The 72089-nt window shown below is 38.9% G+C and overlaps 3 protein-coding genes across 3 annotated transcripts; 1 reads left to right on the top strand and 2 right to left on the bottom strand.

The window, feature by feature from the left end:
• The first annotated feature begins 30657 nt into the window (after positions 1–30657).
• LOC141627874 (protein FAR1-RELATED SEQUENCE 7-like) lies at positions 30658–31951 on the top strand. The gene is made up of 3 exons (XM_074441080.1): positions 30658–30792; positions 30853–31000; positions 31323–31951. The coding sequence occupies exons 1-3, from the start codon at positions 30658–30660 to the stop codon at positions 31949–31951; spliced, it is 912 nt and encodes a 303-aa protein (XP_074297181.1).
• Positions 31952–43183: 11232 nt separating this feature from the next.
• On the bottom strand, positions 43184–43804 carry LOC141627873 (uncharacterized). Its single transcript, XM_074441079.1, has one exon. The coding sequence runs from the start codon at positions 43802–43804 to the stop codon at positions 43184–43186; it is 621 nt and encodes a 206-aa protein (XP_074297180.1).
• Positions 43805–56249: 12445 nt separating this feature from the next.
• Positions 56250–62477, bottom strand: LOC141627872 (uncharacterized). Its single transcript, XM_074441078.1, has 6 exons — positions 62148–62477; positions 60858–62057; positions 59859–60758; positions 57846–59753; positions 56635–56878; positions 56250–56482 (listed from the first exon to the last, which is right to left on the bottom strand). The coding sequence occupies exons 1-6, from the start codon at positions 62475–62477 to the stop codon at positions 56250–56252; spliced, it is 4815 nt and encodes a 1604-aa protein (XP_074297179.1).
• Between the last annotated feature and the right edge of the window lie 9612 nt (positions 62478–72089).

Raw genomic sequence — 72089 nt, 5'->3', positions numbered from 1 at the left:
AATCGAGTGATATAGGGTACAAGTCTTTATCTTTAATCACTCGTAGTCGATTGGCTTTATGCTTTTCGATGAAAGGTGTAAAGTTGACTCGAACGGTTCCAAGTTCCCAAAAAACTTGGTGGCGACTCTAATATGTCTTAATTCGATTCGAAAGAACCTCGAGTCGATTATGCCTAGTGTGGATCCCGCGGACGCAGTTCCCGAGGGCCTTGTCCACAGTTTGGCGACTCCGCTGGGGAAAAGAGGACTAGTTACACTTTGTTTCTAGGGTCTTTTCCTCCGAGGTGAAACTTGAAAAGAAAGTGTTGGAAAGTAAAACATTACTCATAGTGCTACGATTCATGCATAAACCCTTAAGGACTTGCCGGGCCGCCCCAGCGTTTCTTCGTGATGCGTGGGGGCGACGTCCCACTTTGCTAGGGAAGCGCACATTGCTCGCTTCCACTTCACCTCGCGTGGTTCTTGATGGTGGGGACGATCTTCTAGGTACTCTACCTTAAGACACCTTGCTCTATAAGACCGCAAAAGGATGGAGGGCATAGACCTTCTTGTAGAAGACTTGCCGAGACTTAGAGATGTCTAGGAGCATACATCCTTGTAACATGAGAATGACAATGTGCAAATTGTTTTCCCGAGTCTTTTCGAAATTTCCCATGTCCTTTTCAAAACCGAACTTTTGAACAACTTACTTTCAAAATAGCATGGTTTTAAAACGCGGAATGCTGCCCAAATAGGACTAGAATTTTCGCCCAAAATGAGCTTTTATAGCGGCATGCTGCCCATTTCAAATCTCATTTTCGAATCAATCTTTCGTTTTTTTTCAAAACCAATCCAAAATGCCTCTCGAACCTCAACCAAGCATGAAATGCGTCAAGTCATGTCCAGGTCATGGCCGTGTTAGGCCGGGTGTGTTTCGTTCTAAGAGTCTAGAACACGACCTTGTTGGGTCACCCAAGCTCACCTCTTGGGCCTTGAGTCATGTTGGTCGACCATTTGGTCTAGGATAGTCCACAAAAACGCCCAAGCTAGGCCATTTAGGGCGTTGCACCCGAACCTATGGGCTATGTTAGTCCAATCACGGGTTTGGCCACACCGAGTCCGGTTTATAACCGATTTATGACAGTTTGAGTCATGTCGTTTTGTCGAGTCTAAAATGAACCAAGGTCTAGATCCAACCGTGAGTCGAACCTTTGGTTAGTCAATCTCAAAGTCGAGTCTTTGTTTGAGTCAAGTTGGGGTCGTGTCCTTAAGTGTGCAGGGGCTCTTACTTTAGATATTGACTCAGTATGGGGTTTTCTTGTAGAAAGGCCGCCAAAAACCCGACGTCAAGCAATGGAAGATGCTGTTAACAAACTCACTGAGGCCGTGAACCTCATGATGACCAGAATGGATGCGATCGAATCCAAGCTGGGAGAAGATTCCTCTTCATCTACCCCACCTCTGACTGATCTGGAGAAACGGTTCAAGTTCATCGAAGACCGTTTGAAACTCTCCCAGGGGAAGAACATTCACTATGAGAATGCTAGGGCCTATGCCCCGGTGCAGGATAAGTTGCCCACAAACATGGTACTCACTGACATCCCAAAGTTTAAGGGCACAGAAGATCCAGTCCACCATGTTAAGGCCTATAAGGGGTACTTAGCACTGAAGGGAGTACCTGCTGACATGCTCTCTGAAATTTTCGCTCAATCTCTGGATGAACACCCGAAGGCGTGGTTCTACAATCTGGACCTTAAGAACTTCCCTACTTTCGAAGATATCACGGTGGAGTTTTGTAAGCACTATGCTGATAATGTCGAGATTCAAACCAACATAAGAACATTGGAAGTGATGACACAGAAAGAAAAGGAAGGCTTTACTGAATTCCTTGCAAGATGGCGCGCTGAAAGCGTGAAGTTAGCCAAGAAGCCTGACGAAGTTGAAATGGTAGATAAGTTCGTAAAGAATCTACGACCCATTTACCGCAATGCTCTGAAATACCAAAATTTTGGCTCTTTCAAAGAATTGATAAGAATCGGGATAAGGGTAGAAGATGATGTCATAAGGGCAGAGGCTGAAAAGCCGAAAGGGTACCAAGGGGCCTCATCGTCTAAGGCTAAGGCCCCAGCAACGACCCATATTGATGAAGCCATTAATCTCTTAGAAGGGAAATCGAAGAAGTCGCAACGCCAAACAACTAGGGCATTCACCGATATCGGATGCACTTACGCATACGCTCTCCAAAGGCTCATGGCCCAAGGAAAGCTGAAGCCCATCGGTCCAACTCCGGACCCTCCCGCTGATCAACAAGGTAAATGGTATAAACCAAATGCCTACTGTGCCTTTCATCAAGGGAAAGGCCATGATACTGAAAGGTGCTATCGACTGAAGCACGAAATCCAAGACATGATTGAGAATGGAACACTCCCAATCCCAACTGTTAAACCCAATAACATCACCAATCCATTTGGCGATCACGCCAACTTTGTTTCTGTCGAAGATAATGTCGATTATTCCCATCTTATCCACCCATGTCACATGAAAGGGGTGTTTATCGGGAAGATATTTGTGGATTGCTTTGAATTCCTGCCAAACCCGAAGAATGAAATTCAAGTCGGGAGTCTTGCTCCAGAATGTACTCCTCTCGTTAACGAAGTTAATAAAGGACAATTCGATTCACCTACCTTCATCATTGGCATAGATCCTCAGAGGACTACCTTGGGATGGAGGCATACCATCAAAGGGATCAAGGACAAGAGCCGAGCATCTAAGTTGACAGCTGAACAAGGGAAAGCTCATGACCAGATTTGAAATTATGAGTCGGGATCTGTTTTCTTATCTTAGTCGAGTCGAGTCTAGGACTTTCTTTTCCTGAAGTTGAGTCGTTTGTTCCGCGATGACCTAGGGTGTGTCCTAGGAATCGTTCTTTCGAGTCTGTTAAGCTTTTCTCATTCCAATAAAAAAGTTGCAGTTTCGTTTCCAAATATGTCTTGTTTCCAATCCTCAATCATTCCGAAACATGATAAAATGCACAACACACTCAAAGGCATCCCTGGGGTAGAAATATGTCCCGTTTCAAAATGTAAGGTACACTAGGATCCCGTGTTTGATTCCTTTACCTATTCCATGTCTGGCGGTAGAAAACCTCCATCTGAACCGATGTTTGTGACAAGCTTTTAGATGATTCTATGACGAACCCGGACTAGCTCCTTGTTTCCCCTATCGATGATGGAAGGCAAGCCTTTTCCCCAAAAAATCATCCCATCTCGAAGAGAGAAGATATCAACCCGTTCTAACAAGGAATTTTTAGTTCCTACCCAAATTAGTTGGCGAAGCCCAGTTTTCAAGGTGTATCCATTTATGACTAAGAGAATGAATAGAGGATCATTTTCAAGGAGAGAAAAAAATGAAAAAGAATAAAAAATGATGAAAAAAAAATTGGAAAAATGAAAAAAAAAAGAAAAAAAGAAAAATAGGAAAAAGATGAAAGAAAAAGAAAAAAGAAAAAAGATGTTGAAGTTATTGCGGAATGCTTTTTGGTTGAATGTCGAAGTTACGGAAGCCAAAATTCAAGTCAAGTACCCATAGTTGAGGTTCAATGGACGAAGCCCAAAAGAGTAAGTAGTGACCTCTTTACCCTCTAAGTCCTTCCTGAGACGGTTACAAGGGGATAGTCAGGAATTTTGAGAATCATTCCGCTTGTCTTTGTTACACCTTGACCTTTAGGGTCCGGATATGGAGATTTGAACCCACATTGTTTTCCAACCCATTTGCACTCGTGGTTCATCAAACCCGAGACACCCATTCCAACCACATCGCAGCCATAGCCAGCCCTTGGCCTTAGCACCACAAAACAAACCTTCGAATGATGGTTAACCATTCCAACTTGTTATTACCAAGCTCCACATCCCAGAAGATCCAAGCCTTTTACACCTAACCCTAGACACGGGATTTAACGGTACTTTACAGGCTAGAATGGGATATGACATGATACCTTAGGTGAAACCTTAGAGTGTGTACACACAATCAAAATGCCATATTTATGCACCATGATCGAACTACGTCGGATTTGATTTCGCTCCACGCGAATACGTAGGCAGTCCTTCAGAATAAGGGATTCAATCCACTCATCAACCAAGTTGTCATCTTGTCGGTTTCTTACGGGTCTTAACCAAGTCCAAATGAAGCCACCTTTGTTTGAGTTGGTCTTAGTACTCGATGTAGGCTAGGATAAGGATATAGGTTCGGATGAATAGTATCAAGTCTCGAAATGAGCTTTATCTAACAAATCGGTCTTATCTAACGGTTTAGGCAAAGATGTTGAGTCACATAGATGTGGGTTTGTGTTAGGAACAGAAAATATGAAAAACCCGCTGAAAAGAATGAAGGCGTGGAAGAAAAATAGTAAAAGCCCGCTGAAAAGAAAGAAGGCGGTGGCAAGAAATAATGAAAACTCATTTGAAAAGAAAGGAAGCGAGGAGAAGAGTGATGAATGTTCCCAACAAGAGTGATGTGTGATGTCTAAGTGTTCTCATAAAATCGTCGTGTTTAACGCCGGGGCGAAGCCAACGTTGTTGCTCCGTGAGTTTAATCCACCTTGTCAATGCCAAGTTATTTTGATTCCCATGTGCCCTCGGGAGCACGCCCATGCCATACGAAATCTTCGTCCCAAGTTCGACGACCTTGTGATTCCCATTTGCCATCTTTTGGCGCCGGAATGGCCTATTTACATTTCTACCCCCAACAAGTCCATAATTGAATTAAAACCCGTGCACACTTAGGGTTTTATTTTCCTTTTTTGTTTTACGGTAGCGGGCTACGCCCACGTTGTTTACGGGTCATACGGAGTGTCTGAGTCGTATTTCATGCTCACCCATCAAGGTTCGATTTCAAAAAAAATTAAAATTTCAAAATTCCAAAAACTTTTGCGAATTGTGGATAGATGATCCAAGTAGTGGAATCCTTGTGGGTCGATGATCCAATCCTTCGAAATTCAAAAATTCAAAATTCAATTTTTGAAGGGCCGATGGCCCAATATTCTAAATGATGACAAATTCGAAATTCGGGTCGATGACCCAATCATCCAACATTTTCAAATTCAATTTTCGGGTCGATGACCCAATCATTCAAAATTTTCAAATTCAATTTTCGGGTCGATGACCCAATCATTCAAAATTTTTAAATTCAATTTTCGGGTCGATGACCCAATCTTTCAAATGATCTAATTTTAGGATCGATGATCCAAATGTGCTTATGTGATGATTATTGCTAGTACGTTTTTGTGTTTCAAATATAGCAGGATATGCTTCAACTGGGGGCTCTAAAGTCTTCGACTTTAGAGCCATCGCAAATCAGAACTCTGAAGCCGTTGGCTTCGAGAGACCATTATCAGGATGTAAAGGATGACATCCACCAAGAATTCAATTCAATACAAGAGTATGAAATGGAAGAATTCCGTAGCTGAAAGCAAATGATGAAAGCGGCGGCAACCTCCTCGGAAAGTCCCGTCCCATTTGGACAAACGCCAGCAGATGATAAATTTTGGGCAAATGTCAGCAGATGATGAACTTTGGGCAAATGCCAGCAGATGATAAACTTTGGGCATGTGTCAGCAGTTGTCGAACTACGACGCGGGTTTGATTCCGTCAGAAACGGATACGTAGGCGCCTAAGGATAAGGCTCAATCCACCATATATGCAATTTATGGGTCGACGACCAACGACGATAATTTGATACAACAGAAGCAAGAGTCAATCCTCAACGAAGTTTCAGGTATGATCTCTTCTTATGGCTGGCGAGCTTATATACGCAAGTCTAATGGACTATAAACGACCCGAAGAATCCTCAGGTCGAGAGGGACCTGGGGTATACTTTGACTTTCGCCTTGTCCAAGCCTCAGTCAAAGTGGGGGCTCTGTAGATACCCGTATCCGTCGATATTGGAATTTATAGAGAACCCGACAAACACCCGATGATGATAGGACACATGTATTCTTTAGTTGTCATTGTCATTATTTGGAGCTCGTTTTACGATGTAGAATGGGCGTCGTCGATGGAGTATTTTATTAATTTAAATGATATTTAAATTAATGTTTTTTTAAGTGAATTCATTTTATTAATTTAAATGATATTTAAATTAATGTTTTTTTAGTGAGTTCATTTTATTAATTTAAATGATATTTAAATTGTGGCTTTTTTTAGGTGAATTCAATTTATTTTATTTTATTTTGAATTTATTTTCCCAAGTCTATTTTATTGAAAATAAAATAAATATTTGATTTGAAAAATCATTTTATGAGTATATTTGATTTGAAAAGTCATTTATTTTAATGGGTTAATTGATTTGAAAAATCGATTTTAAAAAGCGAAGAAAACTCGTTTTTAAACATGTTTTTTGAGCTCGATTTTAGCTCGGTTTTTGAGCCCGTTTTCTTTGCGAATTGGCACGAATCTCGAGTACACTAACCAACCTAGACCAATACCCATCCACCCCAGTTCGAACCCCCTATCCACGGCCCAAAATTCCATCCCAAATCATCCCCAACAGCCCGCGTATACACGAGCAGCCCCCCTGTTTTGGCAGCTCAATCCCGAGCCCAAAACCCGCTCCAAATACTACCAAAACCCGTACCCATTAACCCTAACCCATACCCTAGTATCCTACCCATATTACCCTAGCTTAATCACCAAGAAAACCCCCCTCAAACCCTCACAAAAGTTGCTGGACAGCAGCTATGCGTGAGCAGGCTTGACTGCCTCTCCCTCTCTTTTACCCTACTTTAACTCCTTATAAATACCACCCCTTCACCATACATTCATTCCTGGAAGTTCTCCATACATCCTACCATCACCCAAAAGCTTTAAACCTCAGAAACAAACCCTAATTGCCTCTCAAAAACCCTCCACAAAACCGACATACAAACTGAAACTGTTTGTGTGTCCTCCTCGAAAAACAATTCGTTCCTCCCTCAAACCTCCATCAAAACTCGAGTTTCTTATTCCTAATTAACCACATAACATCCATATACACATTAGACAAAGATTTACGAGCCAAATTGCCCTTGAGAGTACACGAAATCCCTCGAAAAACAGAGTGTTATACACTCTGTTTTCGCGGTTTGTTCCTGTCTGTCCAGTTCTGTTTGTGATCGTTTTTCGTGCCCAATAACTCAAAAAGAGCAGGGGTTGCTTTAAGATCTCTGTTCTCCTCTCTTTCTAGTTTTCAAAACATCTTTTAAATCGAATTTTCATCGTGAAACGAGGGAGAAATCGCAGTTTGAAAGTTGATGTCCAGATTCGATAAAAACGCGTGTTTGCTTTGTTTCTTCGTCGACGACGGCCTCTCGAGATAAAATCTACCATCGATTACGACCTAAGACGGTGTCAACGATACATGTAGGTTGAGGGTGCATCAAATCCTCCTCTTTCTCCTTTTTTATTTCGTTTTTATGTTTGTTTTTCTTATAGTTTGTTTTGTTTGTTTATCGCTTTTTATTTATCGTTTAAATTAACTATGAAACTAGTTTAGTTCGAGTATGAGTTAAAGTACCACCATGAACACCCGCGTTGACTTGAGATGGGAAAAGAAACCGCTACATCAGTCGGTCGTACACCCCCGTCTCATTTACATATCCTCGTGTTCAAAGTAGGGCATAAATAAAACAATTATCTAACTTCGCTCTTCGTTTTTGACCCTTTGTTTGTCTCGGCCAATTCGACCCACCTTAGGACCCGTTGCATGTTAGTATGACTTCTGATTGTTAACATATAACTTATTTAGATGACATTAGATCAATTTAATAACCTAATTAGACACGATAGGTGGCTTCGACATAAGCTTTAAAATCAACTAACAATTATGTAATTCAATCGAATGCATCTCTCTTTCACCTAATTTCTCGCTAGTATAAGAGTGCGTGATTAGCACCTTCTTATTAACACTCGATGAGTTAAATTAATTAGCAAACTTGACCTAATTGGACCCCTTTAGGCCGTGTAGAATGCCCCTTTGCGCGACATCATCTCAACCGATCAACGTCGTTTTCAACTTGTTTTCTAATTTGTTTTGAGTTCGTTTCGCAATCATTTGATCTAAATAATGAACCCGACCTAGGACCTAGGGTAGCCGTGTTTGGTTTGGCCGTGATTTGGCCGTGTCTTTTGGTCCTTTTGGTTTCGTCCGTTTTATGAATCGCTTGTTCTTTATCGCTTTATAACTTGTAATTTATCGTTTGTTCATCGAGTTGTAATTTTCAAGTTAGTTTCCCTTTATCGAGTCAAAACCTCTTTCAAAAACCTTAGTTTTGTTTGGTTAGATGGTTGTGTCCCAATGCATGTAAGAGCGTAGTAAATCGCATGTTGTTTAAAGCAACATGGCCCGGTTTATGCTAATGCATGCTTTGGTGCGTAGCCCTATGTCTAATTCGATGAGATTAAGTGAAAGCACACATCACGAGGAGTGACCCAAGGCCGTGAGTCATGTAAGTCGTGGGCCACCCCTCTTGTGCGCGGTTTCCTAGGCCGATTGGCCGTGTAATGTGTCGTGTACGGTTCTGTATGTAGCAATTGTATTTAGATCGAGTTGTATCTTTAATTTATTGTTGTGTCGGCATGAAATGCCTGGTTTGTAATAGGTAGATCCCAACGGCTCCCCCATTCCCCCTAAGCCTTGTTTGCTTTCGTTTATATGTTGCTTAGATCAATCAACCCACATGCTAAATTACAACTTTGACAAAGTTAGTTTAGTTGCATCTAAATCGACATAGAAACTTCACATGTTAGGGTTAAAACGATGTTTGCATTTCATATATCGTAGTAGCTATGACCTTGTTTGAAATCCATACTTGACTTAGTAGAGGCCGTTATTGACGGGCGGGGTTGGGTGTCTTTATGGGCTTCCCAACACGTACCCTCACCCCTTACTCAAGATCTATGGTTTGTGGATCCGTCTAAATACCATTGGATTACGAGAGTCATTCAAATCGAGTGATATAGGGTACAAGTCTTTATCTTTAATCACTCGTAGTCGATTGGCTTTATGCTTTTCGATGAAAGGTGTAAAGTTGACTCGAACGGTTCCAAGTTCCCAAAAAAACTTGGTGGCGACTCTAATATGTCTTAATTCGATTCGAAAGAACCTCGAGTCGATTATGCCTAGTGTGGATCCCGCGGACGCAGTTCCCGAGGGCCTTGTCCACAATAAGATTATATAATATAAATTCAAATTTTTGTATAAAAAAATGACTTAAAATGAACAAATTCAAATTTTTTATATTAAAAAATGATTTAAATGATTAAAGTTACACTCGTAAAGAATTAAAGTTACACTTAAAATTACATAAATGTAAGTTTATATATTTAAAATAAGATTATATAACATAAATTCAAATTTTTGTATAAAAAAATGACTTAAAATGAACAAATTCAAATTTTTTATATTAAAAAATGATTTAAATGATTAAAGTTACATTCGTAAAGAATTAAAGTTACACTTATGGACTATATATATATATATATATATATATATATATATATATATATATATATATATATATATATATATATATATATATATATATATAGGGTCGAGATCCGGTGAGAATCACTAGTATAATGAGAACCATGAGAACCACTTAACAACCCATGGATCTAATAATACACAGGCTGATATTAACTCAACCAAACCCCAAACCAATTACGCGCGTCCCCCCAAACCCAACTAATCTCAGTCATTTTCCAATTTTGCTTTCTCTCTCATCATTCTTTCCCTCTCTTCAACTAATCTCGCCGACTATCAAAACCTTCCGTCATCGCCTCTTCGATAATCAAACCTTAACCTTCTCTGCAATCGAACGATAAATTCTTCGACAATCAACCTTTCAACGCTGCTTCAATCAATGAAACCTTTAAATTCGAGGTAAAATTTCGATCTTGATGATTATTTGTTGTGAAATTAGTTGAATTAGTCGATTAAATTAGATTGTTCGTGAAATTAGGGATTGATTCATCGATTCAATTTCTGAATTGATCAATTATGCTTCTGAATTTAGGGTTTCGTCAATAAAATTGGGGAAACTGAGAAATTAGGGTTAGGGAATTTGAGAAATTATCTAAATTTGTTGAAATCATGAAATTAGGGTTTGATTCGTCTATTAACTTTTTGGATTGATAAATTAAGCTTCTGAATTTAGGGTTTCATGAATTAAATTGGGGAAACTGAGAAATTAGAGTTGGAGAAATTGAAAAATCACCTAAATTTGTTGAAATCAGGACACTATAGACCGTTTATGTGCATCAAATTCCTGTTTATGTGCATCAAATTCCCGTTTAGGCGCATCAAATTGTGATTTTGTGAATCAAATTGGCTTAATTGAGAAATTAGGGTTGGAGAAATTGTGAAATTGCCTACATTTGTTAAAATCAGGGACTCAATTTCATGAATTATACTGTTGTATTGTTGCTTATTTAATTTTTGACGTTTCTCGTTGCAACAATAATGACAATGACAACTGCTCAATACTATCACATACTTCTTCAAATGTCATTACAAACGAAGGAGTGACTGTTGAAGCTAATGCATGTCAGTCTATATTAGAAATATCTGCAATAGCAGTTGAACATGATGTTCCTAAAGTTGTGACTTTCGAATTTGTTGAAGGTACAATTCTGTTCATCCTGAAGTTGTGAGTTTAATTGTTGTCTTAGTTATTATTGTTAAAAAGTTGGTAGCCATCCTAATTCTTGGTTGTTTGTGATGATCATTTGGTTTTAATGATCTGTATTGCTCGGATTTGAAACAATAGTCCAACTAGTAGTTGCTTGATGTTTTCCTCTTTTTTTAGGCAATTAGGCTTAGGTTTTAGGATAGCCGTCCTCTGTACATGCATGAAATAAGGTTAAGTGTGCATGAAATAAGGTTCAATGTGCATCAAATAAGGTTCTGTTTGCATCAAATAAGGTGCCAATGTTTAATTAGTAGTTGGCCTTTGACTCGGAAAATCTGCTTAAGGTATGGCTGTTGGCAGTGTTTTGTATTCACTGGTGTATTTTTGTCACCTATGAAAACTCTATTAGTATGTAGTTTTGTGCACTGTCCGGAATTTATGATTCATGAAAGCTATATTTTGCTTGCTGGATAGAGTAGTTAAACTTCTCAGACTGTCTATTAGGGAACAAGATTTTACCTATTTGATGCATGTAGAAGTTTATTTCATGCACATATAGCGCTTTCCCCATGCATGTATAAGGCAAGTATTAAGACACCCTCGCTTTGGAGGTTAGAACGGTGTTGTTCTATACATGTGGTTATGTAATAGAATGTTTATGGTCAGGGAGAGTGTACTTGGATTATCCAGCAACACTAATTTGTGAGAGTGTAATTCATATTTTTTTGTATCCCTCATCTTTCTTACTTTAATTGCACCACATATGCAGGTATCATTGTAGAGGAGGCAGAGGACGAGGAGGTAGCAGAAGGTTCTTCAAGCAACACGAATCGGGTTTTTGAGTGTCTCATCCACCTTAAGCCTGTTATTGGTATGCTATTCGATAAGCTTGAACTAGGTGTTGAGTTTTATGAAGCATATGCAAAAGAATGTGGGTTTGTGACTAGATTAAGCTCACAAAAGTCTAAAAAGGGTCTTGTTACGCATAAAAAAGTTGTGTGTAATAAGGCTGGAGTATATGAAGCGAAAGGGAAAAATCACTAGAGGCAAAGGACTAGGATAGAATGTCCTTCTTGTATTAAATTTAAGCGAATTTTGGAGGAAGGTCCTGATATGGTTAAATACCAAATTTATGGTTTTCATGAAGGTCATAATCATATGCCACAAACACCATCAACAATGGTACATTTGACACAAACAAGGGAGTTGAATGTAGTTCACAAAAAAATGATAATTGACAACTCCAAAAATAACATAGGTCCAGTTAAGTCCTATAGGTTGTTCAAGGAGTATGTTAGAGGTTATAGGTGAAGGAAAGGTAGATCTATATACTCAACATATTCATATATGTTTTAATTTAATTTGTCATAAAATTAATAAGTGATCTTATGCATGCAAACTAATAAACAATATAAAGAAGAAATCATCATCTTACATTGAAGATTTCGGTTTTATGGGCACCAACAAGATCTCCTTCTTGTTAGTTCTTGAGCATTCCAAATAATGGATGAACAAAGATTCAAGTATAGAATCTCTCCCAAAAGTGAATACCCAAGGAAACCTCTCAATAACAAATATTATTATGATCTAGTAATAATATATGTTTTACTATAAAATTGACACAAAATAAATTGTATTTTTCCTCTTGAATGTTTCGGTCAAGAGGGAGTATTTTATGAGGTTTTATTTCTCTAGAATTTTTATAAGATTGTAGAGAATATCATTTTTCTTACACTAGAAAAATGAAAGATGTGAATGAATTAATTGTAGAGGGAACACTCTCTCTTCTTTTGGTGAAACCGGTTGGAGGAGTATTTGTGCCCAATGCATGGGCAAGTTTTTCTACCCAAGAAAATGATAGGCATGCAAGGCTAGTAGTTAGCTTTCATGATTGTGTTTTCCACTTAAAACAATTTACACAATTTTTCCACTAACTCCCTCCAATATTTCGGTACATGTATATAAAATGGGAGGTCCATTTTACCTTGTCATTTGTCAATTTTGTCACATGTAACATGTTACATGACATGTCACAATGTAATGTATTTTTAACATATTAAAAATCAACATACTCATAAAATATGTCATTTACAAAATCGACTAGTAATTCATAATTACTTGTACCAAAAATGTTTCCAAATTATAAACTACAACATTCTGTATTTATAATAATTTATTCATTCCGTTTCAATTGTTTCTGTAAAAAATAATTTCATCTAAGTAATAAAATAATTCGATTACTTAGACCGTGTCTCATTTAATCATATTTACAATAAGATACGTAAATTATACTCACAAAATCATCCGTCAATTTTAAGCAATTTAATTAACTCGTATCGGTATACGATCAATTAAATAATCAATTAAGAGTATTTCCCTATAGGTATGACCTAAGGGGATCAATCGATCACCACCGCCGCACGACAAGTAATGTCAAACTCTAGTCAGCCAATCATTACCGATATGTGTGGACCAGTTGATGTAAAATATTACTTCCCACATGTATTCTTAAAATGAGATTTAATAATGATATTTAAATCATGTGATCGCACTATTGTTGAGGACACATTTCCCAACAATCTCCCACTTGTCCTCGACAAGTGTGCGTCACCAATTCTCTTGTCCTATTACTATCTCCCACTCAATGCAAGGTGTCTTTCAAGTCGTACTTGCAAGTGATCATATCGAGAGTGGTTTCCTCGATCTGGAGAATAACTGATTGACCGGATTTATCTATCATAGATACCTTCCGAGCGTGGCCACGCATTTCCAGTTCATTACTCCTCGAGTGGCCCTGAGATATTGTTTTAACCCTGACAAGGGGTGGACAATTCTTATCGCACTTATTCCCTTCGACTAGCCACAGCCATCATAACCCAAAATATGCCCATTTGACCCCATTTACGAAGGTCGTAGTAACACAAATCAAAGTTAATCTGAAACTATGCCATCTTAGGCGAACAGTCTTTAGTCAAAAGAATCGACTCATTAGAATACTATAGCAGCTCTCGCCACGACCAGGCTATATAAATTGCCAGAACTCTATAAGCAGTCATAAGGCCCGACAAAGTGTTCCTAACAGTCTGCCTATGTGATCGATTAGTCATCTTACATGACTCTATGGCACTTAAACTTGCCATCAATCGCATCACACTCTAGTCACTTCGAGACGTCACCTCATACAAGCGACTATGGGCTAATACTATGTTAATCCGGGTTCACTTTAACGGGGTTCAACGTTGTCTCTACAAGCCGTTTGGATGTAACAAAGTATAATAAAAGAGTTTTAAAGTAAAACTCGAACGACAAATGCGATTATCTCATATGAATAGTCAATGCCTGATTACTATTCATGTTCTATAATCTAATTTGATCTTGTATGTAGTTGTTCATTTCAATTCAATTGAAATGACACGACTCATCATGTTTAGCCTTTGAGAAGGCTTTGGTTAGTAGGTTTTATCAACTTCTTGTACCTTACTCAACCTTACTACATACTCGTTTTCCTTTGTAATGTATACATTTGCATTACAAAACTTTCTGAGTACGTGTCGAGATCCAATCAAGACATAGTCCCTCTAGCCTTAGAATAGCTCCCACTGTTTTCACAGTGTGCGGGACTCATCCTCTTGCACATCTCATGATTGCAAGTGTACTCAATTTCCGTTATAAATATCTCTCATTGTTCTTTATTGCCTAGAACGATTCTAGAAAATCTACTTCTTAATTAACATAGCCACAATGGTATCTTAACCATCTTAATGTGTTTTGATTATGGTTTTGTCGGAAACCATGCGCAATCTCAATTGTCAATTGTCACTTGTGTAACACACTTACACAAAATTGCATCATAAACACTTTGCATCATAGCCTTAATGCTTCTGCAAGCACTTAAGGGTAATCTTTATGGCTTACTTGGTAAAGATTACTTAAATTCGATTTTTGAAAACAATTCATCATACTCAAAGCATATGAAGTGTTATACATCATTTCTTTTTAATTGATTCGGCAGCGGAAGCAAATGAAATCAATCAAATATGTTCAATTTAATTGAACTAGTCATGAATCTTATTAACATAAGACTTCTTATTGACGCTAATATCATGTGGATTTATCTTCATAAATCTGGATATTAAAGATGTATTGTAATACTCCAAAAGTCTTAAATCATTCCTAATGATCAATATGTCATCCACATATCGGACTAATTAAAATTTCCGTAACTCCCACTAAACTTCATGTATAAACACAACTTCTCGACTTATCGAGAAATGTTTTATCACATGATCAAAATGTTGATTCTAACTCATTGATGTCCTACTTAAGACCCTCTCTTAAGTTTCACATTATCTTAGGATTGCAAGAATCTACTAAACTCATGATATGTATTGAATACATTCCTTCTATTGAAGAAGTGGGTTTTAGATTCACTCGCTATGTATTTCATAACCTCATAATGAAACACAATCCCTAAGAAGATCCAAATAGACTTAAGCATTTCAATTAGTGCAAAACCCTTTGCAACCAATCTTGCTTTGAAATATCTCTTTATTAGTGCAAAACCCGTTGTCACTAATCAAGCCTTTTATTTCGGATTCTCATGGCTCTAAGCCTTGTATTGAGTTGTGACTTAAATACTCTTATGTAAGTCATATGTTCATTACTTTCTAGAAGTAATCAACTTGAATCAAACAATTTCTTTTGTAAGTTATAAGCTCTTTACTTTCTTAAAAGTAGCATGAATTCATCATTTTTAACAAGTGACGAATTTAACCTCCTAGGTTTTGAAGAAACAATGTATAATGTCTTACACAAAACGTCTCATGTAGCCAAGAAAGACCAGTTTCTTGCGACATAACATTCTCTATGGCATTCTTTGTGGCTCTTGAATAATTTCTCCCACTCTGTCTTCTAAAAATAAACTTGTATTTTAGAAAGACAGCTTCATGAGCCGCAAACCCGTCGTACTCGTGATAATTGAAGAGGGAAAAATGAGCATTTGTTTCTTGTGAAAACTTACAAACATGGTACCCTTACCATTTCATATCTCATATGATTCGATTTAGTGGAAAAATAATTTAGACAAAATGATAAAATCCCCAAAAGGATCAAGTAACTCAAAGTAACTTGATCGAAGTCCAAACCTTATCGAATAGCGTTTGAATTCTTATCCAATCACACATTATTTCATAATGCGTGCTAAGAGAGATTAACTTGTGATATTAGATCACATTTCCATTGGCTTATATCAAAGTCTTCACTTTGATAATTCCATCACGACTAAATCGTGATTTCTTTAACTCTTTAAACTTCTTTAAAGATTTTTCTATTTACCTTATTAAGTTTCACATTAGGGTCAACTTAAATCGTTGGTAAAAGAGAATGATCAACCTATTATGGATCAATGATTTACAACCTCGATCTCCTTTTCAACCAAAAGGCACGAGACATCTTGCTTTGAATACAAGATACGCATATACCATTAACAATCTAATGGTTTCAAGAGTACTCGATAACTCTTTGCGTTCATCATTCCAAAATTTTAAGGTTTAATCTTGGGTTACCAATTTGAGACTTGCATCATCTTCATGATATATCGTTCTAGTTTGGTTTAGAATATTATCACCTTGATAATGGGCTAGCCATATATCAAATCGTGGTGTAAAGGGTCACAAAAGTGAAACCTCTTTTGTATCTTAACAAGTATGTATACTTATTTAGAGTTTATGTACTTAATAGTCACAATTAAGTACAACTCCAAACCCGAAAACTAGATTTAGTACACAATGACTCTATCTCTTGACTTCATTGTTGCTAGTCGTCATATTCTAATCATCCTATGTATCAAACATAATGATGAAAACCACCACCGGTTTCTAATATTGACGAAGTAGTACTAGCAAAATTTATGTTTAATCAAATAAACATTTAACAAAGAAGGTCCCATTAGATGTCCCACAACTAACTTGTTGATTCTTCAATAATTTGGGGTAGTTTCCTTTCTAGTGTCCAACATTTAAGACAATGGAAACTTTATCGGTCGGAATTGATAGGTTTAGTATCGCTATTCTCAACAACTTTACCTTTAACATAACCTTGTATCAATTCCATTCTAATTTTACTTCTTTAACCTCGTCCTCATCTTAACGGTTTAAGAGAATGCTCCCACTCATTTCAATGAGTCTTTACTTAGAGAAGCAAAGGTGAATCTTATAAAGATAACTCTTCAATTCAATCTTTTTAGTCTTAAAACTTTCATTGAAGTGGTTGCGTTATTTTGGTCAATTACGAATTCTGACAAAACTAATTACCAAAACAATTTATCGTTTCAAGGTACTTAATTCAATTAAGTATATGAAACATAATCCATTGTAAGTAGAAGTGTTAGTCAAGAATCAAAAACCTGTTTGATAATGAATAACTTTAATCTATACTCTTTACAAGAGATCCTTAGCAATGGTTCATTCGAGGTCTTTAGAAGAAAATTCAAATTTTGTCTTTAGATACGATGTTTTAATGGAGTTTTGAATCGAAATGATATCGTATATGAATTGTGGTAAAGAAATAGAACAATATAACAACGGAATAGTGGAAAACTTAACATTTATCGTTTTATTAATACTTGAAAAACAAGTATAGCATTTACATAGTGACCTCTACCCAACTATGATAAATGATTCCAAGACCCAAATTCATATTGACTTAGGCACGGTGGGGCCGATACATCCTTTATCAATATAACTCGGTGGATTAACGTTTAATCGATTCTACTTTTAGAACTCTTGGTCGATAATATTACATTAACATTTATCTTTAGCCCAAAACACATCCGACAAGGGCACGGTGGGGCCGATACATCCCTTATCAAAAACTTTTGTTGAGTTCAATCCAAATTTCGAATAAATGTGTCCATGATCCAAACCCACATTAACTTGGGCACGGTGTGGCCGATACATCCCTTATCAACATGAATTCGGTGGATAGACATTTATCACCCACTTCCCCTACGTAACAAGGTTTGTACCCCGGTGGGGCCGAGCGCACTCCCTCGCGAAATAGGTTTTCATGGTTTCTACTATTTGGTAAGGCTATGTCTCAATTAATTGTTTTAGCGAGAGGTCATGTCAATTTATTATCTATCACGTTTTAAGTGAACTAAAGCGGTGAACTACGATAATTCTAATTGACACGGTCGATAAACTCGATAAAAGAAGATGCATGTTTTAGTTATGGCGATTTAGCGATGCATGCGACATAAAATAAAATGCAAGCATAAAAATAAATAAATCCTAGTATGGCCTTTCCTAAAATAGAAAAACTATTTAACTATTACATATTCGGAAACCAACTCTGTGACACCCCTCGTTGAGGCAACTAAATATAACTAGTAAATCGTGGCGGAAACACGAGATTTTTAAAACTTTTAAGGCTTCTAGTGAAGTCCAACGCGAGGTAACACCAACACGATAGATAAGTTTAAGTTTACAATACAAGTCTATTTATTGGGGAAAAGATATACCACGAATGAACATGAATCTAAAAGTAGGTGAGTCTATTAAAGTAATAGCTAAATAAGGCCCAAGGTAAGAACTCGCTAGCTCACACGGTCTTCCCCACTTAAGCTTCATCACCAACCTGTCATTCATAATAAATATGAAAGCCACAGTCAGTGGGGAGTAACTCAGGGTTCTCACAGCCACAATATGTCAAAATACAAGTAATTAGGAATGTAATTAAACAAACAAGCATAAGAATAAATACTTACGGTAACAAGAGAATCATGATTAGTATACAAAATGCAATAAGAGTAGTTATGCATAAATGAGAGAAGAATAATTAGGTCAAACGGTCACCAATTGACTCGACTCAAATGTAAGACAAATTACAAAGTATAGACTCAAACAAGACAACCCTCTAGACTCCAACCTTTTGGTAGGACGACGATCATAATACGGTCCTAGTCTAAACCTGGCCAGACTCTCGGGATGGACGACACCCGATTCGACAAACGATACCAAATCGTATCCAAGACTCGAAATATGGTACACCTAACCGTGCCCGAAAGTCGAGTAACCTCAAGCGGAACCTTGTCACCTAACCGTGACCCCCGGTCCGAAGAGGCGGAAGGAAAAATAGCCCAACTCGGAAACAATGGCACCTAACCGTGACCCAATGTCCGAGGGTAAATAAATAAGGAATGTCGAGTAGTCTCACAATGTAAAACGTCACACTCGGGTCACAAATACGAGTGGAAAAGATTGCACAAACATAACGTAATAAATTCATGTGAAGCATGCATAAGTATAAAGGTATGAGAAACATCAGGTACTCTCTGCCGGTGTGGGCACCGGCTGCCGGCCCACCGACAGAGGATTCATGCTATGGTGAACAATGTCAAATTAGGTGAGGGTGTATTCTCTGCCGGGTGGCCGGCTGCCGGCCCACCGGCAGGGAATACAAGCTAAAGGAAACAAGGTCAAAAACATTCAATGTGTATCCTCTGCCGGGTGGCCGGCTGCCGGTCCACCGGCAGGGGATACAAGCTAAAGTCAATTAATCTTCAACATTTCACATTGTGTATTCTCTGCCGGTTGACCGGCTGCCGGCCCACCGGCAGGGGATACACCCTATTATAAAAAACACCAAAATTTCATGTACGCGCTGCCGGTTGGGTAGGCCGGCTGCCGGCCCACCGGCAGGGGATTACAAAGGTTTAATTCTCTATTTTTACAAGTCAGAAATGCAAATAGGCGCTGCCGGTTGGGTAGGCCGGCTGCCGGCCCACCGGCAGAGGATCACTGTATACGAAAACTCAACAAACATTCATCTAAAGCCTTCCAAATTCAACCATCTTTCATTTAATCATTTCATACTTCTTAAACATGATGAATACTCAGAAAATTACCACTTTCAAGATGTAATTAACATATGGGGTGGGTTATAAGTCATTAAAGTGAGGCTTAAATCAAATAATTATGAGGGAATTACACTAACATTATCCCATATTTCACCATATTACAACAAGACATGAAATTACTCCTTAAACATGTGAGAATTGTCATACAAGTATTCTACTCAACACCAAATCACCAAAAAGCATGAAAGACACCAAATTTAACATTCATGTGAGTCTAATACTACACAATTCACACAATTTTAACATAAAAGTCGAGTAACCCATCACCGTTACCTTTTTGCACTTCAATCTTCTAAAGACTCGTCAATGATGTAGCTATCCTCCTCCGGGTTGTCCAAGTTCTCCCTAAACACAAAAATAAAGGTATTAAGTCAAGAATCCACATCCTTGTAAGATGAGAATTTGGAAATAGAGGAAAAGATGGTGACTTTCTTACTTAGAAAGAAGGGAAATGAGAAAAGGAAGAGAATGGCGCGAAAAGGAACGAGATTGGTGAAGAATTGAGTGAGATATGGTGATTTTAGGGTTAGTAAGGGAAGGTTCAACAATGGTGATGTGGTTGTTGGGAAATTTCAGAAATTAGAAGTGAGGGAGATGAAGTTGTGAGGGTTTAGTTGAGGTTTTGTGTAGAGAAAAGAGGGGAAAAAAGGCCCATGAGTCAAGTTAAGCCCAATAACTCAAAATGAGTCGGTATCTACTAGAATTTTCGTCCCAAGTCTACTATAACTCGAGTCGGAGAATAATATTATTAAAATCTACACTATTATCACCGTTACACGGCTAAGACAATATTTTATGAAAATAAGCTTTAAATAATAATTATTTAATAAAAATTACTTAAAAGTTTATTAAAAAATATTACGAAAGCGCGGGGTGTTACAATCATCCCACCTTTTAAAAAGTTTCGCCCTCGAAACTTGAAGCGAAAGGCATTACCTTACTAAAACAAACTAGGGTACTTGTCACGCATGGAAACCTCCGGCTCCCAAGTCTCTTCTTCTACATCACCACACTTCCACAACACTTTCACCAAGGGCACCACTTTGCTCCTTAGCTTCTTCTCCTTCTTATCCAAGATACGAATCGGTCTCTCCTCGAAACAAAGACTAGGCTCAAGCTCGGGAATTTCATTTTGCAACACATGACTAGGGTCGCTAATGTATTTCCTAAGTTGAGACACGTGGAAAACGTCATGAACTTTACCCAAACTCGGGGGCAAATCCAATCTATAAGCCACGGCACCAATCCTTTTTATCACTTCATAAGGTCCAATGTACTTCGGACTCAACTTCCCTTTAACTCCGAACCTCTTTACTCCTTTCATCGGGGACACTTTCAAGAACACTTTATCTCCAACTTCAAACTCTAAGGGTCGACGGCGAACATCAACATAAGATTTCTGTCGATCTTGGGCGGCTTTCATTCTTTCACGGATGAGTTTCACTTGATCAATCGTCTCGGCTAACTTGTCGGGTCCTAGATCACGAACATCACTTGCTTGATCCCAACAAATCGGACTACGGCATTTCCTTCCATAAAGGGCTTCATAAGGGGCCATCTTGATAGAAGCATGATAACTATTGTTGTAAGAAAATTCCACCAAAGGTAAGCTCTTCTCCCAACTAGAATGGAAATCAAGGGCACAAGCACGCAACAAGTCTTCTAGAGTTTGAATCGTCCTCTCGGATTGTCCATCGGTAGCGGCATGAAAAGCGGTACTCATCAACAACTTACTACCCATAGCATCTTGCAAACCTTTCCAAAATCTCGAACAAAAACGCGGGTCACGATCCGACACGATCTCCTTAGGAACACCATGGTAACGAACGATCTCCTCAACATAAGCACTAGCAAGACGGTCTAAACTCCAAGTCTCTTTGATAGGGATGAACCTAGCACACTTGGTCAACCTATCCACAACAACCCATACGGCATCCTTTCCACCAACGGTCTTAGGCAAAGCCATCACAAAATCCATGGAAATGGACTCCCACTTCCATAAAGGAACATCCAAAGGTTGTAGCAAACCACCGGGTCTCTTATGCTCAATCTTCACTTGTTGACAAGTAAGACACCTTCCAACATATGACACAATGTCATTCTTCATGTTAGGCCACCAAAACTGAAGCTTCAAATCTTTATACATCTTGTCTCCTCAGGGGTGAATCGAATAAGGCGATAGATGAGCTTCATCTAAGACTCTCCTCCTCAAATCAACGGCATCGGGCACGTACATGCGTCCCCGGTAACGAAGGTAACCTCTAGCATCAATCTCACAATCCTTTGCTTTCCCTTCAAGAAGCTTGGCTTTAAAACTTTTAAAGGTAGCATCGTCCACAAGGCTATCAAGGATCTCACGGTGGAGAACGGGCTCGGCAACCATAGCACCAAGATAATCAAAACCACTCTCCACAAGTTGCAAACTTAGTTTACGGAACTCGGCACAAAGGTCGTCGGGGAGTACACGAATGGCACTCAAGGAATGAGTGGACTTCCTACTAAGGGCATCGGCAACCACATTTGCCTTTCCTTCATGATACAACATCTCTACGTCATAATCATTCACCAATTCCAACCATCGTCGTTGTCTCATATTCAAATCCTTTTGGGTGAAGATATACTTCAAACTCTTATGGTCGGTGTAGATACGGCAATGAACTCCGATGAGATAGTGTCTCCACATCTTCAAGGCATGAACAATGGCGGCTAACTCCAAATCATGAGTGGGATAGTTTACCTCATGAACTCTCAATTGTCGCGAAGCATAGGCAACAACCTTCCTATTTTGCATAAGAACACAACCTAAACCCATCTTGGAAGCATCACAAAACACATCAAAGTCAACTCCATCCTCGGGCAAAGTCAACACGGGAGCGGTAGTCAACCTCTTCTTCAACTCTTGGAATGCACCTTCACAAGCTTCGGTCCACGCAAACTTGGTCTCTTTCTTTAAAAGTTGAGTCATCGGTCTAGCAAGCTTGGAAAAATCCTTCACAAAGCGACGGTAATAACCCGCTAAACCCAAGAAACTACGGATCTCACCAACATCGGTTGGACTCTTCCACTCAATCACGGCTTCAATCTTCGAAGGGTCTATCATGACACCATCCTTAGATATAACATGGCCTAGAAAAGATACCTTAGACAGCCAAAATTCACACTTGGAGAATTTGGCAAACCACTTTTGTCGACGGAGGATTTCCAAAATGATACGAAGGTGATCGGCATGCTCTTCTTCGGACTTGGAGTAGATGAGGATATCGTCAATGAAGATCACAACACACTTGTCTAAGAACTTACTAAAGGTCCGGTTCATTTGGTCCATGAAGATGGAAGGGGCATTGGTTAAACCAAAGGGCATCACCTTAAACTCAAAGTGTCCATACCTTGTGCTAAAGGCGGTCTTAGGGATATCGGACTCACGAACGGGAATTTGATGATAACCGGATCTCAAATCAATCTTGGAAAAGGTAGAAGCACCCTTGAGTTGATCAAACAAATCTTCAATTCTTGGTAGAGGATACTTGTTCTTGATGGTAACACGGTTAAGCTCGCGGTACTCAATGCAAAGTCTCATGGATCCATCCTTCTTCTTCACAAAGAGAACGGGAGCACCCCAAGGTGAGGCACTAGGTCTAATGAATCCTTTCTCAATCATCTCATCAAGTTGCTTTCTCAACTCCTTCAACTCGGTTGGCGCCATACGGTACGGGGCTTTAGCAATCGGACCTGTTCCGGGTACAAGGTCGATAGAGAACTCAACATCACGCTCGGGAGGAATTCCGGGCAACTCTTCGGGAAAGACATCGGCGAACTCACAAACCATGGGTACTTATTCGATCTTTGGTAAGGGAGGGGAGGTAGAAGTCACCACACAAAGAAAGATTTGGTAACCTTTCCTCCTCATGCTTATCAACTTCAAAGCGGAAATCAATTTCACACCTTCTAGGGAACGAGCTCCTTTATAGGATACGCGGGTGCCTAGCGGACTCTTGAGGCAAATCTTTTGGTCTCTACACTCGAATCTTGCATCATACTTTGACAACCAATCCATACCCAAAATCACATTGAATTCCTCAAGAGGAAAACGAAGTAGGTTAGCGGGAAACAAGGTTTCCGAAATAGAAATAGGAATGTCGGAGAAAGTGAGGGAACAAGAGAACATTTCTCCGGAAGGTAAGGATATAGAAGTTTCCTCACTAAGAATGGGCTCAAGAGCTAGTTTTTCCGAAAACTTGGAAGATATAAAAGATAGAGATGCGCCGGTATCAAATAAAATGAGGCAAGGTTGATCAAAAATTGAGAACATACCCGTAATGATATCGGGATGAGCGGCGGCTTCGGCTCGACTCATGACAAAGATAGTTCCTCTTGGCCTAGCATTTGAAGTAGGAGCATTCTTCTTCTCGGGGCAATCGGCAACACGATGTCCGGGCTTCTTACAATGAAAGCAAGTCAAGGGCTTGCCATAGCATCCAACTGCGGGGTGTAGAGCTTGTCTACAATGGTAGCACTTACGGTCCTTCTCAAGTTCATTAGTTGGTGTGGGAACTTGTCCTCTAGGTTCTTGAACTCTTGGTCCTTGTCCTCCATGGTCTTGTATCCTTGGCACAAACCTCCTCTTGTTGGCATAGTTTGGAGTAGAAGGCACAAATGGTCTCTTGCCATGAAAGTTAGAACGGTAAGAATGAGAAGAGGAGTGGGGCTTGGCTTCTTCTTCAATGGCCTTCAAAGAGCTTTCGGCCCAAATGGCATCATCATAGACTTCCACAAAGGTAGTTGAGTTTCTTCTCACCATGCTTTCCACTTTAGGATTCAACTTGTTCTTGTAGAAGTAGACACGATCCTCTTCATCTTTCACGAACTTGGAGGTATAATGAGCAAGTTCATTAAACTTGTTGGTGTAGGCTTGAATTGATAGCTTCCCTTGCTTGAAGTCCATGAACTCCTTCAATCTTTGTTGTTTGAGCTCCTTAGGGTAGAAGCGAGTCTCCACAAGTGACTTCAAGCGGTTCCAATCAAAGTTGGGGTCTTGAGTAGCGGTAGGACCGGTCAAAGTCCACCACCTATCGGCTTCCTTCACAAGGAAGTGAGAGGCTAATCTCACCTTGTCCTCCTCTCGGGCATCAAAGAGAGAGAAGTTCTTCTCCATATCACGAAACCACTCCGAGAGAGCAACGGGATCCACTTCACCACCATAGGTCCTAGCCTTGTTCCTTGCTAGTTGACTTGCAATCCAAGCATAGCTTCCTTGACGGTTAGCTTCGGGTGCATGGGGAGCGGGTTGAGCATTTTGTTTCTTAGCAAGCACTTGTGTGAGGGCTTGCATGATAGCATTCTCCACATTGGTTGGTCGTACCATCTTTTGCACAAGAGCAAACAAGTTAGAACCTATCACAAAACATACACAAAAAGGCTACCAACTTAGGTCCTTAATTCTACCCATCTCTCATTCATTATTCAAGGTCAAGTGAGAAATTTAAGTTGGGGTACACGTGTGTGCGTCGGGAGCAATATATGCTCTGATACCAACTGTGACACCCCTCGTTGAGGCAACTAAATATAACTAGTAAATCGTGGCGGAAACACGAGATTTTTAAAACTTTTAAGGCTTCTAGTGAAGTCCAACGCGAGGTAACACCAAACTGATAGATAAGTTTAGATAGTTAAGTTTAAGTTTACAATACAAGTCTATTTATTGGGGAAAAGATATCCCACGAATGAACATGAATCTAAAAGTAGGTGAGTCTATTAAAGTAATAACTAAATAAGGCCCAAGGTAAGAACTCGCTAGCTCACACGGTCTTCCCCACTTAAGCTTCATCACCAACCTGTCATTCATAATAAATATGAAAGCCACAGTCAGTGGGGAGTAACTCAGGGTTCTCACAGCCACAATATGTCAAAATACAAGTAATTAGGAATGTAATTAAACAAACAAGCATAAGAATAAATACTTACGGTAACAAGAGAATCATGATTAGTATACAAAATGCAATAAGAGTAGTTATGCATAAATGAGAGAAGAATAATTAGGTCAAACGGTCACCAATTGACTCGACTCAAATGTAAGACAAATTACAAAGTATAGACTCAAACAAGATAACCCTCTAGACTCCAACCTCTTGGTAGGACGACGATCATAATACGGTCCTAGTCTAAACCTGGCCAGACTCTCGGGATGGACGACACCCGATTCGACAAACGATACCAAATCGTATCCAAGACTCGAAATATGGTACACCTAATCGTGCCCGAAAGTCGAGTAACCTCAAGCGGAACCTTGTCACCTAACCGTGACCCCCGGTCCGAAGAGGCGGAAGGAAAAATAGCCCAACTCGGAAACAATGGCACCTAACCGTGACCCAATGTCCGAGGGCAAATAAATAAGGAATGTCGAGTAGTCTCACAATGTAAAACGTCACACTCGGGTCACAAATACGAGTGGAAAAGATTGCACAAGCATAACGTAAACAATTCATGTGAAGCATGCATAAGTATAAAGGTATGAGAAACATCAGGTACTCTCTGCCGGTGTGGGCACCGGCTGCCGGCCCACCAGCAGAGGATTCATGCTATGGTGAACAATGTCAAATTAGGTGAGGGTGTATTTCTGTCAGGGTGGCGGCTGCTGGCCCACCGGTAGGGGATACAAGCTAAAGGAAACAAGGTCAAAAACATTCAATGTGTATCCTCTGCCGGGTGGCCGGCTGCCGGTCCACCGGCAGGGGATACAAGCTAAAGTCAATTAATCTTCAACATTTCACATTGTGTATTCTCTGCTTGGTTGATTGCCGCCCACCTATAGGGATACACCCTATTATAAAAACACCAAAATTTCATGTCTGTGCGCTGCCGGTTGGGTAGGCGTGCCCTGCCGGCCCACCGGCAGGGGATTACAAAGGCTTAATTCTCTATTTTTACAAGTCAGAAATGCAAAGACGCGCTGCCGGTTGGGTAGGCCGGCTGCTGCCCACCGGCAGAGGATCCTTTCGTATACGAAAACTCAACAAACATTCATCTAAAGCCTTCCAAATTCAACCATCTTTCATTTAATCATTTCATACTTCTTAAACATGATGAATACTCAGAAAATTACCACTTTCAAGATGTAATTAACATATGGGGTGGGTTATAAGTCATTAAAGTGAGGCTTAAATCAAATAATTATGAGGGAATTACACTAACATCATCCCATATTTCACCATATTACAACAAGACATGAAATTACTCCTTAAACATGTGAGAATTGTCATACAAGTATTCTACTCAACACCAAATCACCAAAAAGCATGAAAGACACCAAATTTAACATTCATGTGAGTCTAATACTACACAATTCACACAATTTTAACATAAAAGTCGAGTAACCCATCACCGTTACCTTTTTGCACTTCAATCTTCTAAAGACTCGTCAATGATGTAGCTATCCTCCTCCGGGTTGTCCAAGTTCTCCCCTAAACACAAAAACAAAGGTATTAAGTCAAGAATCCACATCCTTGTAAGATGAGAATTTCGAAATCGAGGAAAAGATGGCAACTTTCTTACTTAGAAAGAAGGGAAATGAGAAAAGGAAGAGAATGGCGCGAAAAGGAACGAGATTGGTGAAGAATTGAGTGAGATATGGTGATTTTAGGGTTAGTAAGGGAAGGTTCAACAATGGTGATGTGGTTGTTGGGAAATTTCAGAAATTAGAAGTGAGGGAGATGAAGTTGTGAGGGTTTAGTTGAGGTTTTGTGTAGAGAAAACAGGGGAAAAAAGGCCCATGAGTCAAGTTAAGCCCAATAACTCAAAATGAGTCGGTATCTACTAGAATTTTCGTCCCAAGTCTACTATAACTCGAGTCGGAGAATAATATTATTAAAATATACACTATTATCACCGTTACACGGCTAAGACAATATTTTATGAAAATAAGCTTTAAATAATAATTATTTAATAAAAATTACTTAAAAGTTTATAAAAAAATATTAGGAAAGCGCGGGGTGTTACAAACTCCATTGGTCCCTTGAACTTCGGTTGTGGCACGCATCTCGAGGTAACACCGTCTTTATGTATCGCCATCTTGAAAAAATCCGTCTTTGGGAACTCCGAGATGAATTTAAATTACATAATAAATTACATAATTTCCTATTATACATTTGTAACTAAAATAAAATAAATCTATTAAATTACAAAACGGTGATACGAGATCACAATAAAATTACAACCGAATCGATATTCCCATACATTTCGGGAAATACCAATTAATATCTAAGGCCATACTAAGTAAAATTACATAATTCAAAAATTACATAATTAAAATTATGACAATTATAAAGAAAATGCAGCATTATAATATGTATGAACATGCCCAATTTTATGCTAAATCGCCTTTAATTAGCCAATATCGTATATTACTCGGTTTTTACGGATTTGCGTGATTTCAACATTTTACAATCACAAAAATTACATAAATTCATATTTATGCATAAGTTAATTACCGTAACCTCTTAGGACTCAAAATTTAGTCTTCACTAATAATTTGACCATAATTAACTCATATTTATAAAATTGTTCATTAATGGACTAAAAATTACAAAAATAAGCTATAAACTTCAAATAAATCACAAAATTTCAAATAAATTCAAAATTTGAAATTTAAACTCATGAACATTCTGGAAAAATACCATGACACTCATAATGTTCAAAAACTTAGGTTAAAAATTTCGAAATTTTTTTCGGAAAAACAATGTTGCGGTTTATCGGTTTTGACTAAAATAATCATAAAAACATGGAAAAATTATATTCATCAACTTTTCAATTTTAGATCTGAAAAAGACAATAAAATGCAACATGTGACGTTTTTCCTTCGCCATAGATTATGTTTTATTAATTTTTCACTAATAATGTCACTACTTATGCTATTTTTCATCAAAAATCCATAAATCATGCACAAAGACTTCAATATAGCCTATTATTTTACCTACATCTTGTAAAATTGCATGTGACAACATACTAAATTTCTATGACCAGATTCGAAATTTATCTCATATTAACCTATTTTTCATTTAAATCCGATTTTTATCATGAAAAATCCATTTTTCGAGCATAATAACTCATAAAATTATGAAAATTTCCAGATCAGCTAAAAATAATATATGTGAAAACATATCCAAAAACCACCTGAAAATTCGAAGTTTAGCTAATTTTCGTCCAAAAATGACATTTTTATCATAAAAATCACATTTTAATGCCAATATTATATAAAATGAACAATAAAATCCATAAATTAACCAAAATATCCTAAATACATTTTAGGATCAGAAACGTTAACATGCAAAAATTAATTTTGTGATATATCATAATAACACAAATTATACAAGTTTTATATGTTAATCTTTATAACTCGGAAAAACTTTTAACCGATTTGCATGCAAACAACCATGGCTCTGATACCGATTGAAGGAAAGGTAGATCTATATACTCAACATATTCATATATGTTTTAATTTAATTTGTCATAAAATTAATAAGTGATCTTATGCATGCAAACTAATAAACAATATAAAGAAGAAATCATCATCTTACATTGAAGATTTCGGTTTTATGGGCACCAACAAGATCTCGTTGTTAGTTCTTGAGCATTCCAAATAATGGATGAACAAAGATTCAAGTATAGAATCTCTCCCAAAAGTGAATACCCAAGGAAACCTCTCAATAACAAATATTATTATGATCTAGTAATAATATATGTTTTACTATAAAATTGACACAAAATAAATTGTATTTTTCCTCTTGAATGTTTCGGTCAAGAGGGAGTATTTTATGAGGTTTTATTTCTCTAGAATTTTTATAAGATTGTAGAGAATATCATTTTTCTTACACTAGAAAAATGAAAGATGTGAATGAATTAATTGTAGAGGGAACACTCTCTCTTCTTTTGGTGAAACCGGTTGGAGGAGTATTTGTGCCCAATGCATGGGCAAGTTTTTCTACCCAAGAAAATGATAGGCATGCAAGGCTAGTAGTTAGCTTTCATGATTGTGTTTTCCACTTAAAACAATTTACACAATTTTTCCACTAACTCCCTCCAATATTTCGGTACATGTATATAAAATGGGAGGTCCATTTTACCTTGTCATTTGTCAATTTTGTCACATGTAACATGTTACATGACATGTCACAATGTAATGTATTTTTAACATATTAAAAATCAACATACTCATAAAATATGTCATTTACAAAATCGACTAGTAATTCATAATTACTTGTACCAAAAATGTTTCCAAATTATAAACTACAACATTCTGTATTTATAATAATTTATTCATTCCGTTTCAATTGTTTCTGTAAACAATAATTTCATCTAAGTAATAAAATAATTCGATTACTTAGACCGTGTCTCATTTAATCATATTTACAATAAGATACGTAAATTATACTCACAAAATCATCCGTCAATTTTAAGCAATTTAATTAACTCGTATCGGTATACGATCAATTAAATAATCAATTAAGAGTATTTCCCTATAGGTATGACCTAAGGGGATCAACTGATCACCACCGTTGCACGACAGTAATGTCAAACTCTAGTCAGCCAATCATTACCGATATGTGTGGACCAGTTGACTGTAAAATATTACATCCCACATGTATTCTTAAAATGAGATTTAATAATGATATTTAAATCATGTGATCGCACTATTGTTGAGGACACATTTCCCAACAATATGAATGTGGGTGCGTCATTGGAAGACGTTAAGAACTTTTCTAGAGATATCAAACATTATTTATCAGAGGGGGGTGCTCAAATGCTTATTGAGCATTTTATGAAGATAAAACACATGTGTACATCTTTTTATTTTGATTTTGAGGTAGACGAGATAGGTCGATTGTCACATGGGTTTTGGGCTGACCCTATTAGTATTAAAAAATATTTGCTATTAGGGGACATGACCTCTTTTGATACGAAGTTTAGAAAAAATAAGTATAGGATGATATATGGCCCTTTCACGGGGATGGATAATCATAAGAGATGCGTGACCTTTGGGGCTGGACTTATTATTAATGAGAGCAAGGACTCCTTTGCTTGGCTATTTACGAAATTCGTAGAGGCTATGGGGGGTCGCTATCCAGTTTGTATGATAACTGATGAAGATGTGGGGATAGAAGAAGGAATGAAATTAGCCTGGAAAGATAAGGTGCAACACAGATATTGCATGTGGCACATACTGAAAAAGTTGCCCGAGAAGGTAGGGCCTGTAATATGTAAAGATACTGAGTTTCTGAAGAAGATAAACCGATGTGTTTAGAGTGAAGATGTGGAGCCGCCTGAATTTGAGGAAAGGTGGACAACACTAGTTGAATCTCATGGGTTGTCGGATAACGAGTGGCTTAAGGAGAAGTACAACAATAGAAATATGTGGGTTCCATCTTACTTTTGCGACCTGTTTTTAGGAGGTTTGATGAGAACAACCTCCAGGTCAGAGTGAGAAAACCACTTTTTCAGCAACTTCACTAATCCTAATTTAACTCTAGTTGAGTTTTGGATGAGATTTGAGAGTGCGATGGATGCACAAAGATGGACTCATTCGAAACTCATTGCACAATAAAAAAAAGTCCTTCTCCCAGGTGTCGACTCCATTAGCCCTAGAAAAACATGCATAAGAAATCTACACTCCAACAATTTTCGGCGAGTTTCAAAAGGAAGTCGAAGCAGGTTGCTATTCATGTGGTGTTGGGGATAAATAAAAAGATAAAACCTATCCAATTCTATACACAGATATCATAGATCAAGTTCGAAACAAAACGTATAAGGTTGGTTTTAAGAAGGATGATGTTTCAGTGGTATGCACTTGCAAGAAGTTTGAAAGACATGGAATACTCTGTCAACATGCTCTGTGTGTCTTTAAAGATCGGGGAATTCAGAAAGTTCCAAGTGACTACCTACTTAGTCGGTGGAGCAAACTAGCAAACTGCCAGCTAATCGTCGACCCTAATGGCCAGTTGCTTGTTGATTGTACATCAATGGATGTACAGAAAAACAAAGTTGGTGAGTTATGGTCAGAGTTGTTTACTTGTGTGGCACTCGTTGAACAGAGTTCTGGGCATTGTGATGAGTTGCTTAGGATTTTGCGTGAGTTCAAGGAAAGGGTAAAAAATGCCCCTGATGAAAGTGGCAATACTGGTATTGCAAAGGTAAAGGACAAGAATGCTGAAATTGGGATGCTTTTAGGAACAAGCATCCGTAGTGAGATTAAGGTTTTGCCTCCAAGGCAGTGCAAAAACAAAGGCTCGGGAAAAAGGCTGATCTCACAAAGAGAACGAGCTGGGGAACTGAACAAGAAACCGCTAAGAAAATGCAGGGCTTGTGGGGAGATGACGAACCACGACAGCAGGAATTATGACTGAAGGACAACCGACAATGAGTAGAGTAATTTTTTTAAAAGAATATTTAAAGCATTCGACCTTTGCCTTATTGAATAATTCGGGAATTTTTATTTTATTTGATAGATGTTGGACTTGTTTTCTTAATATGAATGTAATACTTATAGAATATAAAATGTGAGTTTTCCTGTCACCATTATTTCGTGCACATACAACGGTATTTCATGCACATACACATGTATTTAATGCACAAAGAACGTTATTTCATGAACACATTAGGCGAGTATTAAGAAATCTTAAGGCGATTAATTTATTCATTGTTTCACCAGATTTGGTAATCTAAAATGAGAATAGCCCAATACTAAAATGTGATCAATTAAAATGAATCTTCGTGTACGACAAGTCTTTAAAATTCAAAGTGACGATCTGAGCGAAAATGTCATTAACTAAATCATCGTATATGACAAGCCGGGTAAAATGAAAATTGTTGACCCAACATCAACAAATAATGAGAATTGGTGTGGGCTTATTTCAATTTGGGCCCGTCCTATCAGCATATTTATTCACTATTTTTGAGGCATGAGTTATGTTTATCGAGTCGTGTTAGTCATGCTAAGGAAAATCAGTAATCTAATGTGTAATGGTCAATATAGTTTATGGTTATTTCATGCATGTACATGGTTATTTGATGCACTTTTATGGTTATTTCATGCACGTAGAACGTTTTCTAATGCAAGATTAAGTTAAGTATTAAAAAACCGGAGAAATGTGATCCACCACTACATCCTTCTTTGCTACCACATCCCCAACTGTCGAAGTTAATAATAAAATTCCAAAATCTAAATGAAAATGCAACATTTTAAAAGTTCACTTGAGATTACTTTAAGATTTGACCCTGGACACATGACTTACATATTTCATGCATGCACACTGTTATTTCATGTACGTGTAACATTTTTTAATGAATGTACAATGTTAGAGAGATTTCCGTATTACCTGAACATGACTTCATGTCTTACACGACTTAAATATTCCAAAATATAATATGTACTCTCAAGACTTAGTGTATTACATATTCCAGAATCTAATATGTACCAAGAATTTAATATTCCAGGGTCTACTCTCTTTGCACATTACTCGACTCAAGGAATCAGATCAAAAAAATGGCTCAGTGTTTCGAATGTTGGATTAGGTCATATGCCACTCCCTTTGCACATCACTCGACTCAAGTGTTTAGAAAATAACACCTAGTGATAATCCTACAAAAAAACGGGGAGGAAATACTGTTACGTAAAAGTCACTCCGAGACAGAATCTAATGAAAAGAAGATTAAAATTAGGCAAAATTTAAATTAGGCATTCGAAAGTTCTTGATGTTTACCTTTCTCGTGTTTCACTTCCATTTGATAAGACGTGCAATCATACTCATACCATATTCATCCAAATCCTATATATAAATTTCATTTGACAACAAATATTGAAAGGCTTGAAATAAAATATACTGAATAATGTTTACAAAAGTCTGTTGAAAAATTTATACCTCGTAAGAATGCTCATCAGTCCATGATGCTTGATCACACAAATTTTCTAGCCACTTCAACAAATAAACTCCACAAGAATACCCGTTCTTTTGTCGAGGCACTTGCACAACCTCCCACTGAAAAGTTTTGATCTCCAACAACCTTGTGTATCTTGAAGAGTCTCTTGCGATGATCTCCAAAGCAGGCGGGAGCTATACAAAAACAAGACAGTGAGTGATTGTGATTGTGGTATAAGGGTATTTAATGCACATACAAGGTTATGTCATGCACAGACAAGGTTATTTCATGCACATAAAGATTGCCAACAATATTCTTATTCGACAATGCATTTTGGAAAGTCGAAAACCATTGAGTTGCCTTCCGTATATCATATTTACAATTGAATAAACTCGTTGAATAGACTCTCAGCTAAATGTGCCGACATAACTTTCAAAAAATAAATGCCAATGCTATTCCAAGGATAAAAGGGTATTTCATGCACGCTGAAGGTTATTTCATGGACATACAAGGGTATTTCATGCACATAAAGATCACCAACAATATTTTCATTCGACAATGCATTTTGGGCGATCAAAAATGTTGAGCAAGACCTTAGGATATAATAAGTCAGGGGCAACATGTTTTTGTGCAAAAAACTAATAAATCATACCTGTTCAACTAAAAAATTTTTATCTGACTTCAGGGCGCCTGGGCAGGCTGGAGTCGAGTATGAAGTTCATCCTTTTTCCAAAGTCAACAACACATGCAAACCAATGTGATCTCTCCACACAATAAGGAAAGAAAGCCTGAAATATTACAAAGTCGTCAAGTAGGATGTATCGACTTCAAATGAAAAAAAGGGCATTGAAAAAAAAAGTGCATGGCAAAAAAAAGTAAAAGAATGTTTATTTACCAGTTGGGTTGTGTTTAGATTGAGGGGCAAGTAGTCCAGTAGGACGTATTGACTTCGAAACCTCTTTTTACCGACAACTTCCTGAAATTTGAGAACATTTGTCAAAATTCTTTGTAATTTCAAAAACCAAAAACAAATATTTGACTCAATAAGGAATATGAATACCTTTATTATTGTCGGAAAATACACAACACTTGGGTTTTTGACTGTAGTACGAATACCAACAACATCAATAACCATATCCATTAGCCAATATCCTTGCAGCAAGGTCTGCAACGCGCCTTGGGTTACTTGCAACCAATCGGTTTCTACAACGACCTCACTAATGATGCACATGTTGTAATTAGAAAACACGGAACAACAAAGAGTGGACAAAAACTGAAGTTTAAAAAAAGCTGTATGGTCAGTTAGAATTTACTCCTTATTTGCCCCATTTTTCCGAATATAATTGATCAAGTGTGCATCTATATGATAAATCATCGTGTGGCGCTTGATTACTGGGAAAAGGGGAAAATAAAAGCTCCTTGATTAACGGGGAAAAAAGGAAAAAAGGAAAAAATAAAAACGGAAAACGGAAAACAAAGCTACTTAAGATTCCGCATTATCGAATCTGACCGCCATTCGTGTAAGCCTTTGCTGCAGCCGTCACTTGAAGTTTGTAAGAGTTGTATCGCCAAGTTAGAATTTCATTACAAACCCTCACAACATAACTTTTAACATCAACTCTCTGAACAATAACAAGAAAAGAAATCAACATCAGTGCCTTCATATTTAATGCACATAGAAGGAAAAGTTGAATTAAATAATACAGACTTACTCCCTTTAGACCCACCTTTGAACCTAAGCATCCCTTAACCCCGTTGTACATCTCCATATGACGCATGAGGTAGATTCCAGTATCATGCTCGACATCTACGTCAACGTGCGGAAGATACAACTTAGGAATCAAAAGCCATGAAGACACCAGCTTTGGAATCTTACTTGAAAGCGTATTCAACAAGTTTTTCTGATAAAGGAAAAACAATGACAAGTAAATAATCTCTCACAAAAATTAGACGAAAATCAGACACTTTATTGCCAAAAGATTTGAAGACATACCACATGTCTAACATGGCAAGAATAGTCAGTTGACGGAGGCATCAAGTGCTTCACTTCTAACATCTTCTTACTAACATGGTAACATAAGACAAATGGCAAGGGTGTAACAATAGGAATGAAAATCTGTACGACATTGAAAAGAAAGACGAAAATGAAAAGAAAGACGCTTAGTTGAGAACAGCCATGGTAATGTAAAAATATTGAAGGACTTACCAACTCCACGTCTGCAAAGTTGACATCTAATGAGTCAATCTGTTTATTAAATTAGGTGACCCGTATTAGAGAATAAAAACCTGTAATAATTGGACACTTGTTTCATGCATGTTCAGTGTTGTTTAATGCACCTAGATTGGTGTTTCATGCATCTACAAGATTACTTCATGCATTCAAAATTCTATTGCAGCCCAAGGTTGAGAACAACCATGGAAAACTTACGTTAGTTGTCTCTGTGATAAATAGACGGCAAGGGCATTTACGATCTCTGAATTTGTTTCCCTCATTCAAATAATCACACCACACAGAATTGACATCTGTATGAACTCCACGATCAAGAAGCAAACTCTTCATATGACTTCGTGTGAGAGTCTTGCCCGCACAGCTAAACAAGACCTCCATATACAGTTATGATAACATGAAACCTTAGTGTTATACAAAGAAAATATAATACATATATGCCGAATAAGATTAAAAAAATATAGGAGAGTGATATGTACTCTTCATCTAAGTCCTCTAAAAATGCATAGTCTCTTACTAGTTTTTCCGACCGACTCAAGTCACGAACCATGTCCACGTTTCTGATAAAGTAAGGTGACTGGTAAACATTCGCTACCTCAACACACCTCTTAGGGAGAACCCTTCTACCAGCCACCTGCCTCTTAAGTTGCCGACTCTCAATGGCATAATCTGAGGGCGCAGTTGGAGAAGAGGGCGCATTGGCGATTCATCCAACGATACTTGAGAGGAGATAACTACAGGCGATGGTTGGGACGAGATCAGAATTGGCGATATTGGCGATAAAGGACGAACTACTGGAGCAGACGGCGTAGTTGTTGTGCTTGCATGAGGAACAATTGAAGCAGCCTACAACCTGGACTCAAGGAACTCTTGAGAGTTATATGGTGCATCATAACCACTAAAAAGGCTGAAAGACGGTTCTTCCAGAAGCGTCTTTTCCCTCTTTTCCTTTTTCTTTCTTTTCCTTCAACAAATTTTCATGATGTTATTCAAACACCTAGCCAACATGAGTGTATGCATCATTAAGGATCCCTTCTAATTCAGCCATGATAGCGGGAATGTCTAGAAACGCATCATCTGCACAACTCGTGTCAATCTCCTACTTCTTCAACTCCTCCTCCACTTTACCCTCATCCTTCTTCAACTCCTCCTCCACTGCCCCCTCCTCCTTTCTCTCCTTCAATTCATGCGGTTCTTTCTCCTTATCCTCCTCCACTTCATCCTTCTCCATCTTCTCCTTGGTAGCACACTCCCTTTCACATTCAACACCTTCCCTTTCACCTTCTTCTGTACTCTGCTGTAAAGGGAAAATCCTTCAAATAAACAATCTGCCAAATTTGACATTTGCGTGAGAGCCGGTCAACCGGGAGACTTACACTTAGCATTTCTAACTGCTTTGGTAAAGTCACCATAAATGTCTGCAAGTCGAATTGCTGTGCCCGCCAAAACCTTGATGGATTCTTCCCTCTCATCAACCGGTTCAGCTTCAATTTCAGGTTGAGGTTGAGGTTGAGGTTGAGGTTCAGGTTCACGTTCATGTAGAGGTGCAACATAAGCAAATATGGGTTCAACAGAGCCCTTGCTAAAGCCGCCCCCTTATGCTTCTCCAACTTAACTCTTTCTCTAATTTTCTCATCCGCCCAATTCGCTAATAAGTGAAATAATCGAGGCACCGTTCTCGTCATGAAAACACATCTATCCAAGTAGATAATCTGGAAAATCAGAATCGGTCCCTTAAAATAAGTTTTTGGGGGAATTAGCTACAACCGCCTTCCACGACATGACGTTGCTGATCATATGGGACCGTGCAAATTTGCACCCATTCATGTTAGGGACATCGGAGAGATTTGAAAAGGAGCTTAATATCCGAGGGCTAGGATGATCATTGATCACCTACTACCCCCATCAAGAGAACATTGACGATATAGATTAGGAAATTCCTCTTGAAATCGTCTCTACCATCCCGTTGCTCCATCATATTATCTAAGAGAACCTTTTTCATAATATCTGAGGTGGTAAACTGAACCTTATACCTCTTGACAGCCCCAGTGTACTCCTTTTCCTTACAGAACATTCCAGCTGCAACAATGTCAATCGGTCCCATAGGATGTCCAGTTGCAACGTGGATATCCTCATCCGAGATACCCAGATCGCGGTTCATCAATGAATAGTTAAACGGATTAAACGTCTCGAAAATACATCTGGCCAAATGGCCATTGATTTCTTCTGACTTAAGCTGTAACAAACCTCCAAACCCCATAATGTGGATGCCTTCAATTTGCTTTTTGGATGGGCCCAACTTCATGAAATTAGTGATCAAGGAAGGACTCATCCGAGTGAGGAGAGGCTTATACTTGTCAGAACGCTTTCTTCTTTTTGTAGTTTGCCTTGACCCTTTGCTTGTTTCTGGAGCCTTCCTCTTGTTCTTGTTAGGAGGCACATCTAGTGGGACTTCCTCGCGAACCTTGGATTTAATAAGCGGACTCCGTTGACGCGTTGAAATTTGTTCTGCCTCTGCTGCTATAATATTTGGTTTGGGAGGTCTGTCAAAGTAGTTAGCATTAGTAAGGCAGCTTATTTCATGTATATATAAAGTTGTTTAATGCACATAGATAGTTAATTGATGCATATACAAGGTTGGTCCATGAATTCATAAGACTATTGCACCCCAAACCAAACAGTGATTAGCTTCAGGAAGATAGCTTATTTCATGTATATACAGGGTTGTTTAATGCACACATAGTCTTTTTTGATCCATCCACAAGATTACGCCATGCATTCATAAGTCAATTGCACCCCAAACCCACCGGTAATAAGAATCAGAATGGTAGTTTATTTCATGTATATACAAGCTTGGTTAATGCACATAGATTACTTTTTGATGCATCTACAAGTCATGCATTCTTAAGTCTATTGGACCCAAAACCCTGGCCATTATTATTGGAACAAACGACAAGGACCGGGTATCCTAAAGGGGGATGGGAAAGGGTTTAGAGTTGGATTAGGCGGACCCGCGGTAGCGGGTCCGCCTAATCCAACCCTAAACCCTTTTCTGTCCCGTTTTAGGATACCTGGGCCCCTATTTTTAATCCCGTCCCTAAAAAGGGTTCACTCTGCCCCTCTAGGGTACCGCGGGTCCGCCTAATCCAACCCTAAACCCTTTCCTGTCCAGTTTTAGGAAGGAAAACCTAAAGACACCATAGAGGGGCAAAGTCAACCCTTTTTGGGGGACGAGATTAAAAATAGGGGACCCGGGTATCCTAAAACGGGACGGGAAAGGGTTTAGGGTTGGATTAGGCGGACCGCTACCGCGGGCCCGCCTAATCTAACCCTAAACCCTTCCCTTGCTATTGTCATTTGAATGGGAGAGAAACCATAAGGCAGGGTTGGTTAATGCATATGGATTGCTTTTTGATGCATCTACAAGGCTACTTGATGCATTCACAAGGGTATTGAACCCCAAACCATCACCATTAATATTAGAACAAACGACATGGACTGGAAATCTTTAAAAGGGACATGAAAGGGTAAACCCTCACCATTGTTGTTACCAGAAAGCATATCTGATGTTACTTGCTCGGTAACTTTTGGTTGGATACGCGGACTCCGTCGACGCGGAGGAATTTGTTCTGGTTCTGCAGCTGTAGTACTTGGTTTGGGAGGATTATCTGTCAAAGTAAGTAGCGTCAAGAAGGCAGCTTATTTCATGCATATACAGGGTTATTTAATGCACATAGATTATTTTTTGATGCATTTACAAGGCTGTTCCATGAATTCAGAAGTCTATTGCACCCCAAACCCTCTACATTTACAATTAAACATGTAATTATGAAACAATGTAAGCTCGATGATTGACAAAATAAGAAAAAGAAACTTCATTAATTAAACATATCATCCATACATGACAAAGTTTTACAACATCCAAAATAAAAAAAAAGCCGACTACATAATTATACAAGGGTGGCTTAATACATGGAATTATACAAGAGTACTACAAAAGACTGAAAATAGGGCAACTTTAACACCTGAACGGTTAAAGGCCAAAATACACAGACATCAAAATGCCAAAAAGTGGTACAAACTTGAGCAATTGAGTTATATATCGAGGAAAAAACCGAAAAAAAGGTAAAGTTGCCCGAGTTGTTAACTCTGTTGAAATGACAACTGCTATGTCACGTGCTGGAGATGGCGTAGCTAAAGCATGAAGCAACTCATTCACATGTGCGCGTTCAACATCATCGAGAGCGTTAAGGTGTTCTCTTTGAAAAGAATTTTTCTCTTGTTGATGATGCAGGAGCAGTTTAGCTGCCAAATCTTCAGTCATAAAGCATTTGCATCTTTTATAAATTATTCTAGGACCCCTACGAATAATTCTTACACCATTGATATCATTGGTCCGTAGAGAAAGGCCATATGCATGTTCAATGCGAGGTGCACTTGGGTGTATGAGGAAAAGCCGAGACTAATTCCTACAGACCAACGCCATGTTTGCCTTATCTTCGTAACAATTGACTCGGTTAAATATGTTATTCACTAGATCTTGATTATTGAAAACATCATCAAGTTGGGCTTGATAACGGTTGTTAGTGAGCTGAACTTTGACTAAGGGATCAAATGAAAAACTCAAAGACTCTTTTTTTTTTCTCTTACGTAATTCTCGGCAAAAAGTGCTTTATCTTCTACAACAATATTGACTACCCACCCCTTGCACCAATTGACCATACTTGGCTATGTATAAGTAATTGACCAGTAAGAGAATGACCTATAAGCATCACAAATTGAACTCTCGAATGAAAAAAAACAGAAAGAGTACAAGCATTCCGTCATTTGAAATATCACATTAAGCATGCAGAAAAGCACTAAGATAAATTCAGGAAATATCACATTAAACATGCAATACAGGTATTGCATCCAAGTTTAGAGAGAGCATTAAAATGTAGTCTATCATTATTCTGGGGTAAGGGATGAAACACAAAAAACAGACGAAGCTATGCAGATTTTATTACTCAACGTACTTTGGTCAACAACAGCATTTATGCTTGAATTTGTTGGGTTCGGTGGGAAATAATCTTTCACTGATCTACCTCCTTTTATTGGTGTTTTTTTACTGGTGTTTTTTTCTTCATTGCAACAGTCTTTCACCTCATATCTGTGAATGCATTGACTGATGTTAACACGGGTGAAAATAGAAATTTCGGCCAATGCACAATCGAGAGCATTAAAATGTAAACAAAATATGTAGATTTTCCAAGTCAAGGGCAAACTACTAATTAACCATTGGCACCTTATTGACAATGGACCAACTGCTAATTTTAAAGTGACACCTTATTTGATGTAGACAGAACCTTATTTGATTCACATTGAACCCTATTTCATTCACACTCGACCTTATTTCATGCATGTACAGAGGACGGGTATCCTAAAACCTAAGCCTAATTGGCTAAAAAAATCTGAAACATCAAGAAACTACCAGATCCGAGCAATAAAGATCATTAAAACCAAAAGATCATCATAAATCCGCAAATTCAATTATAAAAAATTACTTGAACATGCAATCAGAACAAAAATGCAGAACTCACTAGACTATAAGCAACATATAAACTATGAATTTCTATGAAAATGAGTTAAATGTATCGTCTTAACTCTTGACACAATCTGATGTTGCTGCAGAAAGACTTGAAAAATGTACAAATTTGATTCAAAATAAATTCAATGCGAATTGGTGACACAATCAGCTTATCATGCTAGACACTCAAAAATTATAATCCGTAGAACCTAAACCTATAGCGAACATCCGAAATAATCAAGCAAATTGACAGATCTTAGCAGCATAGATCATTAATAATCCAGACATCATCTAAATTCCACATTTTCGAAACGTAGAACAAAAATTCGAACATGCAATCGAAAATAAGACGAGAAATCTAAGAATTCGTCATAGAATAACAATGAAAGACTTTAATTAGGGAAATTACTGCAAATTAGGGTTAATAGATAGATAGGAATTAATGAATATCGGAGAAAAAAAATACATGTATGATAAAATTAGAGTGGAATCGCCATTAATTTGAGAAGCATATTACCTTAATTTGTAAGAATGAGATTGATAAATCTCGCGAAAATGCTGGTGATGAATGAATTGAGCCGTAATTTGAGAAGCAGATGATCGGAGAGTGATGATCGGAGACGATGAAGGTAGGAGAGTGATGATCAGAGACAATGATCGGAGAAGACGATCGGAAATGGCGACGGAGATGATGATGGTCGAAGAGAGAGAAACAATTCATCACATATTCCTCCAACTCCAATAATCTCCAATCATTGACTACGCACTAAAGTGTGTAGCCCTATCAAATTACCCATCGCAACAGGTAATCCAGCCCGCCAGTGGGGACCGCAACCTTACCACCTAATCCCCGCTCAACTCTAAGAGTGAATAACCCATGTCCATTAGTGTGCACATCCCATTGTGACGGGAACCATAAGGGGCGATCCAAGGGCGTGAAGCCATTCCCGATGATGACTCCACTCAGCCGAGGACGTACCTCAAGAACCACAACCAACCAAACCAAATCATCCAATATATCACAATCACAATAATCATAGTAATCATGCCAAAAAAATCAACCATCATCATCTTATATTTAATTAATCAGGCAACTAAGTAAGAAAAACCCTACCTTATTAGCGAATCTGCAATCAACAACACAACAACGGAAGCTAGAATTGTTCCTCTACGAACTCGTCACCTAGCAATAATCACAACCATACTTGAGGTCACAATCATGCCAAACAACCATTTTCTCAACCTAAACAATTAGGGCAAAACCCTAAAAGACAATATAACTAATAAACAAGGTACTAGTGACTTACCAACAGAATCGATATAAGGAAGACGGATAAAGACTCAAGATCAATCAAATAGCCTTGGAAGTGATTAGGGTGATTAGAGTGGTGATAGGCGTCGTTAGGTTTTGTAAAAATGATTTGTAAACTGATAACACGAAATTTATAATCTCTAATCACCTTAATCAAAACCGCGGAATAAACCCGTCAGACCGGGTACTCGGTCGAGTACCTGGGGTACTCGGCCGATTACGATCTACTCGGCTAAGTATCTCACTACTTGGCCGAGTGCTCTTGGACAGTAACTTGACTAGAAGTCAGACGACAACCTACTCAATCAAATTCCACTTATTCTACCGAGTAACTAATGACCAGAAAACAGTGGTATTACAATCTCCCCTCCTTAAAACGAACTTCGTCCCCGAAGTTCATACCATACCAAAAACAAAAGCAACACTAACTACCCAAAGATACTAACAACACCCCCTATGACCAACTAAACAACCCAACTATAGCTCACACAAACCAACAACACAACAACACAACCATACCAACCTCAAACTAACTAAAAACACACATGCGACCATCTCCTATCCCCCCCCCCCCTTATAAAAGACAACGGTTACGTTCCCGTAACCAAACATACCTAATCAAAAAGGTGTGGGTAGCGCTCTCTCATAAACTCCTCCGGTTCCCAAGTGGCTTCTTCCATGTTGTGATGAAACCATAGAACCTTAAGAAAGACGGTTTCACCTTTCCTTGTCTTGCTTACCTTATGATCCAAGATCTCCTTAGGAACCTCTGCATAAGTTAGAGCCTCATCTAACTCGATATTCTCAACCTCAAGTACATGTGACGGATCACTCACATACTTGCAGAGTTGTGACACATGAAACACTTTATGGACCCGATCAAGCGATGGTGGTAACGCGAGCCGATAGGCTACTTCACCTATCCGATCTAAAATCTCATAAGGGCCGATGAACTTCTGACTCAACTTTTCTCTCTTTGCAAGCCTCATAATTCCTCGCGTAGGTGACACTTTCACGAGGACATTGTCACCTACCGCAAATTTAATGTCCCTGCGATGCAAATTTGCGTAAATCTTTTGTCTATCTTGAACTAGTTTCATCTTTTGGCGAATCAAGTGTACTTGCTGAATCATATCTTGCACCACCTGTGGTCCTAATATTATAGCTTCAACATTGTCATTCTGAAAAACCGGACTCCTAAACTTCCTGCCATATAAATCCTCAAAAGGTGTCATCTCGATACTGGAGTGATAGCTGTTGTTGTATGAAAACTCTATCAAATCAAGGCTATCCTCCTAACTCCCACCAAATTCCATAGCATAATCTCGTAACATGTCCTCTAAAGTCTTTATGGTTCTTTCAGTTTGACATCTGTCGTAGGATGAAATGTTGTACTCATCTTTAAGGTAGTTCCCATCAATTCCTGTAACTCTTGCCAAAGCCGTGATATAAACCTCGCATTCTGATCCGACACTATATCCTTTGTACCCCATGTAACTGAACCACATGCTTCCTGTACCCCAAAGCTAGCTGAATCTTACTCCAAGTATCTTTAATTTGAATAAAATGAGCTGACTTCGTTAAACGGTCAACGATAAACAAAATCATATTGTTACCTTGCTGGGTCCTTGGTAACTGATGTGACCATTATTTGAGCATATTTAGTCCCCTAATTGAGCCTATTTTGCATACTATTATAACATTCTACGACCATTTTATCCGTCAAATGCTTTCTATTTTGCTTTCCTAGTGCATTTCGTATGTTTTGTAGGAAAGAAGATAATAAGGCGGAAATTCCCGTCTTTCGTGCGTATTCGGAAGCTATTTGACGATGTTTGATGGACTAGTATGAAGAGGAAGCGAGAACTAAAGACCAATCCTACAAGAATAAAAAGAAAGTGAAGAAAAAGGATTCTGTCACAGAAGACGTGTGGCTTACACACAAGACGCCCGTCCTGAAGTGACAACCCGTGCGTCCAAGCAACAAAGACGCCCGGATTCCCCCAAAGAATCCGAGCGGATTCCCATGAAGACGCCCGTGCCCAATCTCAAGAATCCGAGCGTCTTCCTCCCTAGACGGACGGACCGCGACATTTTCCGCCAAGATGCTCATCCTTCCAAAAAGACTAGCGTTTCCCTGCTCTAAACTCAAAGATGTAATTACTAATTTAGCCTTAGTTAACTTAATGAAGCTCTACTATAAATACCCCACTTGTAAATAATCAAAGGAGAGCTTTTTGGATGAAGTTTTAGGTTAGGTTAAGCCTCCATATTAAGAATCCTTCTTAGATTAGATTAGGAGTAGATTAGAATAGACTACTCTTTAATCTTTCACAAATCTCACATTAATCTCTCCTTAATATTGTTCAAGTTTGTTACTTTTAGGTAATTGAAGATTATTAGGTTATTTTTGGAGAATTGACAACTCTTCATCAATCAATCAAGTTTCTTCTATTATTCTTTGCTTTATTATTTGGATCATCTCAAGTTTGGTATAATTCCTTTACTCTTTAATCTTTATTGTTCATTTCTTCATTCTATTATCATGTTTATACTTGTTGTGATGATTGACACCATTAATGACATATTTCCTATGATAATAAGTGAGTAGTCTTTTAGCTAGGATTAGTGGGTAATTAGGGGAAACCAACATGGGATTGATTCATGCTTAAACTAATATGTTCACATGATAAAATTGCTTGCTTGTTGTGATGTCAACTTTATGCACATGTTATGTTTGATGAAATGCAAAGCTTATGAATCCTTGCATTTACAACCATCTCTTATCTACTCAACTTGACTTGTAAGATATAAACAACCTCAAGTCTTGTTAGACCATGCATAGAAGTTGAATAGGAGGAAAGTAAGTCGACTTGTAGGTGTTGTACAATCTAATCGATTCAGCTCCGGGACCCAACTCTTCCTATGAACCGTAAGACATAAAGCAACTCGGTTCCTCCATAACATTAATTGCTTGCTTATAATTGTAAACATGTTTGTATGATCAACACCATGAATCCCCTATGACCCCATGATATCCTAGCACTTTTAATCGTTTGCTTACATCGTTCCTTTTATTGCTTGCTTTACTATATTATTTGCTCTAGTCTAGAACACAACTACAAACCCAAACAAATTGTGACACTAGCATAAATTGAGATAGATAGACTTAGAACCCAAAGCACACCGTCCCATGGATCGACCTCGACTTACCACTAACTAGTAGTTTGTTGAGAAATATAAATGTGTTTGATTGGATGTGACCCGACGACATCACATCCACACCAAAATGGCGCCGTTGCCGGGGATGGTGCTATGTGATTAAGTTCTTACTTGTTTGTCTATTTTAATTTTGCTCTCACCTTGAGGAACTTGTTCCTCAAGGATTGTTCTTACCGGTTTTGTGTAGTTTCCATGCTTGTAGTTGCTTTCTTGTCTTAGCTATGATGGCCCAAGACTTGGTACATGAAGTATGTGGTGGATTCTTTGAGTATGACTATGGGTATGGGGAGTTTGAGGAGCAAGTAAACACAAACCTACCTTACTATTTGTACAATGAAAATCCTAACTACTACCCCAATTTTTCCCAACTTTTCCCACCAAAACCACCACATCCAATATCAACAACGACCACCCACCCAAAACTCACTTTGCAACCAATTCCAAATGCCACAATACAACCATTTTCACACTTACCCACAACAAGACGACGAACCCATTCAAAATGTGATTCTCCAAATGATGGGAGATCAACAAAACTTCTTCAAACAAATGCTAGAGGAGAGCCAAAAGAGCGATAATGTTCTTCAAGGCATTGTTGCCCAAGGTGAGGAATTGGAGATTCAAATTGTCCAAATGAAAGAATCCCAAGCAATCACTCCCCACCATTCTTTGGACATTGAGCATGAATACGAATTTGAAGTAGTAACTTTTGATACGAAAAGTGAAGAATGGGAAGAGCCAATCTCCTTGAGCTCTTGTGACTATGAAAGTGTTGTGTTCGATGAGGAAGACATGAGGTTGAGTAAGCCAAGTACTCTTAGCCTTTGTGAGTATGAGGGTGTGTCCTTTGAAGTGAATGTTGAGACATTGGAGAAAGAGTTAAATGAAGCTCCCATTTATGATTCATATGAAGATAGCAACAATGATGATGAGCTTAAAGGATGGACTCGTAATATCACCTTGCTTGAGGAGCCTATCCTTGAGACATTTGAGATACCCTATCATGATGAAGAACGTCCTTCCCCTATTCTTCATAAAGACCACTTGACACCTATCTTGGAGCCAATGATCATTGAGGAGGAGTATCGTACAAAAGCTACTTGGTGAAAAAGCTCAAAGAGAAGCTTGCTCGTGAAGCTACTTGTGGAGACTTGGCACCCACAATGACAACTTCTAAGGAACTCTATCATCAATGCCATAAAAATTCTCCTTCTACTATTGAAGGATTGACAAATTCAAATGCTATCATCATTACCGAAATTGAAGAAGAGGTTGGTGAGTGGAAGTATATGGATGAAAATGAACCATACTTCATGGAAAAGAATCATGGGCTTGTTTATTGGAAACATTGGAAAAGCTCTAGTGCCGAGGACAAAGCAAAAGAAAGAACATTTTACAAGCTTCCTTGGCCAAATTTCATGTTCAAATGGAGCAACCCATACTTGTGTCTATTTGGAACTTGTTCACAAGCTTTTGATCTCTTATTAAGAGCCTTGAGCTCTATGGACAAGAATTTCTACAATTTGAACTAGTTTGGTGGAGTCCTATCTTAAACCACCATTTGTATGATATTTCTTGGACTCCTTACTTTGTATAATATTGTACATTCTTGCATTTGTATTTGATTTCTTGCATGAGAGTAGTGAGAGAGAGAGCCATCTTACATTTTCATTGAGCAAATTTCAGAAAAAGATAAGGAGGAATAGCAAATCAGTGAAAGGGTATGATTGTGCAAGGAAAAGAAAGAAAAAGAAGAAAAGGAGCTGAAGACGCCTGTCCCGAGGCCTGGACGCCCGTCCAGGACCCTCGTCAAATAAATGGCTGGCACTGTCTCAGAATCCGGGCGGATTCAGAGCAACACGCCCGTCCTGAAAAAAGACGCTCGTATTCTCCACGGGACGCCCGTCATGAATGTCATCTGAAACAAGATTTTGAAACTGCCAGGAAATCCGAGCGGATTCTTGAAAATCCGCCCGTCCCGAGTGAGCCGCCCGTCTCAACGCAGAAGATGCCCGTCTTCTTCCTGCTCCCAAATTAGCTGAGGCCCTGTCTTAAAATCCGCGTGGATTTGAAGGAAGACGCCCGTCTTCTACAAGCTAAAGACGCCCGTCCCGCAACAAAGACGCTCGGATTGGGCCCTTTTTCTCGAACAATTCGGCCAGGTCCCACCCTTATCCGCTCGGATTCCCCTTTCTTCTATAAAATCACCCCCCTTTCTCCCTCATTTCTTCACCTTATCAAACCCTAAAACACTCATCTCCATCCTCAAAAACACTCCCCTCACATCAAAAGCCAACTAAACCCCCATTTCCTCAACTTCAAGATGATGAACCTCAAGGGCAAGGCTAAGAAGTTGGTTGAATCCACCAGAAGAAACGCAAGGGATCATCCTCCTCAACCCCGCGAGAGGTAGCGCTACCAAGGAACTTCCGTCCCATAATGAGAGGAGGAATTGAACAACTTGAGTACTTCCAAGAGGTGCTTTTCGAATCCGATGACCACCGCAAGAACTTTGTCAAATTGCTAGGTAAGAACTATGAACCCACTCAATTTATAGATACTAGGGTATTGGAAACCCTTAGGATAAGGTACCCCACCGAGATGTTCTTTGATGGCCTAGGGATTGGAAAACTTTTCCATGCCCATGAGGAGACGTACCTTAGTCTCACCCTTGAGTTTTTGAGTAGCCTTCGCATTGTAACGAATACTCGAACAACTGTAGGCATGGAGTTTAGGTTGTGCAACCTAGACCATTGTCTTTCCCTTGATCAATTTGCCTACATTTTCGGTCTTGAAGTGCCCACCAACTATACCGATAAACCCGATAATTTCGATGTGGACCATCTTTGGAGGGCTATTTCCGAGAGGAATTTTACCGGTTTAAAGCAATGCTACACCTTCGCCATCCAACATCCGGTGATTCGAATCACCGAGCGCTTTGTGGCCGGTACCATCAATGGGAGGTACGAACAAGATAGGTGTACTCTCATTGATTTAACTTTTCTTGAGTCCTATTTGAATGTTCGGGGGGACGAGGCGTTATAACTTCAACACACCCCTTGAGATACTTACTAGGTTTCATGATTTTGCTCAAGGGACCACCCAACTCAAGACCTTCGTAATGGGAGGTCTAATTACTATTTTGGCCAACTACCTTTGCCCCGGATTCAACGCCCAGGGGATCTATACTCCTGTTGAGGGGAGGACTTTGATTGATGAGCACACCGTCTTCACCCATCACCGGTGGTGTAACTACACTCAAGACGGGAGTGTAGAATGGTACACCAAAGGATACACCTCAATCATCCTTGAGGGTTGGAAGATACCGGGCATCGACCCAAGATTGAGCCCATATTCCCCTCCACCAAACTACCTCCTTGATATCCAAATTCTCGACAATCCCCCTCAAAGGGAAGAGCCACCCCGCCAACAACAAGTACCTCGTGGGGTACCGGGAAGGCCTACTCGCCCACCTTCCTATGTGCCTATCCCACCAACCCTACTCCTTATACCGAATTCCGACCGGAAATCCCCAATACTCCGGGTATTAATGATTTGATGAAACTCATGAATAGAGTGGACCTCGAGGTACATGAAGGGAGGGTCGACAACTACTTGGCCCTTTATCCCCAATACTATAACATGGCTCAACAAGGGTATATTGACCCCAATGGTCCTAAGCCCTCTTGGGCACAACCCCAACACTTGTTTCCTAATCAAGGGAACCAAGCTTGGGATCGCGACGGCGGAGAACATTCTAACCAAGGTGGAGGGTACTCGGGTCAAGGAGGAGAGTTTGACCAAGGAGGGTATTGGGGCCAAGCAAGAGGGTATGACCAAGCCGAGAGCTCTCACCAATATGGTTACCAAGATGAGGAGGATGACGAGTGAAAGAGGCCTACCTCACCACCTCCATTTGTATGATACCCCTCTCTCCCTCTCTCTTTTGTATATACATTGCATTTAGTGTAGTTTTCGCATGCATTTGTACTATATTTCATATTGCATTCACATTAGTTAGTTTATATAGTATAGTTGTATTGTAAAAATCTCACATGATTCATGTAGATAGTTACATATAGATTAGAATTCATACATAGTCACTAATGACCAAGCCTATTCTTTTCTACACTAGAAATAGTGTTTAAATCGGTTTGGGGAGGTTTGATCATAAGTGACCATAGTTTACTAGAAATCATGCATCATATAATATAGTTTAAATTGCATTCATTTGTTATATATGTCATATAGAATTGCATTTAGTTAGAGCATGCATTCATTCATGACATATCATTGCATTTGTACTTTATTGCAAAAAAATCAAAAATCCATAAACATGTATTTCCTTTTTATTCCTAGTCCTACATGTACATTGAGGACAATGTCCAAAATAAAGTGGCGGATGGGAATTTATATTCCAAAAAAACATAAAAATTGAAAAATTTCGAAAAATCCCAAAAATATGTTCTTTAATTTCATAAAAACAAAACTCATAAAAATTTGAAAAATTGAAAAACTCAAAAAAACATGTTCATTCCCTTTGTAGTGTAGTCATGTATATATTATTGTATATATTGTGTTTGTTTTATCCTTGTTCACAATGATTGACTACGCCACATCCGAGACATGAGGATATTGAAGACCGCATGGTATGATCTTTCCAATCTCTTTTTTCCTCTTTATGTTAATGAATATGTGGCTTTATATTTTGATAGATGCGGTACAAAAATGTGAACTTAGGACTTGCATTTAATTTATATGGCATACTAGTTGGTAGAAGCATTTGCATTAGGATGTATATATATTAGTTGCATCATGGCATGTAGTTTGCATGTTAGAAAAATTTTGCAAAACCGTCTACTTGGGAAGCTTGACAAGTGTATATAGCCCTTAGTAGATGCTTTTTCTTCTTAAGACTTTGCTTGTTAGAATACTTGTAAGACACCCTAGGATGTGTCATGCTAGTATCCTTTGACCCATGGATTAAGGCCTAGTCAAGAGTACGTTGTGGTGTGATAACTCCTTGGCTACCGTTTATTCCAAGGTGACCCTTGAAACCATGCAACCATCATTCATCCATGTTCTACCACATTTTTGTCATCAAAGGGAATGGGCACAAAAAGAAATCAATTTGAGTTCAATGAAATGAAAAGTGAAAGAAAGTTTGCAAAAAAAATGCATCAAATGAAAAGAGGAGTAAAAATAGACTCCTATGCTTCAAATATAAGGCACCCTCACTACATATGGGGTGACTTTGAAAATGTTCAAAAAGAAATGCCAAGAAAAGTTAAAAATTGTCAAGTATTGAAATGCCAAACATCAAAAGAAATGGCAAAAGAAAGTGTTCTCAAATGTTATATGCCACAAGAAATTGGGGGGAAAACAAAAACGAAAGCAAACTCCCAAAGTAAAACTCAAATATCTATTGATCCCTTTATCCATCGTATCCATTTTTGTGCATGGTAGAGAGGGGATAACCCTTCTTCTTGTCTAGGAAAGAGGGGGAATTCCGCGATCCTTCAGTGTTTCTAACACCATAGGGAGTCCTTGACAAAAACATTTAACGATTGAGGACAAAGGTACCCTAGCTTGACACAACTTGGAGGTGATTTATTGGTATCCTTCTAGGCTTAGTAGTTTGAATAAATTGCATCTATGAAGGAGTGTGTACCCTTTAATTGCTTCCCTTGTAGATAATTTCCGCCACTTAGATGAGGAAAGTGGCTATTCTTTTGTAGATGCATCCATTATTTGATTTTGTGTGCTTTAATGTTTGGATGTGTCGCCATTTTGGCAAGACCCACCTTGCCTTGCAAGAAGGCATCCTACCTCATGGTTGTCTTGTTGTGAGTTGAAGGGGCGGAGTGAGACCCGCTAATTGTCTTATATCGGCTATGTTATTAGGATAGTTTAAATAAAGGTCTAGTTCTTGTTACCTCTTTACTCGGGACGAGTAAAGGTTTGGTTTGGGGATATTTGATGTGACCATTATTTGAGCATATTTATTCCCCTAATTGAGCCTATTTTGCATACTATTATAACATTCTACGACCATTTTATCCGTCAAATGCTTTCTATTTTGCTTTCCTAGTGCATTTCGTATGTTTTGTAGGAAAGAAGATAATAAGGCGGAAATTCCCGTCTTTCATGCGTATTCGGAAGCTATTTGACGATGTTTGATGGACTAGTATGAAGAGGAAGCGAGAACTAAAGACCAATCCTATAAGAATAAAAAGAAAGTGAAGAAAAAGGATTCTGTCACAGAAGACGAGCGACTTACACACAAGACGCCCGTCCTGAAGTGACAACCCGTGCGTCCAAGCAACAAAGACGCCGGATTCCCCCAAAGAATCCGAGCGGATTCCCATGAAGACGCCCGTGCCCAATCTCAAGAATCCGAGCGTCTTCCTCCCTAGACGGACGGACCGCGACATTTTCCGCCAAGATGCTCATCCTTCCAAAAAGACTAGCGTTTCCCTGCTCTAAACTCAAAGATGTAATTACTAATTTAGCCTTAGTTAACCTAATAAAGCTCTACTATAAATACCACACTTATAAATAATCAAAGGACAGCTTTTTGGATGAAGTTTTAGATTAGGTTAAGCCTCCATATTAAGAATCCTTCTTAGATTAGATTAGGAGTAGATTAGAATAGACTACTCTTTAATCTTTCACAAATCTCACATTAATCTCTCCTTAATTATTGTTCAAGTTTGTTACTTTTGGGTAATTGAAGATTATTAGATTATTTTTGGAGAATTGACGACTCTTCATCAATCAATCAAGTTTCTTCTATTATTCTTTGCTTTATTATTTGGATCATCTCAAGTTTGGTATAATTTCTTTACTCTTTAATCTCTATTGTTCATTTCTTCATTCTATTATCATGTTTATACTTGTTGTGATGATTGACACCATTAATGACATGTTTCCTATGATAATAAGTGAGTAGTCTTTTAGCTAGGATTAGTGGGTAATTAGGGGAAACCAACATGGGATTGATTCATGCTTAAACTAATACGTTCACATGATTAAATTGCTTGCTTATTGTGATGTCAACTTTAAGCACATGTTATGTTTGATGAAATGCTAAGCTTATGAATCCTTGTGTTTACAACCATCTCTTATCTACTCAACTTGACTTGTAAGATATAAATCAACTCGAGTCTTGTTAGACCATGCATAGAAGTTGAATAGGAGGAAAGTAAGTCGACTTGTAGGTGTTGTACAATCTAATCGATTCGGCTCCGGGACCCAACTCTTCCTATGAACCGTAAGACATAAACCAACTTGGTTCCTCCATAACATTAATTGCTTGCTTATAATTTTAAACATGTTTGTATGATCAACACCATGAATCCCCTATGACCCCATGGTATCCTAGCACTTTTAATCGTTTGCTTACATCCTTCCTTTTATTGCTTGCTTTACTATATTATTTGCTCTAGTCTAGAACACAACTACAAACCCAAACAAATTGTGACACTAACATAAATTCAAATAGATAGACTTAGAACCCAAAGCACACCGTCCCATGGATCGACCTCGACTTACCACTAACTAGTAGTTTGTTGAGAAATATAAATGTGTTTGATTGGATTTGACCCGACGACATCACATCCACACTAGTAACCCCATGATGAAGTCCATGGAGAACGACTCCAATTTCCATTCTGGTACCTCAAGTGACTGAATCTTATCTTGTGGTCTTCGTTGCTCTCCCTTTACACTTTGACAAGTTAAACATCTAGCCACAAACTCAGCACATCGTTCTTCATGCCGAGCCACCAAAACGTCTTCTTCAGGTCCTTATAGAGCTTGTCACACCCGGAGGTACTGAATAAGGAGTGCAATGAGCCTCCGTCATGATTAACTTTTTCAAGTCAGCGTCACTAGGTACACCTCACCTCCCATTAAAATGAACACTCTCATTTGTGTGGATAGAAAACCTCGAAACTGTTCCACTCTCTACCCTTACTATCACTCTTGAATCTTGGGATCAAATTCCTGTTTTCTTTTGATATTATCATAAAGTTCAGGCTCTATTGTTAAATCGCCGATGGCATCACCCTCGCGAATCTTATGAATCCCTATCTTAGTCATCTCATCCTTTAGTTTCATCAAAGACATAGTGGTACATAACGAATGTACACTCTTCCTACTCAGAGCATCTTTCACCATATTAGCCTTCCCCTCATGATAGATGATTTCCATATCGTAGTCCTCTATCAGCTCCATTCACCGTCTTTGACGCATGTTCAACTCTTTCTGAGTGTAGATGTACTTCAAACTCTTATGATCTGAAAACACCTTAAAGGTCGCCCCATAGAGATAGTGCCTCCAAATCTTTAGAGCAAAAACCAATGCACCCAGGTCCAAATCAAAAGTAGGGTAGTTCTCCTAATACGGCTTCAGCTGCCTCAATGCATAGGCGATAACCTTCTCATTCTGGATCAAAACACAACCCAACCCATTCTTTGAAGCATCAGTATAAACCTCAAAGTTCTCACTTCCCTCAGCTACAGATAGAACCGGAGTTGTGGTCAAACGCTACTTCAATGTTTCGAATGCCGTTTCATGACTCTCATCCCAACAAAATCTGGTCTCTTTCCTCATCGAAGTTGTCATAGGTCTGGCGATCTTAGAAAAGTCATTCACAAACCTCATGTAGTAACCAGCTAAACCCAAGAAACTCCGTCTCTCATTAACATTCTTTGGTGCTTCCCAGTTAGACACTGCCTCAATCTTACTAGGATCCACCGACACACCCTCTTTCGAGATCACATGGCCCAGAAAAGCCATTCTCTCTAACCAGAACTCACACTTAGATAACTTGGCATACAGCTGATTATCTCGCAAAGTCTGTAGTACTAACCTTAGGTGCTCCTCGTGCTTCCCCTTAGTCTTAGAGTAGACCAAGATATCATCAATGACCACAAACATATCCAAAAACGAGCTAAAGATCCGATTCATAAGATCCATGAATACGGCTGGTGTGTTAGTCAAACCGAAAGGCATTACCAAATACTTATAGTGACCATACCGTGATCAAAAAGCTGTCTTTGGAATATACTCATCTGCTGTCCTCAACTGGTGATAACCCGACCTCAAATCAATCTTAGAAAACACTCTTGCACCACTCAGCTGGTCGAAAAGATCATCAATTCTTGGCAAAGGATACCTGTTCTTCACGGTGACATGGTTTAACTCCTTGTAGTTGGTGCATAGCCTCATACTTTCGTCTTTCTTTTTCACAAACAAAACTGGTGCACCCCAAGGTGATACATTAGGTCGAATGTACCCCTTGCCCTATAACTCATTCAACTACTTCTTCAACTCCTCCAACTCCTTAGGTCCCATGCGGTACGGAGGCTTAGATATAGGTCCCGTCCCTAGTTTAAGCTCCACACTAAAGTCGATGTCCCTCTTAGGAGGTAACTCTGGTATCTCATCCGGAATAATATCCCCGAACTCACTGACCACTGGTATATCTATTGCTGACGGCTCTTGCATCCGAGTATCCCACACATGGCAAAGAATCAAAGGACACTTCTTTCTCAAACATGACTTTAAAGTCATCACCGCGATCAACTTCATCTTGGGCTTCACAACAAACCCCCTATATGACACTTTGGTTCCCTTAGGCCCCTTTAAAGACACTCTCTTCTGTCGACAATCTATCTTAGCATCCCGACTATAACCTCAAACCCCTCCATAGGAAACTCTAACAGATTGACTGGTAATTTTACTTGCCCACCCATCATAGACACCCTTTGTATAACTTTGTACATGACACGGACTCTCCTAAAGGTATAAACACGTTATCTTTTACTAACTCATATTCTCCCAAACCCATAGCTAAAGCATGACCCTTAGACACAAACGAGTGGGTTGCCCCTGAATCAAACAAAACAAAAGACGGTGTGTTATGAACAAGAAAAGTACCTGTAACCACATGAGCATCATCATCCTCAGCTTCGTGCTTGCCTATCATGAAAATTTTACCGCTGTTCTTCTGACCTCCACCCTAAACCGTAGTGGCAGAAGTGGTAGGCTTAGCTGCCGAGTTCTGAGTCACACTGTTGTTCGGACGCTGATAGGACCCTCCATTATTTCGGTTGTAGCCGCCATTGTTGTTGCTTTGGCCTTTCTGATTACCCCACGATCCAGCTGGCCTATTACTAGCCAAACTCTGACTTGGAGCATGCAAAAAGTTTCCTTGTTATGACCTTGGAAAACGTCCTCCTTCTCTTGCCCAAGCTTGAGATACCCCGCCATAGCTAGCCACTCTTGAAAATGTCCTAACCTAATTATGGTTGCTCCTCTTATGACTTGATTGATTGCCACCCTCACTCTCGGCCTTTCTCTTTTCTACACCCTTTTCTCTGGTCTCCTTGGCCATGTCCATTACCCTCTCAGCGTGCCCCGCTCTTGCATAGACTTCTTTCAGATCAGTAACTACCCAGCTGGTAGCCTCTCCATGATCTTCACTGCTAACCCCCTCTCAAAACGAAGAGCCAAAATCCGCTGACTCAAGTGCATGTCATCCGCATACCGTGACAGCTCGATAAATCTGTGGTAGTACTTTGTGACAGTCATGTTATCAGCCATAGAAAAGGAATCAAACTCAGCTCTCAACTTATGGCGAATGTGCTCCAGAACAAAGTGATCTCTCATAGCCCTCTTGAATCCTACCCATGGAATTGCAGGTTTACCCAGATTCCTGTAGTATACACAAGCCCCTTCCCTTTCGTTTTGTCACCAAACCCCAGCCTCATACCTTAGGTAGAGCGTAGCCTATACTACCATCATCTCCCCGGACACTTAACTACCTCTAGCACACTCTCTATCTCCCGGTGCCAATTATCAAGCAGCTTTGGCTCACCAGTGCCCTTATAAGTAGTGGGATTGAAGCCAGAAATGGTGGTGCTCAGCTGGGATGCATCCACCGGTTTCCCTTCCCCTTTTCCCACATTCTTGAGTGCCTGTATAAGCACTTCTTGCTGCTCAATCATTCTGGCAACCTCATCCAGAGTCATCTCAGATGCCTGAATATACGCAGCTAATCTCTTTGGTGGCATTTTGAGCTGATATAACAAAAAAAACGTAAGCACATAGCCTACGGCTCAAAATAAATAACACGTACGCCAAAGAGGTACTCGGTCGAGTACCTTGGGGTACTCGGTCGAGTACGGACTACTCGGTCGAGTACTTACACTACTCAGCAGAGTATCCAACTCTAGCAGCTGACCTCAGATAGCACATAAAGCGTACTCGGCCTAGTACTCTAGGTACTCAGTTGAGTACGCCCCACTCGGTCGAGTGCCCTACTTACTCGGCCCAGTGTTCATAACCAGTAGTTACTGTCTAACACTCACATAGCCACACTTGGCCGAGTGCCTGGCTACTCGGTCGAGTACCCGCCCTGCTCGGCCGAATCATGCCAGAAAGCGCTATAACTCATCACTAATCATCATGTATACGTATCATCTTCCTTACTCATATTACTAAACATGCAAAAAGCCATATAATAACGTCCATCATGCCCATATCATCTACAATACTCTATATTCATGCAATCATATACTTTCATTCCTACAACATTTTCACAAGGAACATATATAGCACATGTAACGACTTCCCAAGACACCCCGTAGTGACCGGCTCAAAGTTGTAAGATCCAAATTGCGGCTTTAGGACGTCTCCCAAGCCTTAGCGCTTGCTCCAAGCAACTCCTACTCCGGGTTCATTTGTTCATTGGTTTTAAGTTCCAAAATTGTTGCTCTAATACCACTTTGTAACACCCCCGTATACCAAGGTGCCTTACCAAGGACCACCCTAGCATATGAAGGTCCTCCCATCTCGGTTTTTTTTGTGAAAGGTTAGCTTCTCATTAAAACCAATGAACAAACAATTTACAAACTAACAACTAATGGTACAATTTCAAGGCAATGGACAATTATAATTAGGAGCTAATCATAACTATCCATTCCTTATCTCTAGTAGACATTATATTTTGAAGCCAAAAGTACAACGAATTTTCATCATGCTAACTATATCATGGACAACCCTATTTGGATGAGCTAGGGTGCCATCAACAAAGACTTTGTTACGCTGAATCCAAACCATATAGTATGCCGCCTGAATCCAAGCAATAATGACCTTCTTTTTAATCTTCGACCAAGGCTTGCTGTGAACCCAAGCCAAGGTACCAGTGAGGGGAAGACGAACATGTAGCTTGACACTAAGCATCCCAATAATTCTCCTGATGAAATGGCACTGATGAAAAAGATGCATATGAGTCTCATCAGCCATACCACACACCAAACATAAAGCATCCTGACTAATGCCCAACTGAAACAGTTTATCCTTCAGACGCAGGGCTTCTCTGACTATTAACCAATTAATAAAGGTGTGCTTAGGCACACTCCAGACATTCCAGGTATATTTGTACCAAGGGACCCGTGGGTAGTGAGTCCTGATCAACTCATAACCACTGGAGACAGAATACCCAGGAGGGCTGGTATTCCATACACCAGTAGAGAAAACCAATGGGAACTTAGATTTTAGTTTACAAATAGACCTCCAACTCCAAGCAACATCTTTAGGGGAGTAAGAAGCCCAAGGAGTACCCTTCATATAAATGTGGTTGACCCATCTAACCCAAAGAGCATCAGGCTTGGAATGGATCCACCAAACAAGCTTACCCATAGCAGCTGCATTCCAGTAATAGCTATTTCTAACACCCAAACCTCCTTCATTTTTTGGCACACTCAGTTTCTCCCAGCTTACTGGAGGTGACCTCAAAAATTCAGTGGAACTATCCCAAAGATAGTTCCTACACAAGGTATCAATCCTTCTGAGAACACCCTTTGGAATCATAAAAATATTGGCCCAGTAGCTATACAAAGAAGTCAGAACTGCATTCACCAAAGTTAACCTGCCACAATAGGAGAGTTTCCTGGAACCAAACTCTCTAATTCTGGCTGTAACTTTATCAATCAAAACAGCACAGTGATTATTTGAAAGCCTGCCAGAAACAATAGGTACACCTAGATATTTGAAAGGCAAGGTACCTTCCACAAACCCAGACACCTCAATGATATCAGCCTTCACAGAATGATGAACTCCATTAAAATAAATATTAGATTTCATGGAATTCATTTGTAAGCCAGTAGCAATGGAGAAGGTGGCAAAAGCTCTTAATAAGATCATAATTGAATGAGTATCACCCTTAGAAAAGAGGAGCAAGTCATCAGCAAATAAAAGGTGAGATAATTGAAGCCTACCACATAAAGGATGGAATTTGAAAGACATGGTAGTGGTCACATGATCCAAAATCCTGCTCAAATACTCCATAGTGATGGTGAACAGAAGAGGGGATAGAGGGTCCCCCTGCCTCAAACCTTTAGCCCCCTTAAAATATCTAAAATTCATGCCATTCAACACTAAAGAATAAGAGGCAGTCCTGACACAAGTCATTAGTAAATGAGTAAAAGGAGGAGGAAACTGCAAGGCCTCAAGCATTTGTTCTAAGAAACCCCAATTGACAGAGTCATAGGCCTTCTTGAGGTCAACCTTCATCAAACATCTAGGTGACACAGATTTCCTATTATACAACCTCACAAGGTCTTGACAAATTAAAATATTCTCAATGATTGTCCTACCTTTTACAAACCCCCCTTGATTAGGGCTAATAATATCAGGTAGAACCTTAGACAATCTAGAAGCAAGTACTTTTGAGATGGCCTTGTAAAGAACATTACAACAAGCAATAGGCCTATATTGTGTGACATTTTGGGGAAGATCAACTTTAGGAAGGAGAGTAATAAAAGTATGGTTCACTTGTTGAAGCAATTTGCCAGAGGTAAAAAAATCTAGGACAACATTGCATACCTCATCCCCAATAACAGACCAAGAATCTTTGAAGAATGCACTTGAAAAACCATCAGGGCCCGGGGCCTTGTGATTTGGAATGGAAAAAATAGCATTCTTAACTTCATTTTTACTTATAGGGTGCAAAAGAAGATCCCAATGCTCAGAAGTACATACCTACCCCAGCTGAACCACAGGCTTACTAACAGGGGTAGTAGAAGAGGTAGTTCCAAGCAGCTGGTGATAATAATTGAGAAAAGCTTGCTGAATTTTATCCCCATCAGTATGAGTATGCCCATCAGTATCAGTTATCTTGAAAATTTTGGAATGGACATGTCTATTTTTAAGAACACTATGAAAATATTTAGTGTTATTGTCTCCTTGATTAACCCAAATGGCCTTAGTCTTCTGAATAAGGAAACTATCACAGGCAGACTGAAGCTCTCCATAAGTTTTAAGAGCCTCTCTTTCCTGATCAATAAGAACAGCATCAGTAGGGTTGTTATGGACAGCAGTTTGAATAGCCTCTAAGACCTTCCAAGCATGAGCTGTACTGTTTTCAATATCAGCAAACAGCAGCTTGTTCAAATTTTTCAAGGGTTGCTTCAAGCTCTTCATTTTCATTACTACTTGAAACATTTTGGTACCCTGCCTATTTGTATTCCAAACTTGTTGAACACAGGGTAAAAATTCAGGCACTTTACTCCACATGTTAAAAATTTTGAAACTCTTTCTCCCAGTAATAGAAGTGGCAGAATCATGAATGATACAGGGGGAATGATCAAAATAGCCTTCATTTAAAAAATTGGCATAGGCATCAGGTTTGGCAAGTAGCCATTCCTGATTCACCAACACTCTATCCAAACGTGAATAAACCCTAGTAGATGGCTCCTGCTTATTGTTCCAGGTGTACAAGGAACCAGTGGCAGGACTGTCTAAGAGGGAACAATGATCCACACAAGCCTGAAAGTCTTCCATTTCCTCAATAGTAGTTTGGCCCCCAAGCCTTTCAGTAGGGGTAAGCACACAGTTGAAGTCTCCACATAAAAGCCAAGGACCAGTAACATTAGTAGAATAAGTAGACACATCAGACTAGAAAACCTTCCTATCTATGGTGTCATTGAAAGCATAGACCATAGTGCAATGAAATTAGAAATCAGTACTAATCTCAGTAATCCTCATATGTATTGCCTGAGCACTGTAGTGAAGGAAATTAACTTGATATATGTTAGGTTTCCAAAGCACCCAAATTCTACCTCCAGGATGGCAAGAAGTGTTAGTAGAAATAGACCATCCATCACACATATTAGTTCTTATAGCATTTAGAGACAAAGGCTTTACCTTTGTCTCAAGGAGACCAAACAAACCTACCTGATGAGTATGTAAAAACCACTTAATATGCTTTTGCTTAGATAGTTTGTTTAGCCCCCTAACATTCCAAAATCCAAAACTAGGCATTACTCCCAGGGGGAGTAATGCACTACCATTAGTACCTATGCCAACTTTAGGGGTAGCATTGTTCAGAGCATCAATGAATGTATACTCCCTGAAATTGGATGAAGCTTTCCCAGCAATTATGATATCCCTCCTACTAATAGCAAGAGGTTTGGCAGGTGTATTTGCTGGGGCTGGGGTACTAACTTGCTGGTAAGTTCCACTTTTATTCCATGTCACCTGAAGTTTATGCAGGACCTCCTGAGGAGTTGTAGCAGTACCAGAGGAGCCAGCAAGCCCAACAACAGGGGACACAGGTTTAGGTGTAGACACTGGAACAGGCTGAATGATAGGGTCAGACCTAATAGGATTAACAAGTTGAATAACGGGGTCAATCCTAATAGAAACAACAGGTTGAGGCACAGCCTTTGGGATTACAGATTTCTTTTGGACCCATTGCTGTTGTGGTTGAGTAGAAGGTTTCTGATTTTTGGACTTTGGTTTCCTGCATTGTTCAGTAGCATGACCAGTCCCTCCACAAACACCACACAAAATAGGTTGCCATTCACATTCAACATTCAACTTAACAACATGACCATCCTCATCCAAAAATTTAACAAAATTAGGTAAGCTTTCACCAAAGGGAACCTCCAACAAAACCCTAGCAAAACCTAATCGTGTTTTCCCCTCAGTGGACTGGTCACATCGTAAAAATTTACCTATCAAGCCTGCAATTTGAGGTAGACATTTACCCCAATATTTCAGAGGTAGATCCATCATTCTCACCCAAACAGGCACCTTCTTAACATCATCCTTATTAAGTTGAACATGAGACTCCCAACTCCTAACTATAAGCGGCTTATTATCAAACAAAAAATGCCCTTGCTTAAGAACAGCCAACTTACTAGTCTCGGAAGAGAAACAAACCAAAAAAATACCATTTGGCAAGAAAGATACCTTGTCAATTGGATAATTTGCCCAGATTCATCGAACAAACCCCTCAATAATTTCCCAGGGAGGGTTAGCCCCCAGGATGAAACAATAGACCGAAGATTTCCAGTAGTTAAGTTCTTCCTGTACATCTTCAGTGGTAAATTGCATCAAACTCTCAGGCTCCTCATCAATTCGTTCTAAGACAGCTTTTTTTTTGCCTTGAACATACCATCCTTCCCCAGATTCATCAATTTCAATAGAATCCAAATTAAAAGGAGCAACACCAGTAATGTCATTCACATTTTTCGTCGTCCCAGTATCCGTATCATAAGGTTTATTAATTTGCGTAGCAGAAGATGATGAACCAACATTGTTTTTGAGAATTTGTGGTGATTTGGTGACAGTACGATGGATAGTTGATGAAGATCGAGCAGCAATCACCATGACTGCGCACACAAATCTAGGGTTATTATTCTCTTTTTTTTTTCCTTTTTCTCTTTTGGTTGTTTTCAGAGCTTTCCTCTCTCTAGATTCTCTCTCATGATTTTTCTCTAATACAAGCACAAATAAAATCTCCTATCTCGGTTGCCCGAGGTTTAGTATATCAAAAGTGACCATAAAGAAACAATAATTTAAGTTTATAATTTAAAGTGCGTACAATAGAAACCAAAAACCAAAAGGTCTACAAAACTATCAAAAGAAAGTGATAAACATCTGTATCAAAAAAACAGCGGAAACTAGACATGCTAAGCAAAGGGATGACTCCATCCCACCCGCGACCCACGAGCTATCCACTGCATACGTGCTAATCAACTGCTCACCATCCCCGAATGGATCACCACAATTTTGTAAAACAACAACGGGGTCAGTCAACAGGTTAACAAAAACAACAATGCCATAAAACAAACATCCAAACAATTCATCACACATTCCTCCAACTCCAATAATCTCCAATTGTAACACCCCTGATTTTCGACTAAATTAAAACTAACTTTCACATAAAAAAATGGCCGAAATACAAGGATATTATAATTAATATACAAAGTCCTTTATTACAAATTCTCTTAAAATAAAATATACAAAATGAACCAAAACTTTTACAAACACTTTAAATAAAATCTTGTCTTGAAATAAAATCCTTTTGAACTGCAGCGGAAGAAACCTGAAATAAAACCAGAAAACAAAAAGGAACTACCTCATGACGAGTAGCCCAGAAGGCAGAAAACACGTCAGCGGAAAGCTGAGTAACACTACACTACCTCATGGAAATTTAAATATTAGAAATAAAGGAAAGGAAAATGAGAATTCTTCAGCTTAGTATTTCCAAAGATAAAACAAATGAACTACGAGTACTAATTAACATTCTTTACCACAAATTACATTTCATGAGTACTTGACCAAAATGACTAAATAATCATTTTTTTACCGTCCATATAAATACTCTCCATCTGCCAGTTTTTAAACTTTTATCTAAACATACGCCTTTATGCATTATAAAATAAACATTCTTGGCTCAAACTAACAAATGTTCTACTTGATAAACTATCATCTTATCATCATCACAATTTTCACGCCTTTGCCACCACTAGCAAATGTCCTCTTATAAACTAAATAGTTATTAACCAATATCATAACATAAGTCTTAACAGAGACATTAGTATTATAACACACATAACAAGTGGATACTAAAACTTTTATCCTCGTGACCTCGTGTCTGTCTTTTTCTACACAACACCAGCTATCTTCAATCAATTACACATGCTATATAATTACCAAGCAAGAAACTTTACTTCTTTGAGACTAAACCTAAACAAGAAATGATTACCCATAAACTTTAAATGCACACCTCTATGCCCATGTATCTAATGACTACGATAGGATTCACTTTACTTCATACGACTACTAAAGGCCTCTTTATTTGCCCAGCTCGCCACTGCGGGTTGTGAGCCAAACTATAATTCTCTAGGCTCGCCACTGCGGGTTGTGAGCCCAATTATTATTCTCTAGGCTCGCCACTGCGGGTTGTGAGCCCAACTATAGTCTTCTTGTCTTATGACTTCAACTATTACTGCTACTTGTGAATCCGTTTTCATGATCAAGCCAACAATTCTCTTCGTCACCAACTGATATTATTTGAATCTACTTAAAATAAAAGAAAAACACTCCTACTAACCTTTATATATAACTTATTGGTCAAACGTTATACACATGCATCCTTATTAAGAAATATGACAAAACCAAGCTTCTAATTACTGACTTTGCAACAGGAATCATCCTCGCACCGAAGTCGGTACGACGGCAACAAGCAACTCAAAACCATCATCAACGTAATTTCCTTCAACAATTAACCACTAGTATAAAACAAGGCTTATAAGACGCACATGGCCTTGACAACCTTTTGCCATAACGACAAACAAACAGAGCTTTACGACTGCTACTGGCCAACAACTAATATGGATACTTTAAGACCCACATAACTCTGTATAAACATCCCCATAGTACACCCGTATAGCATCCTAATAAGCCACCCACGAAACTCCTTTGACCGCAGGTAAAGGACGACTTAAAACCAAGCCTCAATCCTAACTTGATTTCAAGACCCGACACTACTATGACACAAAGTCAATCCATGAGACTTGAGTTAATCTCTACCATTACTCACGTAATGAATACGGATATAAATGCAAGCTAACTATTAAATCGAGACCGATAACAAACAAGGAATTAAATACAATACAAAATCCTATCTTAATCGCCATATAACGAAAGCTCTCATTCAAATTATTATCTTAACTTTTCTTGCATTCTGGTTAACAAAATCATAATTATATGACAAGGTATACATTTGGATGATCAACTTCTATTGTGCTCTCGTATAATTGTCCACCATCAAACATAAGTTCTTACACTACACTACCACCGCAAAATGATATTAGCTATAAATTAATTACCATATAAGAAGTCTTATCAACCTTCCAACTATACTCCATTGTTAAACACTACTTCGTATAATTAAATAGATAACTATCACCAACTAAACATTGATTTCTATTCCATAATCAATTTGATTCCGTTAATATATACCATCTTACTTATCCAACTATATTTCTACACTCTCTAATTCCATTAATTAACCAACTAATTACTCCGTTTCACTCATTACTCTATCTCATAATATAATCCTCCATAGTAGTCAGATATCGTATTCTGATCGTCCATCCTAAGACAAAGTGAAGGGGTGAGTGAACCAGTGGACAAAACCGCGAAACAATATTTCCATCTCAATATAGATTCAAACTCAAATAACTCAATAACCACGGTCGCACTGGACCGTAAAATATAACTCGGCTCAAAGGCCCCATAACTCATAACTCAATACCAGTAACCAATTTCCATCTCAATTTCAATATCGATATTGTCAAAGGTCCAATAATGAACCGTGCTCAACACTTAAAGTAAAACTCCAAGCTCCTCACCCATAAGTCAAGTCACAGGGAAAGACAATTAGAAGACAATACAAAAATCAGAATCGGAGAACCTAGTTTAGCATACCCTTTCGGCTAATATTATGTACAACCATTCACAAATTCTAACAAAGATTATAAAAACAAGTACTCCGTTTTCCAGTTGTAAAATTACCAAATCCCTCTTTCATGTTTTCAAACATTACACCTGCAAAATCATTCCACTTGAAAATTGTCTCACAACCAGGAGTACTATACTATCCTACGATGAACACAAACTCCATATTTGACATAAGCCATCTATTGCTAATATCCCAAACTCTCATGCTATCCAACACAACTATTCTAAACCCATCTCACAACTAATTAACTTAACAATAAAAAATATAATAGCCAAAATTATCAAGCAACAATAATCACGGTCTACCGTAAATAATCAATTTAAGCACATACAACACGAATAATGAACACATAAACATATAACCCCGAACAATATTAATAATAATAGGATCGGTAGAATCGTGTTACCTTAAATAAGAAAGATAAGAAAGCTTGGCTAATAATACTCGAAATAGTCCAATAATAAATCATCGAACTGATCAAATTAATGGAAGGTGCAATGGATCAGAGGACGATCGAAGGCGTTATGTCCTCTAATAATAATGAGAAATTGAATAGAAGAATGTGGCAGACAAGAAACCAAGATTTACAGAGGGAGGATGTTTGTATAATAATGTGGAAAATTCAAGGAAAAGAAGGTTGTGGAAACCCCTGGAAGAAATTGTGGCCCTTTTTATTTATTTATTCTAATTTCCAAAAAGAAACTTAGTATGATTCAGTCGGTCTTGGGCTAACAACAATTCTAGGAGATCAAATAAGGGTATCCTTTAACTTATGTAGCAAAACAAATCTTTTATACAATAAATTTCAAGATAATGAAATATCCAATATAAATTAAACTATATATTTTTCTTATAAAGAAATTATAAGTTTAATAGAAATAAAAATATTTAGGGTATTACACCAATAATTGACTACACACTAAAGTGTATAGCCTGCCAGATTACCCATCGCAGTAGGTAATCCACACCGCCAGTGGTGACCACAGCCTTACCACCTAAGCCCCGCTCAACTCCAAGAGTGAATAACCTATGTCTATTAATGTGCACATCCCCCATGTGACGGGAACCTGAAAGGGCGAATCAAGGGCGTGAAGTCATTCCCGATAATGACTCTACTCAGCCGAGGACGCACCTCGAGAACCACAACCAACCAAAACAAATCATCCAATATATCACAATCACAATAATAATAGTAATCATGCCAAAAAAATCAATCATCATCATCTTTTATTCAATTAATGAGGCTGAGTAGGGAAACCTTACCTTATTAGCGAATCTCCGATCAACAACACAACAACGGAAGTTAGAATTTTTCCTCTACGAACTCATCACCTAGCAATAATCACAACCATACTCTATGTCACAATCATGTCAAACAACCCTTTTATCAACCTAAACAATTAAGGCAAAACACCAAAAGACAACATAACTGTAATACCCCGTATTTTATAATTATATATAGTATTATATTGCATTTATACGAGTTATGTTTGAGACGGAATAATAAAATGATAATAATTATTATTAGATGGTAATGATAATAATAATAATAATAAGTTGTAATGATAATAATAATATGTAATACGATACATGTATAAAATACATATACTATACTCACCTTACATACTTCCACCTACCTTATATATACTCCACCCTATCCACTCATCATCTTATCCACACAAAATCCCAACAAAATCCACAAACATAAGAGATGAGAGGAAGAGAGAAAAAGGAAGAGAAAGTGGAGATTCCGTCCCTCCGCCACGAGTTCGTAAGGTAAGACCGTCTCACTAACTTATATATATTATTTTATTTGACGCGCCTCGACCTTGACCACCCTAAACCGTCGTTGGCCCACCATCGACCACCCAATACGGGTTTGACCGAGTATATACATGTTTATAGCTGTTTTGTGCGACCGTCTTAAGACGAATTTTTGACCCATAAACCATGGCTGACCTGGGTTGGTTTTATGATGGTTGTGTCGAGGGGAGTGCGGAGGTCATAGTGGTGGTCTTGGGTGGTGGGTAGGGTGGATGTAGATGGCGGAAAATAAGTGGAAAAGGGGAGGGGGCAGTCGGGTTGTGTTTGTATTTGTACATGTTGTTGTTTATCGTTGTTATTCATGTCGAGTGATGGTTATGCCGGCTTGGTGGTTGGCTACGAGGTCCGCCGTGGTCAAGGGGACCATGCTGGTGGCTGGCGACGATAGTCGGGTCGGCTAGTGGTGGTTACGGGGGTGTTGTTGTTAGTTGTTGGTGTTGTGGTTGTGATGGGTTGTTGTGAGAGGTCGTGTATGGCGAGGGCCATGTAGGGCGACCACCATGACTAGGCGATGATCGGTGTTGGCTAGTGGTGGCCGGTGGTGGCTGGAGGGAGGTTATGTGTGTGGTTGTACTAGTGTGGTGTGAGGAGTCGGGTTTTAAATCACATAATTAGTAAGCAATCGAGTCGGGTTTTAATTAATTGAATTCGTATTTAATTTAATTAGATTAATTAATAATTAAACGCATTTAATTACTTTAATTAGGTGATGATTTTATGAAGCGGTATTATTATTGGATTTGGGTTTGTTTATGGAGCTTGCGAAAAGGTAGGTTTGTCCTACTTAGTTTTAATAATTTGTCTAATTGTTAAACGAGTCATATGTCATTCATTTACATTGAATGAGTCGATAATTGGCATGTTATACGGTATCTTGCATTTATTGTATTGTCTTATATGTCGGAGGACTTGGTGTCTTACTTGTTGTTATGGAGACGTGAGGCGGTTGGGAGACCGTCTCACGCTCGGGTCGCCTCTTGGAGCTTCCCACTCCAAGAGGGATGTGTACATTAATGGCTTGAGTTACGGAGGGACTCGTGTGGTTGAGACACGACGTCTGGAGGGGATCCGGTTGGCTTTCAGACCCGATATGTCTGGGTGTGTCCCGGCACCTATTTGTGGTTGTTGGTATGTCTGGGCGTGTCCCGGTACCAGGGCGGTTATCGGTATGTCTGGGCGAGTCCCGGTACCGTGGTGGTGGTTGTTTGATAGCATGTCACTCATATTATAGTCTTGTTGCATACTCTCACACTTTGAGTTGTGTCACACTTTATTTATTGAAACTGACATTTGTTGTGTCTGTGTAATTGTCACCTATTTCCGCAGTGGCCTGTGTCGATCCATATGATATTTCCGATCATATGGGGAGCAGGTTAAGTCCAGGTTTTGATTATTAACATGATCGGGATTTGGATCACACTACGGACTTTGGAGTCGATACATAGTCACTAGGTAGATAACATAGTCATAGTGTAATACCCCGCAATTTAATAATAATTTATGAGAATAATTTATGTAATTTAAATAATTAATTATTGGCATTTCTAATAAATAATTGTTAAATAAGACATTAACTAAATAATAAAGTAAGTAAGCGAGCCGGGAATTGAACTCAAAGCCAGATGAGCCTTGGACCATGTGAAATAGTTATGGGCTGATTATATTAGGCCTAGTATGAGTAGTAGTCGGGATTTGAAGCGGGATTTAATAATAAAATAATAAATGTAATAATAATATGGTAATTCCTAATAATAATCGAAATAAAGCAATAGTTTCCTAATTGGCATCATATACTCCTTAAACCTAAACTATATAAACATCATAAATCTGAAAAGTAATTCATAAAGGTAGAGGAAGGAGATTTAGAAGACGGAAGAGCAATTAGCGATACAAGGTAAGATCGTCTCACAATTTTTATAAACTAATTAAACTACGCATATTGACCGAGTGGTTTGACCACCGTAGCAAACACCTATTGGCCGTAACCTTGACCAAAGGGGGACCTTGGAACACCGTGGTTGGACTTGACCCTTCTCTGACCGTCGACGGCTGACCGTGGGTGATTATTAGTGGTGGAATATGTGGTGGATGCGGTATTGTGTCAGATTAGTAATAAAGGGATTTGAACCTTTAATCACCACTGACTTGATCTGGGTTAAGGTGGGTTGGTTCCTGGAGGATGAGTCGACCATGGTGGGAGTGTCGGTACGGTGGCAGATGGTGGTTGGTGTTGGTGGTGGCGGTAAATAGGGGAAAACTGGGGAAACCGTACTATTGCGTGTGACCGTCTTAAGACGGCTACCATGACCGTGTTTGTTGACACACCTGGGAAAGGGTACCACCCCTGGAGTTACCGTGGGACATAGGTGTCAACGGTGGTGGCGAGAGGTGGTAGTGGAGGCCGTAGTGGTGTTGGCGATGAGTTTAGTATGCGGTGTTGGTTGATGTCGGGTTTTCGGTAATTGGTTAACTTGTGGTTGTCGTTGCTAGGGCTTGAATTTTAGGCCGAGTATGGTGATTTTGTGGGTGTTGGTTAGTCGTGGTGGGTTGGTGGTCACGGTGGGGCTTAGGTGGGGTATTGTCGTGGGTTGTTTGGGGTGTATGTGTGGGGGTGTGTGACGGGTTGTACACTGTTAAAGGGGGGAGTTGTGTCGTGTATGTAGTTTGTAGTTGGGTTTATATCACGTGTTTTGGGTTGGATATATTGGGTTGACTTGTTTAGTTTTAAGACGGGTTAACTCGGGTATTAATAAGTAATCGGGTCTTGATTTAATAAACGGGTTTTTACGTAATAATAATTTAAGCGGGAAATAATTAATATAATTAAATTACAATTGAATAATTAAAATAATGAATTGAATAATTAATAATTAAAGTATTATATGAATGTTAGGTGACGATTTGTGAAGAAGTTATAATCGGGTTTGGATTGCTTTAATTATTTGGATCGCTTGAGCTGCGTAATTGGATTTGCTTGCAAGTTAGGGATAAAACCTACTCAACTCGGGTTTTATTGTTAAGTGAATGTATATTTAATTGTGACGGTTGATGAAATTAATGTTAATATTGTGATTTATTATTGGAGATAGAATATTTGTGTTTACTAAGATCTTAGCTGAGCTGTCTGACGGGATTGTTATTGAGTATTTGTTGTTGGTTATATTTGGTATGGAGAGTTGATTATTCAGTTGAGCATAACACGGAGGGTGTTACTGCCAGTTGTGCATAGCGAGTAATCGTTACTGCCAGATGAGCATAGTAAGTAATTACTACTGCCAGAGATAGTTCTGCATAGTAAGTAATTACTACTGCCAGGTGAGCATGATACGCAAGTACTACTGCCAGTTGAGCATAGCACGGTGTTAAGGAAGTTGTGCTACTGCCAGTGACGTAAGTGAGTTGTACGAATGAAGTGATGAGAACTTGAAGAATGTCTATTTTGGTTGGATTATAATTGTTGTTTGGTTATTCCTACTCAACCTCGTGGTTGACCGTGTATTCGTGAACACCTGTGATGAACCATAAATGGGGAGCGGATTTGATAGGTACTAAAGATTAGCTGACTTGGGAGCTTATGGGAATGCGTGAGGACTTGGCCAGTCTACCTAGAAGTCTAGACCACATAGAATATTTAATAACTTTATTTATTTCCGCTGCGAGTTGTAATTATTTTATATTAAGTTTTAGTTGGTTGAGTTGTAATAAACATGTAATCGCTAAGTTTTACTTTAAAGTAGTTTGGTGAGTTGGACTTTGTTATTTACTGCCTCGGGAAACCGAGATGGTAACAGTCCTATTTATTTGGGAATGTCTTGCTAAAGGCTCCTTAATAAATGAGGGTGTTACACATAGACGAGTTGTATTTCATTTATTCATTATTTTACGTTTGTAATAACTAAACTTGTTATTTATTTAATAATGTTTCTTAATTGTAATTCCGATTTCACTGCCTCGAGAAACCGAGACGGCAACATTTCCTAATTACCTTGGCCGGGTAAGAAGGGGGCGTTACAAAGTGGTATCAGAGCGACGATTTTAGAACCTAAACCAATGAACCAAAATGAACATAGGTGTGTGTAGATACCCAGTATGTGTCGAGTCTCCAACAAACACCCGATGATTATCGGACTACAATATGCTTAGGAATCGCAGCGTTTAATCGACAGTTTTGTATAACTATACGTTAGAAAACTCGAAAACGATTTCGAGAATAAAACATTTCAAAACTTTTCAAAAGTACCTGGAGTGTTTAATGCACGACGACGGGGTCACAATGACATTAACTAGAGTCAAAACCTACACCGGACCAAAAACTGACTCAAAAATTCAAATCCCGACTCCTACAACGAGTCAAACCGAGTCAAACACAAACTTCTCAAAACTTCCATGTTAACTATTCCCGGAATGCTTCATGGTCAAGTACAAATCATGTCATCCAAAACATAGGATAGAATAAATCATGATTTCAATTGCGTGATAGTGATAAGACAGCTCGAAGACCTGCGAAATGGCTCGCGCCTCTTCGAGTAGCCCATGCGGCCACGTCGCTCAAAACGCACACAACCACCCATTTCTCAATAAATACCAACCTTCATACACCATAATCCTCACGCGAGTGTCCGCCCCCTCATCTCTCCCTTAAAGTT

The sequence above is a fragment of the Silene latifolia genome, chromosome Y, assembly GCF_048544455.1.
Source record: "Silene latifolia isolate original U9 population chromosome Y, ASM4854445v1, whole genome shotgun sequence".
In the NCBI taxonomy this organism is placed as follows: domain Eukaryota; kingdom Viridiplantae; phylum Streptophyta; class Magnoliopsida; order Caryophyllales; family Caryophyllaceae; genus Silene; species Silene latifolia.
The sequence above is the reverse complement of the archived record's forward strand: the minus strand, read 5'-3'. Positions and strand labels throughout refer to the sequence as shown.

Bases quoted from the DNA above. Each gene is read 5' to 3' on its own strand.
- LOC141627874 (XM_074441080.1), top strand. From the start codon at position 30,658: ATGGGGGGTCGCTATCCAGTTTGTATGATAACTGATGAAGATGTGGGG. The intron at 30,793-30,852 runs GTAGGGCCTGTA...CGATGTGTTTAG, and splicing joins TGAAAAAGTTGCCCGAGAAG to AGTGAAGATGTGGAGCCGCC. The intron at 31,001-31,322 runs GTTTGATGAGAA...TTCTATACACAG, and splicing joins TTGCGACCTGTTTTTAGGAG to ATATCATAGATCAAGTTCGA.
- LOC141627873 (XM_074441079.1), bottom strand. From the start codon at position 43,804: ATGACACCTTTTGAGGATTTATATGGCAGGAAGTTTAGGAGTCCGGTT.
- LOC141627872 (XM_074441078.1), bottom strand. From the start codon at position 62,477: ATGGTGATTGCTGCTCGATCTTCATCAACTATCCATCGTACTGTCACC. The intron at 56,879-57,845 runs GTTAGCATGATG...TTGTTATATCAG, and splicing joins ATAGGGTTGTCCATGATATA to CTCAAAATGCCACCAAAGAG. The intron at 56,483-56,634 runs GTGTGCTAGAGG...TTCCATGGGTAG, and splicing joins TTGGCACCGGGAGATAGAGA to GATTCAAGAGGGCTATGAGA.